The 72,089-nt window shown below is 37.7% G+C and overlaps 28 pseudogenes; all 28 read right to left on the bottom strand.

Moving 5' to 3' along the window:
- Positions 1 to 35,013: 35,013 nt before the first annotated feature.
- LOC136350024 (5S ribosomal RNA) lies at positions 35,014 to 35,133 on the bottom strand (annotated as a pseudogene).
- A 775-nt stretch (positions 35,134 to 35,908) lies between these two features.
- Positions 35,909 to 36,028, bottom strand: LOC136350004 (5S ribosomal RNA; annotated as a pseudogene).
- Positions 36,029 to 36,087: 59 nt separating this feature from the next.
- LOC136350020 (5S ribosomal RNA) lies at positions 36,088 to 36,207 on the bottom strand (annotated as a pseudogene).
- A 953-nt stretch (positions 36,208 to 37,160) lies between these two features.
- Positions 37,161 to 37,280, bottom strand: LOC136350016 (5S ribosomal RNA; annotated as a pseudogene).
- A 596-nt stretch (positions 37,281 to 37,876) lies between these two features.
- LOC136350009 (5S ribosomal RNA) lies at positions 37,877 to 37,996 on the bottom strand (annotated as a pseudogene).
- A 417-nt stretch (positions 37,997 to 38,413) lies between these two features.
- On the bottom strand, positions 38,414 to 38,533 carry LOC136350010 (5S ribosomal RNA; annotated as a pseudogene).
- A 59-nt stretch (positions 38,534 to 38,592) lies between these two features.
- LOC136350030 (5S ribosomal RNA) lies at positions 38,593 to 38,712 on the bottom strand (annotated as a pseudogene).
- A 59-nt stretch (positions 38,713 to 38,771) lies between these two features.
- On the bottom strand, positions 38,772 to 38,891 carry LOC136350021 (5S ribosomal RNA; annotated as a pseudogene).
- Positions 38,892 to 40,023: 1,132 nt separating this feature from the next.
- Positions 40,024 to 40,143, bottom strand: LOC136350031 (5S ribosomal RNA; annotated as a pseudogene).
- Positions 40,144 to 40,202: 59 nt separating this feature from the next.
- LOC136350017 (5S ribosomal RNA) lies at positions 40,203 to 40,322 on the bottom strand (annotated as a pseudogene).
- Positions 40,323 to 40,381: 59 nt separating this feature from the next.
- LOC136350018 (5S ribosomal RNA) lies at positions 40,382 to 40,501 on the bottom strand (annotated as a pseudogene).
- A 238-nt stretch (positions 40,502 to 40,739) lies between these two features.
- On the bottom strand, positions 40,740 to 40,859 carry LOC136350011 (5S ribosomal RNA; annotated as a pseudogene).
- Positions 40,860 to 41,096: 237 nt separating this feature from the next.
- On the bottom strand, positions 41,097 to 41,216 carry LOC136350028 (5S ribosomal RNA; annotated as a pseudogene).
- Positions 41,217 to 41,453: 237 nt separating this feature from the next.
- On the bottom strand, positions 41,454 to 41,573 carry LOC136350008 (5S ribosomal RNA; annotated as a pseudogene).
- Positions 41,574 to 41,631: 58 nt separating this feature from the next.
- Positions 41,632 to 41,751, bottom strand: LOC136350026 (5S ribosomal RNA; annotated as a pseudogene).
- Positions 41,752 to 41,810: 59 nt separating this feature from the next.
- On the bottom strand, positions 41,811 to 41,930 carry LOC136350023 (5S ribosomal RNA; annotated as a pseudogene).
- Positions 41,931 to 41,989: 59 nt separating this feature from the next.
- Positions 41,990 to 42,109, bottom strand: LOC136350007 (5S ribosomal RNA; annotated as a pseudogene).
- Positions 42,110 to 42,167: 58 nt separating this feature from the next.
- LOC136350006 (5S ribosomal RNA) lies at positions 42,168 to 42,287 on the bottom strand (annotated as a pseudogene).
- Positions 42,288 to 42,345: 58 nt separating this feature from the next.
- On the bottom strand, positions 42,346 to 42,465 carry LOC136350014 (5S ribosomal RNA; annotated as a pseudogene).
- A 59-nt stretch (positions 42,466 to 42,524) lies between these two features.
- Positions 42,525 to 42,644, bottom strand: LOC136350013 (5S ribosomal RNA; annotated as a pseudogene).
- A 416-nt stretch (positions 42,645 to 43,060) lies between these two features.
- LOC136350019 (5S ribosomal RNA) lies at positions 43,061 to 43,180 on the bottom strand (annotated as a pseudogene).
- Positions 43,181 to 43,239: 59 nt separating this feature from the next.
- Positions 43,240 to 43,359, bottom strand: LOC136350022 (5S ribosomal RNA; annotated as a pseudogene).
- A 238-nt stretch (positions 43,360 to 43,597) lies between these two features.
- Positions 43,598 to 43,717, bottom strand: LOC136350012 (5S ribosomal RNA; annotated as a pseudogene).
- Positions 43,718 to 43,777: 60 nt separating this feature from the next.
- Positions 43,778 to 43,897, bottom strand: LOC136350029 (5S ribosomal RNA; annotated as a pseudogene).
- A 236-nt stretch (positions 43,898 to 44,133) lies between these two features.
- Positions 44,134 to 44,253, bottom strand: LOC136350027 (5S ribosomal RNA; annotated as a pseudogene).
- Positions 44,254 to 44,489: 236 nt separating this feature from the next.
- LOC136350005 (5S ribosomal RNA) lies at positions 44,490 to 44,609 on the bottom strand (annotated as a pseudogene).
- A 58-nt stretch (positions 44,610 to 44,667) lies between these two features.
- LOC136350003 (5S ribosomal RNA) lies at positions 44,668 to 44,787 on the bottom strand (annotated as a pseudogene).
- A 239-nt stretch (positions 44,788 to 45,026) lies between these two features.
- Positions 45,027 to 45,146, bottom strand: LOC136350025 (5S ribosomal RNA; annotated as a pseudogene).
- Between the last annotated feature and the right edge of the window lie 26,943 nt (positions 45,147 to 72,089).

The raw sequence follows: 72,089 nt of genomic DNA, 5'->3' as shown, positions 1-72,089 counted from the left end.
AATACAGTTCACCGACGTAAAGCAGCTTTAGAAAAATAAAAATTAACCGTAGGCAAGTGGGATTCATTATTGAATGCTTTGATTTTGACCAAACTAGACGATAATACTAATCGTGAATGGAAGTGAACTGTTGTAGAGGAACCTTTCCCCCCTTAAAAACCCCGTTTGCCATCCAACGCAATAAAAGAGTTACCGCCCAAGGTTTTCCCTAATTTCTCGTAATGCTAGGTTAAGACTTTGTAAATATAGTTAGGTATTATTTTAATAAAATAAGAAACAGAAAACGGTCGGGCAAAATACCCTCGTGGTACACCCATGGGCTTCACAATCTGCACCATGATTTCCGACAAATCCTGGATCTTTCCAGTCGTTATCCCCAGATGAGGGATGAACCAAATGTTGAAATTCCTAGCAATGGACTTTTGTCGGAACCAAAATCATGGTGCAATTGCGCGTACCAACAATATGCATAAGGCCCAATCTAGTCATTAAAGCGCTATGCCTTAATACGGCAATAGAGTGGAAAAAAGCGTAGAGTCGGGATACACCTATGGGTGTCCCTGAAGAGGCAACGATTTTAGAACAGGCAAGATTTGATAAAGCTCTCTTGTTTTTCGCTTCTTGCAAGCTTGCCACCCAGCGAATTAGGAACTGGGAGGACAGTACGACATCGCCGGCCGTGTAGAACCGAAATAGTGAAGTACTTTTAGGTGAGTGTCCGCGAGTTAACACCGATAGTGAAAAAATTGTCTTACCGCATAACTCCAGCCATAAGTCCTCATAAGGGAATGATTTGGTCCTTCATTTCCGCCGCCGCGACATCGAGGAAGGGTCGGGAAAGGAGTTTCATCCCGAGAACCACGCAAGGACTGTTTATAGGATAGTGTAAGGAATCTGGAATTAAGGACGTTTGTAGAAGTAGTTTTAAGGTTCAGGAGCATATCCAACTCTCCTACCCTTGTAACTGGTTAAAAGTTTCCTAAGCTAAACTTTAGAAGTAGTTATCAAGAAACTCTTTTAGAAAAAGTTAGGTGGTACCCCTTGGAAATTCAACCAGTCCATTTAATTTTTGTTTTACAATTAAACTTGTTTATTGATCACTCCTGTGTCTGAAATTGCGTACGGGAATTCGATGGGAAGCAGGCTAGGACTCTTCCAATTATCATTAGAGGGGATTGATTCCCCTAGTACCACACGTGAAGCAGAGGCGGAAAGGGTCCGGGAAGCACCGACGCCGAGCCCTCGACGGTCCGGTAATAGACCAAATCACATTAGAACACAATATCAAAATGAGTTACTTACGAGTGAACAATTGCTTGAGTTTTTCACCGAAAAATTTATTACGCTGGAATCATCTAGTAGTGGTTTAAGGCTTCAGTCACATAAACATAATAATGACACAACCGAAATCAGAGGTCAGAAAAAAAGAATCGAATTTTCTCAATTATAAAAATCAGTCATCGATTTAACTGCAAAGCAGAGATTGTTATTTGTGCAACGGAAATCATTTAATTTATCAGTGTTCTCCGTTTATCCAATTGTCCGTATCTGAAAGGTATGAGGAAGTTCGAAAACATGAGTTATGCAGCTATTGCTGGGGGCATCGTAAACAGGAGTATAACTCAAGCGGTTGTAAAAAATGCAATCATACACACTACACGGCGCTTCATTACGAGAAATATCAAGGGGATGAGAGTGTTCAAAGCCTGAGGAACGACAGCATTAACGAGTCCTCATTACCTGCAGATAAGAAAGTGTTACCAAAGGACATATTTTCCATAACGGCTACTCAAAGTGTACGTAGGAATAGTACTCTGGATCAACGGAGCGTTCAAGACGGACAAGCGGTCAAAACGACGATGACGCAAATGCAAATGTTGATTGTTCGTTAACCTTAGCCTCTACTAGTTTGGAAAGAAATAAGGTATTATTAACCACCGCTACCATTTTGATTATTGAAGAAGGGGACATTGGCATAGGTGTAATGCGCTACTGGATTTTGGAAGCCAATGAAATTTAATAAGCGAAAGTCTCTGCAAAAAGTTAAATTTAGGTTGCAAAAAGATCCAAATTCCCTTATCAGACACCAGTCAAGTCCTGACGAAAATTAACGAACAAACTTGTACTAAAATCATATCGAAATGCAATAACTATGAGGCTAATTTAAGATTTTTAGTTTTGCCAACCCTCACCGAAAATATATCTTTGTTTAAATTTCCTAAATCGTTACTGAAGATTCCAACTCATATCAATTTAGCTGATGAAAAATTTAATGAAAAAATCGATGTTTTGTTAAGGGCAGATACACTGACTTTCAATAAAACCGCAACACCAAGAACACATTGTACACGTTTGAAATTCTGGCATTACGTTAGGTCGGGTAATAGATAAAAACGATCAAAATATCAAAAGAAAATTATTGTGAATAAGTGAAAAAATTTAATAATAATTTAATAATGGGTGGTATCTTCTCTTAAATTAACACATTTCTGTAAGCGACGTGGCATGCTTAAAATTAAATTGTCAATATCTTCCTGTGGTGTTGTATCCCAGGCAATCTGCACCTGCTCGCGGAGTTCATCTATGGTCTCTGGAGGGCGAGCTAAACGTTCAAGTCTCCGACCCATTATAATCCCATACATGCTCTATTGGGGACAAATCTGGAGACCGAGCTGGCCAAGGCAAAATATCCAAATTTTCAGCTTCCAAATACCTCAAAGTATCGTTGGCTACATGTGGTTGCGCATTATCCTGTTGAAATGTGCTTCCAGGATGGTCGTGCATGTATGGTACAAGAACCGGTTCTAAGACACTATTTATGTACCTTTAAGCATTTAATCTATCATAAACGAAAACAAGAGGAGACCGACTACCATACTGGATGGCACCCTAAACCATGACACCTGGTGTTAAGCCAGAATGACGCCTTTCCAAAAAGTGCAAATTTAATCGCTCTCCTCTGCGCCTTCTAACACGTAACCATCCATCAGATCGCCATAAACAAAATCGACTCTCATCACTGAACACAATTCTTCTCCACTCATCCACCCGTTGCACTCTCAGACGACACCACTCCAGTCGGGCCACCCTGTGGTTTCGTGATAATGGAAGCCGACGCATAGGACGATATGAATTTAGTCCAAAACTTCGAATTCTGCGATACATGGTACTAAGGGAGACCCTTTGATTTAGGGAGGCTACCCAGTTAGCACCAAGAGATTGAATTGTTTCAAACGGGGCGCCTGTCGCTGAACGACGAAGTCGCCAGTCTTCGCGTTGGTCCGTCATTCTTGGACGGCCACTACCACGATGACGATTTACTGACCCTTCGTTAGACCAATCTCTCCAAGCTCTTAGCACTGTTGATACGATTCGATCCAATCTACGTGCAATTTCGCGGAAAGGTAAACCTTCCTCATTCATACCAACAATTCTTCCCCTTTCAAAGGGAGTTAACTGCCGATAAGCTGCATTTTGGCGTACACGAGGCATTTTGCACTACCACACATTCAATATGGTACTAACAATAATACCTTTATCGCTATCCGCCTGTAAAAAAATTTGCAAAAAGAACGATCGTCACAGATAAAAAAGTAAAGAAAAACTTCATATCGCATTAAAATACGAACTTGAAATTTTTATCATTTTTTTCTCTTTACAAGTCTAAAATCATACCAAATTTCAAATACATACAATGCGTTCTTCTTAGTGTTGTGGTTTTTTTGAAAATCAGTGTATATTTTATGTCTCGGGCAAAGTAGGATTAGGAAATAAGTTGCCGATATTACAAAAAACTTCCTTAGATTAGGTGATATCAGGAAATTTAGAAATTTTTAAATCGCGTACTCAAAAAACGGTATGCAACTTATCGGCGCGAATATCGAATAAAATCCTACATGAGTCGCTAACCAAATTTTGGCACGTTGAGTAATTTGATAAACCAAAATTTTTATCAAAAGAGGAATCGTACTGTGAAGAATACCTTACGCAATCCATGACCCGCGACAAGGGTAACAACTTTATGGTTAGATACCCCTTTAGCTTGATGCAAACTTAAGACTCGGAGATTCAAAGACCGTAACGTTAAAATGACTAATGTATCTATTCTTTTATTGTATTTGATAATGATAGTCAATATACAACAAGAACTGAGAACTAACCAACCTTCTTTTTGTAAACTATCTAATATATATGTATCCTCAATTACCCGATCACTATTCTAAAAAACCATTTTTAAAAATAATAAATGATGGTCTGATTCTAAAACTATAGAAACAAAAAAACTAATTATAATAATCAATCCACCAGTCAACATTAATACTAAAAATGAAATAATTCAGGTACTCAAAATTAACACCTGAATTATTTGTATACGCCACATATCTATAGAAAAAGTTAGCGAAAAACGAGGAACTAAAGAAACAATATGTGGACTTCATGGCCGAGTGCAAAGCTTTAGGTCACATGACGCGACAGGAATGAATCGAAAATGACGACTCTATGTCCAGCAAGAGCTATTTTCTACCCTACAGGGCGGTGGTAAAAAACTTAATCACCACAAAATGCCGTGTAGTTTTCGATGTGAGTTGCAAAATTAACATGGGGTCTGGTTAAATAATACCTTGATGATAGGTCTGATCGTACAGGACAAACTGTCTATCATATTGTTACGATTACATCTTCGAAAAACAGTTTTAAGTGCAGACATTAAAATGATGTATAGATACATAAAAATTAAGGAAAGCTACCGAGAATTTCAGAAAACTTTACGGTGGCCGAATAGTAAGGATCTTGTCCATGTTTATAAACTCAACATAGTGATATGCGGCACATCGAGTGCGCCCTTCCAAGCCACGAGCCGTTTGGTAGAATTAGCAGAGCAAAACATGAGCACATATTATCGAAGGTCGAAAATAAGATATTCTTTCTGTACGGACAACTTATTAGTTAGCGTGAACTCGGAAGCTGAAGCATGAGATATTTACAAAGAACTTAACGAAATAATGAACTAAGCCAATTTTAAACTAAGAAAATGAGCTTCGAATAGTGGAACGGTATTAAAGAAGATTTTAAAGTCAAATAGTAACGAAAATCTTGACAGCTTAATTTTTTCACATAACGAAAAGGAATTGAAAACTTTGGGAATTTCTTGGGATCTCCAACAAGATATTCTGAAGTATAGCATTAAGGTTAAGCTTTATGCAACTCGCGTAATAGAAGAAACTTTTGTCAACTACAATATTTCTCAGATCTTTGACCCTCATGGATTGATCGGGCCAACTTTGATTAGAGGCAAACTAATTATTCAATTACTATGTAAATTGCAATTCGATTGGGATCAAGAGACTCCCAATGAATTTAAGCAATTCTTGCAAGACTTCGCGGCTCAGTTAGAATGTCTAAATGAATGCAAGGTAGATAGACACGTGATATTAGGTCACGCGATTGGGATAACATTATTTGGCTTCAGCGACAGCTCAGAAATGGCCTACAGGGCTTGTATCTATGTAGGACTGGTAGACGGCTTCGACAATCACAATCTTCCATTTCTAACTTGGAAATTACAAGTAGCTCTAGTTAAAAAGCTGACATTACTTCGACTCGAATTATTAGCTGCTCACCTATTAGGCAAGCTAATGGATACTGTTGGAGAAACTCGAACATAAACATCGCTCTCACGCAATGCCCTAACATCTGGACAATAAATAACAATAGATAGAAAACAAAAACCAAAACTCAACATACCATTAAGTGCCAAACCACGGGTATCGCGCTAATTACCATTCATTTGGTTTACTTCCACCCTGATTTATGAAGTGCAAATTGTACAATAGATTAAGGGCCGCAGTAAATTGGGATGAAATATCTCGCAACAACCGTGTAAGTGGCTTAAGAACCAGACATGTTCTTTACCTTCAAAATCTCGACGTCTTTCAGCAGACAAACTTAAAGTGGCCAAACAAGAAATCCAACAGCTAATTGATTTAGGTATCTGTCGTCCTTCTAACACTCCTTGGGCCAATCCTCTTCATATGGTCCCCAAAAAAAACTCTTCCGATTGGAGACCAGTTGGTGATTATCGCAGACTTAATTCAGTTACTGTAGATGACAAATATCCTGTCCCTAACTTATACGATTTTTCTTATTTCCTCGAAGGAAAAACAATATTTTCTACCATCGATCCCGTTAGGGCTTATCATCAAATTCCAGTCGAGGAAGAATCAATTCCAAAAACGGCTATCATCACACATTTTGGCTTATTCGAGTTCACACGGATGCAATTTGGACTAAAAAACGCAGCACAGTCATTCCAACGCTTCATCAATGAAGTACTTGGACATTTTAATTTCTGTTTTTCTTACATAGACGATATCCTAATTGCATCGAATAACGAAACTCAACACAAGGAACACCTAAAAATTATTTTCGAACGTTTACATCATTATGGATTGACAATAAATTTAGATAAATGTGTTTTTGGTGAACATCAAGTTCATTTTCTCGAGTACCAAATCTCTGAAAAAGGTTCTTCACCTCTTCACGAGAAGGTTTTCACCTTCTCAAACTATCCTCTTCCTACTTCAATTTCTGATCTTAGACGTTTTTTGGGAATGCTTAACTTTTATCGCAAATGCATACCTCAAGCAGCACATCATCAAATCATTCTTCATGATCTTTACAAAAATTGCAAAAAGAATGATAAAACACCTATTAATGGACTCGATGATACTATAGAAGCCTTCAATACTTGTAAATTTGACTTGGCTAACGCTGCTATATTAGTACATCCTAGTTCGTTAGTACCACTTTCATTGACAGTAGATGCATCAGATTTTGCTATGAGAGCAGTTGTTGAGCAATTAGAAAATAACTCATGGAAACCATTAAGTTTTTTTCCAAGAAATTTTCAAACGCTCAACAAAAATACAGCATTTATGATCGGGAATTACTCGCATTATATTCAGCAATTAAATATTTTCGTCATTTTCTTGAAGGTAGATCGTTTACGATTTACACAGATCATAAACCGCTTATTTATGCTTTTCTACAAAAATCTGATAAAGCTTCACCCAAACAAATGAGACATTTGGATTTCATTTCACAATTATCAACTAACATTTTCCACATTAGTGGTAAAACCAATGTTGTTGCAGATTCACTCTCCAGAATTCAGGCCATCTCCTACCCTAATTCTGTTGATTATGACGAAATTTCAAAAGCTCAAACTACCGATCCAGAACTTCTACACATTTTATAAAATTCTCAACATACATCTCTTCATTTAAAACAACTTCAAATTCCTAATTCAAAAGGTCTAATTTATTGCGACGATAGTAATTCCAAAATTCGTCCTTTTATTCCCAAACCTTTCCGTCAAATTATATTCAATAAATTTCATAACCTTTCTCATCCAGGTATTAGAGGTTCGTTAAAACTAATATCTTCCCGTTTTGTTTGGCCTTCAATTAATAAAGATATCCGAGAATGGACACGTTGCTGTATCGGCTGTCAAAAAGCCAAAATCTATAAACATACTTCTACACCTCTCGAACAAATTCAAATCCCAGATACCAGATTCCAAGATATTAATTTAGATATCGTTGGTCCCTTGCCTTCATCAAATGGTTTCACTTACTGTCTTACAGTTATTGATAGATTCTCTTGTTGGGCAGAAGCCTATCCGATGATCAACATGTCAGCTGAATCTGTTGCCACTACCTTTTTCAACAATTAGGTTTGTCGTTTTGGTACGCCTATTAAAATTATTACAGACCAAGGACGCCAATTCGAAAACTCTCTCTTCCACTCTTTATCTCAACTTTTAGGTTGTAAACGTGCTCGTTCTTCTCCTTACCATCCACAAACTAACGGCAAAATTGAAAGATGGCATCGACCTTTAAAAACAGCTATCAAGGCTTACGCCACTGAACGATGGACAGCAATATTACCTGCTATCTTACTTGGATTGCATTCTACTCTACGAGAAGAGGTACAGTCAGTCAAAATGAAACTCGTACATCTACAGTGGCACAAACAAGTCTCCGTACGGTTAGTTATCACACAAACTTATGGAGTTTTAGAGGCAACACAAATAGTTTATCAACAAAATATATAACAATCTACAACAAGGAACATTCCTTAGTCCATTAACAATGATAATTAAGAAGTTAGTCAAAGAAATTCCAATTTTAGACGAACTTTTCTTAATATTGGACATATTCTTGCACAAAAAAGTCTCCGTACGATTTCATATGACTAAACTAATATTAACTAAATTTAATTGAATTATTGGAACAATAAATGTTTAATATTTTGTGGGGTTTCCTTTAGACTTTAACACTGCATGTAATCGTCGATTTATAGAATTAACTAAATTTGATGTTACATTAGGCGGTATTTTGGACCATTCTTTTAATAATGCTTCTTTTAAGTCATTTTTATTAGTAATTGTATATGATCTTATTTTTTGCTCCAAGTGTTCCCACAGATGCTCAATCGGATTTAGATTAGGCGATTGGGGTGGGTGATTTAGAATACTCTTTACGTTATATAACAGCCATTCTTTTGCTAGACGCGAGGTATGTTTTGGATCATTGTCTTGCATAAAAATAAAAGATCTACTAAGGCCCAACTTTTCCGCACTAGCTTTAAGATTTGTTTTTAAAATGTTCACATACGCTTTACTGTCCATTATTTCGTCAACAAAACACAGATTGCCTATTCCTGCTGCCGACATGCAACCCCAAACCATAACGCTGCCGCCTCCATGTTTGACCGTTGCAGATAAATTTTTAATTTCAAACTCAGTATTCGGTTTTCTCCACACTTTTCCTTTGCCATTCAATCCATGAATGTTAAATTTGCTCTCGTCGCTAAAAATTATGTTGTTCCAGAAGTCCTGGTCCTTATTTAAATGCTCTTTAGTATATTTCAACCGTTTTAGCCTGTTCGCTTTCGAAATAAAGGGCTTTTTGCGGATGGATCTGGCTTTCTAACCGTTGCGTCTTAGAACATTTCGAACCGTTTCGTCACTACAATTTAGGTTTAAGTCTTTTTTTAAATTTTTATTGATTTGCGTGGCGGTTACTTTTGGATTTTTCTTAATGTGACGCACAATATATCGTTCCTCTTGCGCTTTCAGAGTCTTTGGGCGTCCAGTTCTTGGTCTTGTTTTTACCATACCATGTTTTCCATAGCGCTCAATTGTATATTGTACCATTGACTTAGATCTCTTTACCATGTTTGCTACTTTAGCCATTGAATGGCCCTCACAATACAATTTAATGATTAACTGCCTCAAATCGGCATCAATTTCACGATTTTTTGAATTCATGATGTACTCTTTGAGATGTTTTTAGTAACTGATACATATTATTGCGAAGCTAACCACATAGGAATTTTTATTTATCGGCGTTCCTTAGCAACAAAAAAGTTTATTGCGTACATCTTTGAATCGTACGGAGACTTTTTTGTGCAAGAATATGTCCAATATTAAGAAAAGTTCGTCTAAAATTGGAATTTCTTTGACTAACTTCTTGATTATCATTGTTAATGGACTAAGGAATGTTCCTTGTTGTAGATTGTTATATATTTTGTTGATAAACTATTTATGTTGCCTCTAAAACTCCATAAGTTTGTGTGATAACTAACCGTACGGAGACTTTTTTGTGCCACTGTATATAAATTTTTGCGAAAACTGCAAAACTATGTTCAAAACCAACGATTTGAAAAAAAATCGATTGTACTTGATAAACAATCTATAAGTAAATACAACAATTCAAGAAATTTTATAAAAAGCAAACATTTAGGATGTTATTTTACAAAATTCTTCAAATATGTTTTCCTTGATAGTCAAAATTAAACTCGTACAGTATTTATTGTGTTCTTCTGACAGGTCCCAGAATAAAAATTAAAGTTTGTGAGTATTTTAATAAACTTGTCGTAGTACGTACGAACACAAATGATAAAATACACCGAGATGTTAATGATGAGAAGATTTTATTGAAATAACTGGTGTTTCTTTTTTTGTACTAAAACTTATATATCTAAATTTGACATATACTATCTATTCAAAAAAACGTTAAAAATATAATTATAAATGGTGGTTTACTAAACCTTTGACAAAACCATCTAAGCAACAAAAATACCTATAAACAACTACCCGTCGACATTATTATAAGGGAACCATTTACTGGTACCGGTATTAGGTAAATGATTTCAAACCTTGACCTAAACAAGGTATACCACAATACTCCCCTCCTAGTAACGGAGGTAAGAAAGTAATATTACCAGTTGATACAATTTAAGAACTATCGAAGCGGTGGGCAAAAGTAGTTAATTTACAAAGAGAAACGTACAGTTTTAATTTGTGGTTGTTTAAGAAAAATATGAGACTGATTGTCTAAATTTTTATTTGGAAGAATTAAGAATGCTGGTTTTAGTCTATCTTTGGAAATATTCACTTCCCTATTTCTAATAAGGACTGTAAAAAATTTGTCTTCGCGCTTTATAACAAGAAAGGGACCTTCAAAAGGAGGTTGAAGAGGTTTTTTTATAGAATCATTTCGAACAAAAACGTGTGTACAGGTGTTTAATTCAGGAGCTATAAAAACTTTCTTGTTAGAATGATGTTTAGAAGGAACTGGTTGAAGGGATTGTAATTTTTGTTTGAGAGGTGTAGAAGTATGTTTATAGATTTTTGCTTTTTGACAGCCAATACAGCAACGTGTCCATTCTCGGATATCTTTATTAATTGAAGGCCAAACGAAACGGGAAGATATTAGCTTTATCGAACCTCTAATACCTGGATGAGAAAGGTTATGAAATTTATTGAATATAATTTGACGAAAAGGTTTGGGAATAAAAGGACGAATTTTGGAATTACTATCGTCGCAATAAATCAGATCTTTTGAATTTGGAATTTGAAGTTGTTTTAAATGAAGAGATCTATGTTGAGGATTTTTTAAAATGTGTAGAAGTTCGGGGTCGGTAGCTTGAGCTTTTGAAATTTCATCATAATCAACAGAATTAGGATAAGAAATGGCCTGAATTCTGGAAAGCGAATCTGCAACAACATTGGTTTTGCCACTAATGTGGATAATGTTAGTTGAGAATTGTGAAATGAAATCCAAATGTCTCATTTGTCTGGGTGAAGCTTTATCAGATTTTTGTAGAAAAGCATAAACAAGCGGTTTATGATCTGTGTAAATCGTAAACGATCTACCTTCAATAAAATGACGAAAATATTTAATTGCTGAATATAATGCGAGTAATTCGCGATCATAAGTGCTGTTTTTTGTTGAGCGTTAGAAAATTTCTTGGAAAAAAACTTAATGGTTTCCATGAGTTATTTTCTAATTGCTCAACGACTGCTCCCATAGCAAAATCTGATGCATCTACTGTCAATGAAATTGATGCTGATGAACTAGGATGTACTAATATAGCAGCGTTAGCCAAATCATATTTACAAGTATTAAAGGCTTCTATAGTTTCATCGGTCCACTTGATAGGTGTTTTATCATTCTTTTTGCAATTTTTGTAAAGATCATGAAGAATGATTTGGTGATGTGCTGCTTGAGGTATGCATTTGCGATAAAAGTTAAGCATTCCTAAAAAACGTCTAAGATCAGAAATTGATGTAGGAAGAGGTTAGTTTGAGATGGTGGAGACCTTCTCGGGAAGAGGTGAAGAACCTTTTTCAGAGATTTGGTATCCGAGAAAACGAACTTGATGTTCACCAAAAACACATTTATCTAAATTTATTGTCAATCCACATTGATTTAAACGTTCGAAAATAATTTTTAAGTGTTCCTTGTGATGAGTTTCGCTATTCGATGCAATTAGGATATCGTCTATGTAAGAAAAACAGAAATGCAAATTTCCAAGTACTTCATTGATGAAGCGTTGGAATGACTGTGCTGTAAAGCCGTAGGGAGATTTGGGGGTCGCATACACCTAATTGTGGTGCCTAAGGGTTCTTTAAGTCCTGAAAGAAATGTCTTCAAGGCTAATTCGTTGTATAAATCCCTTTTAAGATTTTTCCCAGCTTCAGTTAATTCATGCGCACTGACGTAAGAGCAAAGTAGATTTAAAATATGCAAAATCCTGTCATAAAATTGACTCGGCGATTCGGAATTAAGTTGGCGGAGCATAACCAAATCCCTGTTTAAACATGCCTCGTCTCTCTGGTCGGCAAAGTGCCTGCTTAAAATATTTTTTAATTCTGCCCAGTTCGATACCTTCTGGGTTCCCAACACTAATTTTGCATTACCCGTTAGTTTACCAATTATGCAATTTAAAAGATACACATTTTGAAAGTGATTTGGTTGCTGGGCCAAGTAAAATGAGTCAATGACCGAATCACATATCGATAGATATCTTCCTAAATCATTAGGGTTACCGTCAAATTCAGGGATGCACTCCAAGTATTCGGGTTTGAAATCGGCCATGACTGAGCGCACACTTGTGTTAGATTTTATGATACGTGAGACTTTGGAATTGTCGGGATTAGAGTCAGTTGAAGTTTCTACTATGGTCAGGGTTTCTAACTGGTTAAGTAACTGATCTACACTTGACATCGATTGTACTTACAGTATCAGGATGATGCCTCTCAGGAACATATGGTTGCTTTCTTTGCCTAGATTGGATCTGGATCTGGTCCACTGGTCCAAGCTTCTTCTTCTAATTTCTTTCTTCTTCACTGGTTCGGTAGTTCGCGGTTAGTTCATTAACGTCGATTCGTTAATAAGCCCGAAAACTTATCCGTACGACTGCGCCACTTATATTTCTTTACTCGTTGGGAGCAATAAAAAAATGATTTAATTATTTTAAAATTGTTACAAGTTCAAATAAAGGCAAAAATTACGTTACACTATCAGTTACGACTTTCAATCACGACAATTACACAAAGAATGCTAATTAACTTAAATCTACTCCTTTTATATAAACTAAAGTTCATAGTCAGCAGTATTGTATCCTGGCCGTACGCTTCCCGCGGTGGTTCGTGGAATCCGTGTATGGTAATTGGCGCCACACAGCTCTAACATCTGGTGTTATGGTCTGGGGTGCGATATGTGTTGGTCGAAGATCTTTTCTTGTGTTCATTCCAAGCACCCTAAACGCACGTCGCTACATTAACAATGTTCTGAGGCCAGTATTAGTACCCTTCATGAAAACTTTACCAAATGACATTTTCCTACAGGATAATGCAAGACCACATAGTGCAAACATTACTCGACAATACCTGGAAAAAGCACAATTGGAAATACTGCCTTAGCCTGCACGGTCATCGGACCTATCGCCCATCGAACATCTTTGGGGCATGATGAGTCGCCGTCTTCGGAATTTACCGAAACCTACAATCAATGTGAATGACCTACGACATCATCTTGAGGTAGCATGGAATGAAATATCCCAGGAGGATATTGATCATTTGTTGCAAAGCATGCCGCGAAGAGTACGTGCTTGCATTACCGTACGAGGCGAAGTCACTCATTATTAATTTTTTAATTAACAAATGTATCTTTTTACTGAAAGTCTGATCATTTGATACACCATTATGAAGCATTATTTTGCCAAAGTTACAACACTTAATTATTAGTATTACTGGGTGGTGCATTTCATATGAAAGTAAGTGTATTTTCAATATCATTCGATGTATGCCCGCATGTATTTCCATAATTTAATGAGCCAAAAAATACTTGCTTCTAATTACCCCCCACAACATTCTTATATTTACTTACACTAGGATAAATAAATATATTTTCTTAACAAAATGTGTGCTTTACAATCAAATAAACAAAAATCTATGGCAAAATGCGTTAAAAAATATATTTAATGTTTATTTTGCATAAAAATGCAATACTTAATTAAATAAATATATTCCAGCCTTCACAATAATATACAGCAACATCAATGGACTGAACAACAAGAAACACTTAATATACAATTACATAGAACGCAACGACATTGACTGCTGTCTGTTTGTTGACACCAAGACAAAGACTGGACAAACACCACGCTACAGAAACTGGCAATATATATGTAGACACGGCAATATTATAAACAATGCTAGGGGAGGGGCAACCGTACTAGCAAATCCCAAGATCAAACTTGGAAAGGCCAACCCACCAACACTTAACAACAGACTCAACGATAGCATCCACTTCACTATCCCTTTCTTAGACGACAAAATCCACATTTTCCTCGTATATATCCATCCCTTTTCACCAATCGAACAGACAATACTGACCAAGGCATGCCTCTATAAATATTCAATTATCATTGGAGACTTAAACATGAACAATAATAAAACCAGACAGCTTGAAACAATCCTCGGAAACTCTGACTTTGTGAAAGTTGAAATTCCACCAACGTTTTTAATGCCTGACAACCCGGACTCTACACCTGACGTCTTTCTACATACAAAAAACCTTGACATAAATATCAACAACGTGAAATTGACAAACGAGCTTGGGTCGGACCATCTAGGAATGACCTTTGAACTTGACATTGATCAAACTCCACTGACTAACATAGAACTAAATAAAAAACTTAATCTACAGAGAACAGATTTAGACAAAGTAAAACAATTCATACACAATTTTGTACAAACAGGCGATATATCCATTGAGACGATTCAACAACAACTGACGCAGGCTGTCGAAAAATACACACCACTGATAAAAAAAAGCTTCTTTCAGCACGCATTGCCGAGGTTTATTGTTGAAATAAATAATATTCCAAATGCTATTTCAATAGTCGTTCGCTTTGGTTTTTTTTTTACGTTTAGTTTATGAAGACAGCAAGCGATATACCGAGAGTCTAATAATGTAAACAGTCAATTTATGCTTATGTAAAACGATAATCGTTGTTTAGAAAATGGAGTAAGTCAGTTGCCCTCGTGCCTCTCGAGATTTCGGTCGTTGTCTCTTCCTTTACCATTCATCAATTACATATTTTTCTTTTACTATTCAACTGTGTTTCATTAAAATCCACTGGCAAATCCAACAGGTTATGGGCCCAGGTACCAAGACAGTTGAGGACAATAAATTATAAATCGTTAAGTAATTCGCGTAACTGACTGTATAGTAGTGTAGTGTAAAGAGATCAGTGTGTTTAAAGACGAAAGTGCAACGACAACAAAAATGGCAACTTATACAAACACCGAAATTGTGAAATTTGATGGGTCGAATTTTCAGTTATGGAAGTTCAGTGTCTCCATAATACTAAAGTCGAAGAAACTTCTTGAACTAGTGGATGGAAGTGTTTCCCAACCACAAGATACCTCTTCAGCAGACTGGAAGTCTTGGGACGACAAGAATTCTAAGGCGGAAGTGATACTTCTCACTTCCATAGCACCCCACCAACTAGAATGTTTGGTGAATTGCAAAAATGCTGCAGAGATGTGGGCAAAACTCATATCAATACATGAGCAGAGAACCGAAATTTCCAAAGAGCTTTTATGGCAGAGATTCTATGACTATAGAATGAAGGAGAGTGACTCAATTGCAAATCATATCACTAAGATGGAAAGTATGATTAGAAACCTCAACGATGTCAAGGAAATTGTAAGCGAAAGTGCAATGTGCTCAAAAACACTGAGCAGTTTACCGGAAAAATACAATAACTTCAAAACAGCGTGGGACTCAGTAACATTGCAGGAACAGACATTTACCAATTTAATAGCTCGTCTTCTGAAAGAAGAATTGAGAATGTCAAACTCGGAAGATGAAACGAATAAATTAGCACTACAAGTAAAAGTTCTGCAAGACAAATTAGATAAACAAGTTAAGTTCAATAATCAACAAAACGGAACAAAAACAAAACACATAGCTGAACTCAAGAAAAAGACTCTATGCAACTATTGTAAAAAAAGAGGACATTGGGCCAGAGAATGCAGGAAACGAATTTCTGACGAAAAGAAGAAGAATGATCTAGGTAACTCTAGTTTAGCTTATGTATGCGATCTATCATTGCTGTACTCAGCCAGCTCTGACAATGATCAAGAAAAGTGGATATGCGATTCAGGTGCTAGTATGCACATGACAAGCCAATTAACGTGGTTTTCAAAATTAGAGCATCTAGAGAAGCCTTTGTCAGTAAAAATTGCAAATAATAAAATAATATTCGCTACAGGAAAAGGCACCATAAACCTACAAGCTAAAGTAAATAATGAGTGGCATAATAGAACCATGGAAAACGTTCTATATATTCCTGAATTGAAAAGAAACCTTTTTTCAGTTGGTGTTATGACCGATAAAGGTTTCACACATCATGCCAATCAGCATAAATGTGAGTTTCAAGATTCAGATGGCAATTTATCATGTGTCGGTATCAGGAGTAATAACTTATGGTATATGCTCTTAAGAGTGAAACCAGATATCCAATGCAATGTGACAAAGACCGATTCATTAAGACTATGGCACGAAAGATTGGGTCATATACATTTTAATGAACTCTTAAAAATAAAAGGTCTTAATTTTGATTCTGAAGCCGAATATTTTTGTGAGGCCTGTCAGCTAGGAAAACAGTCTCGAAAGTCGCATAAACAAAACATTCATAAAATTAAAAATGACAAGCCTAGACCTGGAGAAAAGATATACAGTGATGTTTGTGGGCCTATGAATGTTCCGTCGCCCAGTGGATCACGTTTCTTTGTACTGTTTAAAGATCATTGTACTGACTATAGAAATGTCTATTTCCTAAAACATAAGTCGGAAGTTTTTACTAGATTTAAGGAATACAAAGCCCTTATAGAGAAGCAAACAGGCAACAAACTAAAAGTTTTTAAAAGCGATAATGGGACTGAATATATAAATGAAATTTTTAAGCAATATTTCAAAGCAGAGGGAATTTTACCTGAAAAATCAGCACCATATACACCTCAGCAAAATGGTACAGCAGAAAGGGAAATACGAACCATAGTAGAATCTGCCCGTTCCATGTTAAGTAATAAAAAGATTGCGACTGAATTGTGGTCTGAAGCAGTAAACACTGCTGTATATATATTAAATAGAGCCACAATAAATCACGCATCAAACATGTCGCCTATTGAAGCGTTTATAGGGATAAAACCTGAAATAAAACATACAAGAGTATTTGGGAGTGTAGCATATATGATGATACCAACACAACTGCGTACCAAATGGGATGACAAAAGTAGAAAACTGTTATTCGTAGGATATGATGGAATTTCAAATAATTTTAGATTATGGGATGCAAATAAAAGAAGAATTTACATTAGCTGTGATGTCAATTTTAATGAAACTAAAGAAACCGACATTTCAGAATTGAATCAAAATTTTACTCCGCTAATATGTGAATTTGGCGATGATATTACAGAAGAAGTTGAACAAGAAAACGGGGATGAGCAACAAGTTGAAGAAAGATAAAGACAAAAAGATTTAGGTGAAAACAGTAGAATCTTAAGGGATAGAAGCACACTAAAACGTCCAGATTACTATGATCCTGCTGTGTATTGCTCAACTCTGAATCCAGAAACCTACCAAGAAGCAATTCAATGTGAAGAGAGGGTAGAATGGAAAATAGCAATGAAACAAGAAGTTGAGGCTTTGAATAAAAATAATACTTGGATTTTAGTGCCAAAACCAATCAATGTTTCAGTTATTGACAATAAGTGGGTATATACTGTGAAACATGACTCTAAAAGTGTTCGTTTCAAAGCGCGATTAGTGGCAAAGGGCTATACTCAACAAAAAGGTATAGATTATGGTGAGACTTTTTCGCCGGTAGTGCGCTAAGATTCAATTCGCCTCTTACTCGCGTTAGCAGCTGAAAAAGACTTAAAATTGATACATTTCGATGTGCAAACAGCATTTTTAAATGGTGACTTGACAGAGACAATTTATATGAGGCAACCATATGGATATGAAGATCAAGAACATCCAGACTATGTATGCGAATTAAAGAAAAGCATTTATGGACTCAAGCAAGCGTCTCGTTGTTGGAATAATAAGTTTGTGAGCTTTCTGGAATCATATAATTTTAAACAATTGGAAAGTGACCAGTGCGTGTTTATCGGACAATTTCGCGAAAACCCCATTTATCTAGGACTTTATGTTGATGATGGACTTGTAATGTCAAAATCACAAGATGCAATAGACGATTTAATAATGAACTTAAAAGGTGATTTTAACATTACAGTAGGGGATATAAGATGTTTTGTAGGACTGGAAATAGTGTGTGACAGTGAAAAGGGAACAATATCTATTAATCAGAAACAATACATTGAGAAAATTTTAAACAAGTTTAACATGAATGAGGCAAAACCGACAAATATTCCAGCCGAGCCAGGTGCAAGCCTACAATCACCATCAGAAAACACCGAGGTGAGAAATGAGCCATATCGTGAGGCAGTTGGTTCTCTCATATTTTTAGCTACCGTAAGTAGACCAGATATTGCTTACAGTGTTAGCCAAGTTAGTCGCTTTGTCAATAATTGGAGTCAACAACATTGGTTCGCAGTTAAGAAAATTTTGCGTTACCTGAAGTACACAGTTGATTATAAAATAGTGTATAAAAGGACTGGAAATATTAACGTGCATGGCTATACAGATGCCGATTATGCGGGTTTTCAAGAGACTCGCAAGTCAACTAGTGGATACATTTTCATGATGGCAAATGGTCCAATCACTTGGACAAGCCAGAGACAAAGCATCGTAGCTCAATCAACAACGGAAGCAGAATATGTTTCTCTAGCTCTAGGAGGAAAGGAAGCAATATGGTTGAAATCATTTCTTAATGAATTAGGAATCCCTCAGAAGGTGGTAACCATAAAAGTGGATAATCAATCTGCTATTAAACTTGCAAAGAATCCTGAGTTTCATAAAAGAACAAAGCATATCGATGTTCGTTTTCATTTTATTCGGGACTTGGTAAACCATGGTGAGATCGAATTAGTATTTGTGGAAAGTAAAAATCAACTAGCAAATATTCTCACCAAACCTTTATCGAAGAGTGTATTTTTGAATAATGTTAAGATGATAAATATTGAATAACATTTGGAATAAGAGGGAATGTTGAAATAAATAATATTCCAAATGCTATTTCAATAGTCGTTCGCTTTGGTTTTTTTTTTACGTTTAGTTTATGAAGACAGCAAGCGATATACCGAGAGTCTAATAATGTAAACAGTCAATTTATGCTTATGTAAAACGATAATCGTTGTTTAGAAAATGGAGTAAGTCAGTCGCCCTCGTGCCTCTCGAGATTTCGGTCGTTGTCTCTTCCTTTACCATTCATCAATTACATATTTTTCTTTTACTATTCAACTGTGTTTCATTAAAATCCACTGGCAAATCCAACATTTATTCTGAGGCTAATCAAACAGAAAAGAGACCTATACAGACAGTATACACTATTACAGGACAATGAACTAAAACGGACGCTAAACAAACTCAACAGAAATATCAAGACTCTAATTTACGAATACAGACAGGACAAATGGCTGAAAGCTTGCCAGGAGATAGAAAACGATAGAGGCAAATCGTACTGGCAGAAAATAAAAAAACTGTCTCGGTACAAATCGAATAATATCACTGCATACATCCACGAAAACGGACATCAACTGTACACAGACCAACAAAAAGCTGACGCATTCGCCAGACACTATCAGGGGACTTTCAGTAACTCAACCAACCCAAACTTTGACCAACAGACATGGGAAGAGATAAACGACTGGTACGACAATTACTTTGAGACAGTCCCAAACAACCTAAACAATCTAATTACTGACGCGGAATACGACGAAGGACTGACCCACCTCAAAAATACAGCACCAGGAAAGGACATGATAAAGAGCCAAATACTAAAAAACCTAACACCAGAATCCCACGATGTAATGTTGAGAGCTCTAAACCACCATATGACCAATAACACAATACCAGACTGTTGGAAAAGAGGCATAATTATACCGATCCCGAAAAACGGACAAGGCAACTCACAAGTACAGAACTACCGACCTATTACGCTGCTTCCAGTTTTAAGTAAACTATTTGAAAACATCATAAAAAACAGACTTGACGAACATTTAGCACGACACATACCGATTTACCAATTTGGATTTAAGAAGAAGCAATCAACAATTCACCCTCTTTTTACCTTGACGAACAATATACAGACCACACAACTAAACAACAACAAATCAGCCTGCCTATTTATGGACATCAATAAGGCTTTTGATAGTGTTTGGCATAAAGGACTTCTATACAAACTACACCGACTTAACACACCGAAATACTTAGTTCACATAGTAAAAAATTTACTTGACGATAGACTACTTGAAGTTCGAATTGATAACACGCTCTCATTCCCGTTCTCCCCACAGCAAGGCCTGCCCCAGGGCTCGCCCCTCTTCCCTTTACTTTACAACATATATTGCCACGACATTTATAACCACAACTTACTGAACAAAAACGACATAGACTTAACGGCGTACATATTACAATATGCTGACGACACGGCGCTGGTAGTACATGACAAAACGACAAAGAAAGCCGTAGACCGATTGCAGATGCTAATGGACGACACTATGACCTGGTTTTATAAGTGGAGGCTAACACCGAATCCCGCTAAGAACCAGCTTTTACTGACAAATCACAGAACTAAGGAAAACTCCCCGACACTTACAGCAGACGGACATACAATACACCCCACTAACGACGTAAAATACCTGGGCGTAACTATAGACCACAAATTGAAATTTAACAAACATGTACAAAACATAAGGACAGAAATTACGAGACGAACAAAACACTTTCGATCACTGACATACAAAAACAAGGGAATCAGCACGAAGACAGCGACAAGAATTTACAAATCGATCTGCAGACCCCTTTTAGACTACGGACATATAGTGAGAACAAACGCTACCGAAAAAACCAAAAGACATATACAGATAACAGAACAAATCGCTCTGAGACTCATCACTAAAATAAGACATCCTGATAATCCTCTGCACAACCCCTCCACACAATTACTATACGAGCGTACGAACATGACAAAAATAACGGACAGATTATCACAAATACAGACAAAATGGAAAAACAACCGACACAACTGGACAATACTTAACCCACTTTGCCTCAGACGACAAACACGACATTCCCACTTTCTCTCCCCTCCTAATACGTTGCACGAAGAACTGAGTGAAGATATACAATAATATATATATTTTTTTTTTTACATCTCCAAATGTATATCGTTTTGACCACTCTTTGTGTAGACTTAGGCACTTGGCTATGTAACAAGGGCAGAAAGACCAGTATGGTCGATAGCCTATTTCGTATGAAATAAAGATTATATATATATATATATATATATATATATATATATAAATATATTCTGGCTTCAAACCCAAACACTCTACGATACATCCACTCTTCGTACTGACCAACAACATTCAATCGACTCATCTAGACGGCGGGAAAACTGCCAGTCTATTCATGGACATCAACAAAGTCTTTGACAGTGTCTGGCACAGGGGACTATTACACAAACTTCACCAGATACAAACTCCTGACTATCTACTACAAATAATCAAAACACTACTAGAAAACAGACAATTACAAGTAAAAATAAACCAGACTTGCTCCTCCCTTTTTTCTCAGGAACAAGGTTTCCCACAGGGCTCTCCACTCTCCTCGCTACTGTATAATGTATATTGCCACGACATATACAACCACAATTTACAAAACAAAGGAGAAATAGACAAAACGGCCTACATACTACAATACGCAGACGACACAGCAATCATTGTACATGACAAAAACACAAAAAAGCGACAGATAGACTACAACTACTGACAGACTCCACAATGAAGTGGTTCTACAAATGGCAACTAACACCGAACGCCAACAAAAACCAACTTCTACTATCAAATCAAAAAATTAAAACCAACTCACCGAAGATCATGGCGGACGGTCAAATAACAAAACCCACAAACGACATTAAATATCTAGGAATTACTATAGACAACAAGACGAAGTTTACAAAACACCTGAACAATACTAGAGCAGAGGTTAAGAGAAAAGCAAAACACTTTAGGTCACTGTCATACAAAAACAAGGGAATTAGCACAAAATCAGCAACCATAATATACAAATCCATTTGCCGACCCCTGCTAGAATACGGACACATCCTAAGAGCCAACGCAAGGACCAAAACCAAACAACACATACAAATAACGGAACAAATCGCAATAAGAACAATTACAAAAATACGACATCCGGTAAACACACTGCACAATCCGCCCAATCAACTTCTATACGAACGAACGAACTTAACTAAAATCACAGACAGAATCCTACAACTACAACCCAAATGGGCAACGAACCCCAATAATAGGGCAATACTAGACGCACTATGCCTGACGAGACAAAAAACCACTTCCCAATTCCTATTCCCGTCCCATTCGCTATATGAAATCTTAAGACAAACCTGACATCAACAAGACTCCCTACTAACAAAACACAAACTGAGAGTTTCTTTTTTTTTTTTCTTCCTGAGGGAAACGTTGGCATGGATACATATAATAGTGTGAAGTTGGGCAGAAAGACCTAACGGTCGATAGCCTATTTCCTAGGAAATAAAGATTGTTATTATTATTATTATTAATTTTACATTTTTCAAAGCAATTTTGGCATTCGGAATTAAAGTCAAAAATTGTATTATTTTTTAAAAGAGCCGTAAGGGGTTTCGTAATTTTAGCGAAATCAGGTACGAATTTCCGATAGTACTCGAACGACCCGAGAAATGATTTAAATTCTTTCTCGTTTCGAGGTTCTGGGAACTTAGTTATTGCTTTCAATTTCTCTGGATCTGGTTTAATTCCTAATTCGGTCAACACATGTCCTAGAAAATTTATTTCTTTTTTCAAAAAATAGCATTTATTTGGCTCTATTTTCAGGTTCGATTTTCGGAGTCTATCAAATATTCGGGATAGTTTTGCACAGTGTTCTTGAAGCAAGTTACTGAAAATTAAAATGTCGTCCATATACCCTGGCCCGCAATAGTCTTGGTACCCTTCTATCAAACGTATATTATTGCCTATTTCTTTTTAACAACTAGTATAATTTTTATTTACACTTTACATATTAATTCATACACTTCTGCTACATTAAATAATATAACTAAGTAAAGATATAATTATCGGCATGTTAAGAAAAAAATATATTTTCGTCCGACGGGTAAAATACAACCTCGCAAAAGTCTTGGTACCTATAACAGAATAAAGTTATATTTATGGTACACACAATGATTAGTACCCTGTTGAGTACCCCTTTAATTTTGTAACTTGTAATAGCCTATTTCGCATTGAATGAACAAGTTTTTTTGTTACATCAGCGGTTATCTTAGACCATACCTCCAAAATAATCCGTTTTAGACATTCTTTATTTTGAACATGGTGCTGACGAATTTTAGACTCTAAAACACGCCATAAATGTTCAATCGGGTTTAAGTCTGGACTCTGAGGAGGTGTTTCCAACAAATGAGGGGTATTATATATGAGCCATTGACGTACGTTGTAGACCTTATGTTTGGGGTCGTTGACTTGCTGGAAGTAAACATCCTCAGCAAGCCCTAACTTTTCTTTAAATTTGTCTTTAAAATGTTGATGAATTTGTTTGTAATTTGTTGATGAAAATGTTGATGGATTCAATGCCGTATTTGACTTTCGCCACACTTTTATGCATCCATCAGATCCAAAAACATTAAATCGACTTTCGTCTGACCAAATCACTTTATCCCAGAAGTCAGGAGAATCATTTTTGTACTCCTGAGCAAATTTCCATCTCTTCAACCTTTTCTGCTTACTAACATATGGCTTCTTGCGAGAGGTAAAACTTTTAAAACCACCTCAATGTAATACTCCGCGAATTGTGTCTTCATGCACTATCTTTCCATATTGTTGCTGCAACTCAGCAGCAATTTTTGGAGCACTTTGTTTGGGATTCTTTTTGACTTCTATGAGTATCCATCTTTCCTCTCGTTGTGCTAATTTCCGTGGGCGGCCCGTTCGAACTTTATTTTGAATTCTTCCTTCAGTATAATGTCGATTAATAACTTTTTGAATTGTGGATTTACTTCTTTTTAAAATATTTCCAATTTCAGTATAGGATTTTCCTTCTTTATGTAAATTTATTGCAATTTTGCGTTCACTAATATTTAATTCTGTTCGTGTCATTTTAAAGTTAACAGAAGTAAACTTAAACTGATAACAAATTTGATTTCAATATATTATGTACATATTTAGACCTACCTTGGCTGTTCTTTCTTTTTTTGCAATATCGTCAAAAATAAAAATAAAAATACTTTAACGCGTATCAAGACTTTTGCGAGGTTGTATTTTGCCCGTCGGACAAAAATGTATTTTTTTCTTAACATGCCGATAATTATATCTTTATTTAGTTATATTATTTAATGTAGCAGAAGTGTATGAATTAATATGTAAAGTGTAAATAAAAATTATACTAGTTGTTAAAAAGAAATAGGCAATAATATACGTTTGATAGAAGGGTACCAAGACTATTGCGGGCCACTGTATATTAGAGTTTCCTCATTAATTAGGCTCCGAAAAACGTAGTTCATTACTCTTTGAAATGTAGATGGTGAGTTCTTTAACCCAAAGGGCATGCGCAAAAACTCAAAATGTCCGATACTAGTGCTAAAGGCTGCTTTCTCTATGTATGTTTTTTCCATCTCTATTTGGTGGAAGCCAGAGGCTGGATCGATAACGGTGAAGTATTGGGCTTTCCCAAGTCAAAAATTTCGTCTATTCGAGGAATAGGAAATCTATCGAGTTTTGTGATTTTATTAAGCTCACGGTAATCTATTACTATCCTCCATTTAGGCTGAGCAGAATTATTTTGTTTTTTAGGGACAATCCACACGAGAGAATTCCACGAAGAAAAGGAAGAACGGATTATATTATCTAATAGATTTGAAAGGGCGTGTAAAGATTTGTACGTAAAATGTGCCCCAAGAGATATCATGTTGAATTTTTCACCAAAATTTCCTATGTTTACGAAAACCTACCTGCCAAAATTTCAATCCCCTAGGCCCCACCGTTTGAGGTTGAGAAGGGGTAAAAGCAAAAATTTTAAATTGGGATATCTGTGGAACCGCTTATCGTACAACGTGGATTCAAATATATTTTTCTAACATACCCTCAGTTCACGTTACCATTTTTTTTCAGATCTTTCAAGTAAGGGCAAAGGACTGAAAATTAAAAAAAAAATTGTTTTTATTACTTTTGTCTACTTATTAGTCTGGTACACCAATCATAATTTTACACCGTGTAGAGGACATTTCGAAGCACCTATTCAATTTTTTTCAGATCTCTAAAAAGGGTACTTGGTACCTAAAACCGAGAAAACCCGCCAACGAACCTTATTTACAATCGATATACGTTTCCAAAATAGTAGCCTTAGTGCTCTGTTGTGTATGGTATAAATAATATTATTGTCTGTTAGGATTATAATAAATAACCATATATGAAATTTGAATCCCTTTCGGCATCTTTAATGTTAGTTTTAAGACCAATATCGTTTTACTGTTGAACGCATCATCCAAAGGATAGATTTGTATGTTTGCTTAATCAGCATTAAGCTAATGATTTTTGTTTTGGTTCTTTTCCTTTTTAGGAATAATACAGTCGTTTCTAAGCTTTAATACCATACACTAGTCTAATAAACTTCTTATTAAAACGTTACGAAAAATTTTTCTTTAACATTATCTACCCCAATAATACTTTGAAATGAAAAAACTTGTATTTGTACAAAAACGATATAGAATTAATAATAATGAATATTTTCAGAATAATATGGGCGCACATATGTTATTTTTAGGTATTTCAAACCTTTGGATATACAAGTATATTAATGTTGATTCTTTTTTTTATTGTTTGTGTAGCTTGACAAATATGGGATACTTGGAGATTTTACGGCCTGTCTCGACAACAGACCGAGAAAGTATTCGGCGGAAAACAGATCTCCTGTTAAAATTACTAAATACAATAAATTTTTTTTTCAATTATGGATTCGTTACCTTCGACTTCAACATCCATTCGGAGTGCAAAGTGCCCAATTTGTTCTCGTTCAGTGAATAAAGTGAAAGTAAAATCAAAAGTTATCAGCAATCCCGAAGATGTGTCATCATATGTAAAAGTATTTTGTGTTCCTGTACAAGAGGGAAACGTCGTTTGCGGAAGATGACGCATTTATTTTTATAAGAAAAGAAAGGCCGTTGTGGAAGTTCAAAACGATGTAGCTAAAGATAGCCCTGATAGTAATCTTTTAAGTGAGGCAGATGTTTCCATTTATGACAGTGATTCAAGTACTTCCGCACCTGAGGATTTCAGCGATGTCACAGCTAAATGTTCTATAACTAATGAGCAGCATGTTCCTGCCGAACCATTAAAACGCGTGGAAATAGATAGAACTGTGATAACCCACAGATATTGTGGATATCTGTGGACGTACAAATAATTTTGTTACAACTCCCAAGAGAGCTCGTTTCCAATGTTATGTGAAAAGGAGAATTTTTGTCCCATCGGGCAACCGATGTCGTCCGAGTCACTTGATTTTTTTTTTTAATATTTATATAAATTTTATATTAAAACTGGTCCAACAGACCAACCATTAATTTATCTCTAATGAATCTTTGACCTACTATTAATACAAAAATTCAGCCACTGGTGCCCTTTTGTTAAGGTTATGAGGCTGGGTAACCGCTACAGTTATTAATTATTGTAACTAACACAACTCTTAAATGAGCTCAAAAGGTTTTGTCCTTTTTAATCGTCGAAGTTTGTCATTATTTTCCAGTAACTGGATTGCTTCTGGGTTAATGTGTTGATGCAGCTTTGCCTCATGTTTTGTGGCAAGACGTCGGATTTCTTCTCAGACACCTAGGACACCTAGATCGCGATGGATGTCCGTGTTGCGGGCATACCACGGGGCATTTACGATATTCCGCAGTACTTTGTTTTGAAACTTTTGTAATACTTCAACGTTCGTATTTTTGGTACACCCCCAGAGTTGGATACCATAATGCCAGATCGGTTTAAGGATCTGATTATAAATCAATACTTTATTGTATATTGACAATTGAAAGTTTCTTCCCAGTAGCCAATACAATTTTCTATATTTAAGGTCAAGCTCCTGCCTTTTTTTTTGACATGCTCCTTCCATCTCAGCTTGACATCCAAGGTCATACCGAGGTATTTAGCACTATTCTCAACGGAGATTAATCTGTTATTAATGGATACTGGTATACTGTGCACTATCCTCTTGTTCGTAAAGTTAACTTGAACGCACTTCGTTTCGTTGATCTTCATTTTCCAATCTTTGGTCCAGTTGTATATAAGATTACTTGCTTCTTGGAGTTTTTCAGTAGCACTAATAGAGGTTTCGTCGACTGTTAGTATTGCTGTATCATCGGCAAACGTGGCAATGGTAGAATAATTCGGTTGCGGAAGATCACTCGTGTAAAGCAGGTATAGCACTAGTCCCAGCACGGAACCCTGTGGAACACCCGCATTTACGTTTTTTATTTCAAAATATTCATCCTCGTGCCTAATTCGAAATGTGCTGTCAGATACATATGGCTCTAACAAATCTACATAACATCTTGGTAACAGTAACTTGTTTAATTTATAGATTAGGCCTTCATCCCACACTCTATCGAACGCCTGAGCAACGTCGACAAAAAGTGTTGTGCAAATTTTCCTTTCTTCCAGAGCATTTTCTATGATGTCAGTGATTCTGTGGACTTGGTCTATTGTAGAGTGTTTTTGTCTAAACCCAAATTGGTGGTCCGGAATAAGGTTTTTATTTTCAATCAGAGGTTTAATCCTTTTTAAGATCAGTTTTTCAAATAATTTAGAGATTATCGGCAATAAAGAGATGGGCCTATAAGATGTGACTTCATTAGGTGGCTTGCCTGGTTTGGGAATCACAATTACTTCTGCCATTTTCCACGAAGTGGGGAAATGTTTCAATCTGATTGCCGCATTGTAAATGTGTGTTAATTTAACAATGCCTTTCCTAGGTAGTTGTTTTAGGATTTCTCCCGTAATTAAATCAAATCTTGGTGCTTTCTTGGTGTTTAAATTTGTTTTAATTTTCGTAAAAATTTCATTTGGAGTAATGTGACTAAACGGCTCATTATCTTGATTAATTATTTTTTCTTGGACTTCAACATCAGACGGCATGTCATTTGGTTGAAATGTGTCCTCTAAATGTAAGACAAATGCCTCAGCTTTTTGTTTGTTGTCGCGTGCCCATAATCCGTCATTTTATTTATGGGAGGAACATGAGTAGTAGGCCTCCGCAATCTTTTGGCAGTTCTCCATAATGAATAATCTGTTTCGCTATCAGCCGTTAGGTCATTTAGATACAAATTAATTGAGACTTCTTTAATTTTTAAAATTTCTCTTTTCAGGGATTGAGCTTTGTTATTAAGAATATTTTTATCTGCGGAATCTCTGGTTAGCTGCCATTTTCTTCTGGCTTTCCGTTTTTCTCGAATAAGCTGTCTTATCTCGGCAGGGTAATTGTTCCCTTTTGTTTTATACATGATTTCTTTAGTGTTATTCCAAGCTGTTTGTTGTGATAGAGTTGTAAAATGCTCAACGTCTATTTCCAGTTGATTAATTGTTTTGAATTGCACTTTTAGATTAATGTTGCGTTCTAATTCACATTTAAAAGTTTCCCAATCTGTGCTTCTATTGACTAAAGTAGTCCTTATCTCCTTTTTAATGATAGTTTCACTCATAGTGACTACTACAGCTGAGTGGTCCGAATTGAGTTCGAAGCTTTCGTGGACATCTAAAAAATTTGTTGATATTTTCCGTGATATGAAAAAGTCTAGTAGATCAGGTATTTTGTTTGTATCTGTAGGCCAATATATGGGTTTTCCTGTTGAGTGAATGTTGCATCCTAACTCCTTTATGACAATCCTTAGTCCTTTGCCTTTTGTGATATCCAGTCTAGAGCCAAATTCCGTATACTTGGCATTAAAATTATCCCCTACAATAAACCTTTCACCCAGGTGTTGTAAGATGTTGTTATAATCTTGAGTTTTTAGATTATATCTGGGAGGAAGATAAATTGCTCCAATCAAAAGATTTTGTTTTGTTAATTTAATACCCACAACCGTTAGTTGGGTTAGATTAGACTGAATGTGTTGCTCTTCATAATGATTAATGCTTTCTCTAATGATCACGGCACTACCACCTTTAGCTTGATTTTGCGGATGTATAGTGTGATATACACTGGCGAGCATAAAATTCGGGTCACTTCGAAATTTTCAAATATAAATGTATTGAAAGAGAAGTGATATTTTTCGCTGGCATACCGGCATTGCTTCATGAAATTTCGGATCATTGGAAAATGTTTACGGTTCTGCATGGTTCTACCATGAAAAAAAAAAGATTGATAAAATACCTTCAATATCTATGCATCCTCTTTATCAGTTCCATTCAATAGTTCTTCACTTTAGGCGAATTGGTTAAAGGTGTTCTCTTTAACTTCAAGTTGCGCTAACAGTAGAAAAGCAAAAAATGCCAATTAATAGTGTGATTGCAGCAAGAATTGTAGCCGTTTTAGAAGATGGCAGAGGGCAATGTGAAACTGCCAGAAATGTCGGAGTTAGCCTTTCCAGTGTTCAACGTATCTCTCAACGTTACGCAGAAACGGGGTTACTCACAATGAGACAAGGATCAGGCCGCAGAAGAGCAACCACAGCTAGGGATGACCGATTTTTGGTATCTGCAGTTTTGCGGAATCGCACCGAGACCGCAGTTTCACTGCGAAGTCATCTTGAAGAAGTAAGAAACGTTAACGTCAGTGAATGGACGGTACGTAGGCGATTACACGCTGCCGGATTATCCTCTCGGAACAGGGCTACAGGACCTCCACTTTCTCGCGTTCATCGAATTGCTGGATTACATTTTGCCCACGAATACTTACTTTGGACTTTGGAAGACTGGAGTGCCGTATTGTTCTCAGATGAATCTCGATTTTGTCTTACTGGTTCTGATAGACGTGTGAGAGTGTGGCGACGGCCAGGCGAGAGGTATGCCCAACCATGTATAGCCGAACGTCTTCCATTTGGTGGAGATTCAGTTATGGTCTGGGGAGGAATATCTTCTAATGCCCGTACGGAGTTAGTTTTCATTCAAAATGGATCCCTAACTACGCACAGGTACTTGCTGGAGGTCGTGCAAGATCATGTCATGCCGTTCATGGGGTTTCTGGGGGATAACTCTATTTTTATGCAAGACAATGCTAGGCCTCACGTTGCAAGAATCGTGACCGCTTACATGGATGAGGTTCAAATACGGAGATTTGACTGGCCTGAGCGAAGTCCCGACCTAAATCCCATAGGACATGTTTGGGACGAGATGGGAAGACGTTTTCGCAGTCGTGTACCCGCTCCAAGAACGGCCAGGGAATTGCGAGAATTTCTTCAGGAAATATGGGAAAACCTACCCCAGGATGTTATTCGCAACCTCATTGAAAGCATGCCCCGACGCTTGCAGGCTGTCATAAACGCTAGAGGGGGAAATACGCGATATTAATGTCATTATGAGTTTTTTTTTCGGTAGCACAAAATTGTGTTCAAAAATGTTACAGTGCTTGGGTAATGGACACCTGTACAATACATCGGTTATTTGGGTACAGGATTGTGTTTTTTTTACCATTTACCCTTAACAAGGTTAAAGAACCTCAGAATCGATAAAGGCTATCCTTTTTTATTTTTTTGGAAGTTAGGAAGGCAAAAATTTCGAAAATACTAAAGTGACCCGAATTTTATGCTCACCAGTGTATTTTATAGCCTCTAATTTTAATGTACGATTGATTTGTTAGACGCGTTTCAGATATAAGACAGACATCAACGTTTTGCATATTTAGATATAATTGTAATTCTTCAATTTTATTTAAAAGGCCATTGGCATTCCATGTTGTAATTCTTAGATTTTCTAAGTACATAATTTTGTTGTTCTGGGAACTGCCCCGTTCACTTTACCCTCCACACTGGTGAGGCGATTAGAGATAATTTTTAATTCAGACATCATATTCTGCAACATTTGCATCATGGGCCGAGAGTCACTTGTGGGTTGTTTGGGCAGTTGTTGGTGCTGTTGTACACCCTGCTGCTGTTGAAGACGAGCATTATTAGAAGTTGCATTGCTGCCAACAGCTTCATAATAGGCATAATTGGCAATAATTTTTTTAGAAGTAAAAGTTTTCAGTTGTGATCCCTTTCTGACGAGTGTTCTACGCTTTTGTAGTTCTTTTGCAACCTCACATCCTCTATAACTTGAGGGATGGCTCATGTTACAGTTAGCACATTTGTGCTTTGCGTCCCTTGGCAAAGTGCAGTCTAAAGTTAAATGACTGCCAGCACAACAGACACAGACTGGGTTGTTATGACAGTATTTTGCTGTGTGATTAAACTTTTGACAAGTCTTACATTGAGGGATCAGGTTATTTACACGGAGTGCTTCTACTTTGACTTTCATATTTAGTACATAGTGTATATCCGGTCCTGGTGCCTTGTTGTTCGGGAATCGGCGGAAACATTTAAGGATTTCGGAGGGGGTGCATAGGGTGGATTGGTAGATGTGCGGGGGGATGGGGTAAGTTCTATCGATAAATTTGTGGACGACCTCGTCAATCGCAACCTGTTCCCTGTCGACGTTCGGGGTTCCTGCGTGGATCGTGCTCAGGAAACTGGCAAACACCTCGGCCTCCTCCGTATCTGAATCGAATTCTTCGCCATTGTGCCGGATGATGGGCAGTTTTTCATAGTTCCTGCGGAAGTTTCGAGCCATCCTCCATAATGAGTTATCTCGTACATTTAAGCCACGCAGAGTCCTCGACCAGCACTCGTTTCTGTGGGTACTTATTTTTTGTTTGATGGTAACCGTAGGCGGTCCACTTCCCGCCTAAAAGTCTGCCACCTTTTTCGGACATTTTTTTTAAATTTAATTAGATTGGTGATCTGGGAGGGCAAGTTATCCGAAGGAGGCCTGTCCGGTACTTTTTTAGCCAACGCCCTTTGTTGGCTCTGGATCATCTCCGTCAGGTTCCTAATTTCTCGGTCCAGAGCTTCAGGGGTCTCCATTTGATTGGAAATCGTACAATTTTTAGAGATATTAATCCTATAAAGATTCCAATCGAAATTCGCATAGGAATATTTTGTACCGCCGGAACGCGTCCTGAGCTCGTTCCAAGAAACGTGTACCGGGAGATGATCCAAGTTGAGGGCGTTGTCGGTGGTGAGATCTGACAGATCATATAGGTCTCTGCTGATTCCCAGATCTATTGTGGTCGGCGACATTCCGTTAGGCGGGAAATGGGTGGGTGTGCTGGGATACAACAGATGCAAATCCGCGGAATCGGAAATGAAATCCGCGAGAACGGTGCCCCGACTATTCAACCGATGGTTGTTCCACAATCGGTGACGTGCATTGAAGTCTCCCAGCACCAACACCCTTCGGTTCGGAGGGAAGAAGGTATTGAGGTCGGCAGTTGTGAAGTTACGGGTGGGAGGAGCGTATACCCCAAACAGGAGCACACCATTTTCCAGCTGGATGCATACGTGCTCGATGTTTGTGAGGGATTGAGGAAGTCGCTTGTAGTTTATGCGGTTGCGTATGGCAATTGCAACACCCCCGCCCCTTGCGTTTTGTCTGTCGCTTCGCTCTATGGAAAAATTTTTTAAATGGATTTGGTCGACGTCCCGCAATCTTGTCTCCAAGATCACGGCAACGTCGACTTTTTTTATGTTTAGGTAGTGGATCAGTTCGCCTAATTTGGCCTTCAATCCGTTGCAATTCTATTCAACGATATTGAAAACCATTAGATTTAGATTCCAAAACTTTGAATGTCGTTAGTGAAAAATTGCCGACTGGTAATGAATTTTTGCTCAGCCGTTTTACAATTTTTTAGCATAGAAATATAATGATCTAAGGCCAATAACATTTCGTCCATGTTTATCAGGGTATTTAGTTCCGCAAATTTATCTTTTAATACGGTAAACTTATCCTGCGTACTTACATTTTGCACCTCTGGCAGCTTCGATGTTTGTTTATTTTTGCAACCGAGCGTGTTGGGGAAGTTTACATCGTAGTCCTCGCATAGGGGACTGGATGGTCTTGGGATGATTGGCCGCTTTCGTGGAGGTTCTGTTCTCTTGGCCTGTGTGCCACCGATCGAGCGTTGTTCCAATGGCAGACGCCCGTTCCAGACTGGATTCACAGGCAACGGAGCGTCCTTGTAGGTAGGCTTGGTGGATTTCGTTTTCGACAGTGCCTTAATCCTAAATTGATAAACGGGGCATGTTTTATCGAAAGACCTATGCGAATCTCCACAGTTTGCACATTTAATGGCGGCCTCTTCGTTATATTCAGTGATTTCGTGCTCTTGGGCGCACTTGGAGCATCGAAATTTTCTGCGGCAGTTTCTCGCTACATGTCCCCACGTTTGGCATCTACGGCACTGGGTAATGTCGCGTTGGTTCCTCCTGTTCTCCCAGTTGATTCGGACGTTGGAAACTGTCTTGACCTGATTCTGGAGCATTTTTAATGTATAGGTACTATCCATTACTACCAGATACAGGGGGCGATACATAGTTTTCATAAGGTAGACTTCTTTGACTGGGAGGCCGTTCTCCTCAATCAGCTCGCCTTTCACTTCCTCTGGAGGGATGTCTCCCTGTAATCCTCTGAGGACAAAGGCGTGCGTTTTCTCCTGGGATGTGGCGTAGGTGTGGAATTCCAAGTTTCCCAGCTGGAAATTCCGTTTCAGGTTTGTCCAGTCTGTGATGTCTTCCACGTAAACTATCACGGAGTTCTTGGCGTATTTAAGAGTAAATTTATTTTTGACTATCAGCTTGATATTGGCGGTCAAATCTTTGTGGCGGGTGAGTTTACCAGGAACTACTAATGGCGGGGGTTTGTCGGTGCCCTTTTTTGTTCGGATGGTGGCAGATGCCTTGTTATGAATTTGCTGACTGGTCGATGGAACCGCGGTATCATCAAATTCTTCCGTGCGTTCATCCTCTGCTGCTGCCTTATCCGCCAGAGGCTTATATCGGGTAGTCGTTTGGACTACCGTGGGATTGCGGATTACATTTTCCCATTTGATGGTTTTCACTGGGGTTTTGAATCCATCCTGATTAGTATTATTTTGGGAAGCCGTGTCACATTGGTCTATCATCTTAAGCGATGCAGGCCTCGTGTTCTCGGGGATCTGCACTCTTGAGCTCTCCATGTCGCTGGAGGGGTCTGGATTCCGAAAGGAGTGGCTAGGGACGTTCGCTATCACTTGGGTTTTCTTGTTCCTATTTTCAAGGACGCTATTCGATTTCCTATTTTTTGAGTGTTACGTACGGATATGATTCACTACCGTACGGAGTTTTAGAGACCTGTTGTCGTCAAGGGCTTTCTTTACCTTGTTCAAGAGGTCTCTACACCTCTGGCCAGTGTTCTGGCTTTCAACAGAGAGCAGAGTTTTCTATGGCGTTTGATTTTAGCCTCGCTCGTCAGTCCAGAGAATACATCCATCGTTGGATCGCTCGTCGCTATTGCTAGGATCGATTCATATGATCCATCCGAGTGGTGTTCCTCAGTGTTCAAAACACTATTTTCGTTATCTGAGGTTTCACTGTCCATGCACTCTATTAGATGGGGGGTAGGGGTCCCCTTGACAGGGTTCCCTAATAGCGCGCTGGAGTAAACGCACTCACGCGGGGTGAACTTTATTCAAAGAGATAAAAAAACGAAACTAGATTGGCGTATCGTATTCTCGAACTTTGGTGCTTCTTTTGGAATATGGGAAAAAACAAAATTACGACTATACCCAACGAATGCTAGGCAAAGCCTCGGACGGGAACCGGTAGATCAACGTGGTATGGCAGTGGCTTGGTTAAATATGTATCATGGACCGATAAAAAACAGAAGTAACTTGAAGAGTTTAAAAAAAGCAACTGCACGTGGTGTTTCCAGGCAGTCAGCCATCCAGGTACCAACATCACGCCCGACGTCGCTTGACTTCGGTGATCGGATGGGAATCGGTAGACCAACGTGGTATGACAGTTGCTTGGTTAAATATGTATCATGGACCGATAAAAAACAGAAGTAACTTGAAGAGTTTAAAAAAAAGCAACTGCACGTGGTGTTTCCAGGCAGTCAGCCATCCAGGTACCAACAGCACGCCCGACGTCGCTTGACTTCGGTGATCGGACGTTAACCGGTAGATCAACGTGGTATGGCAGTTGCTTGGTTAAATATGTATCATGGGCCGATAAAAAACAGAAGTAACTTGAAGAGTTTAAAAAAAATCAACTGCACGTGGTGTTTCCAGGCAGTCAGCCATCCAGGTACCAACATCACGCCCGACATCGCTTGACTTCGGTGATCGGACGTTAACCGGTAGATCAACGTGGTATGGCAGTTGCTTGGTTAAATATGTATCATGGGCCGATAAAAAACAGAAGTAACTTGAAGAGTTTAAAAACAATCAACTGCACGTGGTGTTTCCAGGCAGTCAGCCATCCAGGTACCAACATCACGCCCGACATCGCTTGACTTCGGTGATCGGACGGGAACCGGTAGACCAACGTGGTATGGAAGTTGCTTGGTAATATGTGTATCATGGGCTGATAAAAAACAGAAGTAACTTGAAGAGTTTAAAAGAAAGCAACTGCACGTGGTGTTTCCAGGCAGACAGCCATCCAGGTACCAACATCACGCCCGACGTCGCTTGACTTCGGTGATCGGATGGGAATCGGTAGACCAACGTGGTATGACAGTTGCTTGGTTAAATATGTATCATGGACCGATAAAAAAACAGAAGTAACTTGAAGAGTTTAAAAAAAGCAACTGCACGAGGTGTTTCCAGGCAGTCAGCCATCCAGGTACCAACATCACGCCCGACGTCGCTTGACTTCGGTGATCGGACGGGAACCGGTAGATCAACGTGGTATGGCAGTTGCTTGGTTAAATATGTATCATGGACCGATAAAAAACAGAAGTAACTTGAAGAGTTTAAATAAAAGCAACTGCACGAGGTGTTTCCAGGCAGTCAGCCATCCAGGTACCAACATCACGCCCGACGTCGCTTGACTTCGGTGATTGGACGGGAACCGGTAGATCAACGTGGTATGGCAGTTGCTTGGTTAAATATGTATCATAGACCGATAAAAAAACAGAAGTAACTTGAAGAGTTTAAAAAAAGCAACTGCACGAGGTGTTTCCAGGCAGTCAGCCATCCAGGTACCAACATCACGCCCGACGTCGCTTGACTTCGGTGATCGGACGTTAACCGGTAGATCAACGTGGTATGGCAGTTGCTTGGTTAAATATGTATCATGGGCCGATAAAAAACAGAAGTAACTTGAAGAGTTTAAAAAAAATCAACTGCACGTGGTGTTTCCAGGCAGTCAGCCATCCAGGTACCAACATCACGCCCGACATCGCTTGACTTCGGTGATCGGACGTTAACCGGTAGATCAACGTGGTATGGCAGTTGCTTGGTTAAATATGTATCATGGGCCGATAAAAAACAGAAGTAACTTGAAGAGTTTAAAAAAAATCAACTGCACGTGGTGTTTCCAGGCAGTCAGCCATCCAGGTACCAACATCACGCCCGACGTCGCTTGACTTCGGTGATCGGATGGGAATCGGTAGACCAACGTGGTATGACAGTTGCTTGGTTAAATATGTATCATGGACCGATAAAAAACAGATGTAACTTGAAGAATTTAAAAAAAGCAACTGCACGTGGTGTTTCCAGGCAGTCAGCCATCCAGGTACCAACATCACGCCCGGCGTCGCTTGACTTCGGTGATCGGACGTTAACCGGTAGATCAACGTGGTATGGCAGTTGCTTGGTTAAATATGTATCATGGGCCGATAAAAAACAGAAGTAACTTGAAGAGTTTAAAAAAAATCAACTGCACGTGGTGTTTCCAGGCAGTCAGCCATCCAGGTACCAACATCACGCCCGACATCGCTTGACTTCTGTGATCGGACGGGAACCGGTAGACCAACGTGGCATGGAAGTTGCTTGGTAATATGTGTATCATGGGCTGATAAAAAACAGAAGTAACTTGAAGAGTTTAAAAGAAAGCAACTGCACGTGGTGTTTCCAGGCAGACAGCCATCCAGGTACCAACATCACGCCCGACGTCGCTTGACTTCGGTGATCGGACGGGAACCGGTAGATCAACGTGGTATGGCAGTTGCTTGGTTAACTATGTATCATGGACCGATGAAAAAACAGAAGTAACTTGAAGAGTTTAAAAAAAGCAACTGCACGTGGTGTTTCCAGGCAGTCAGCCATCCAGGTACCAACATCACGCCCGGCGTCGCTTGACTTCGGTGATCGGACGTTAACCGGTAGATCAACGTGGTATGGCAGTTGCTTGGTTAAATATGTATCATGGGCCGATAAAAAACAGAAGTAACTTGAAGAGTTTAAAAAAAATCAACTGCACGTGGTGTTTCCAGGCAGTCAGCCATCCAGGTACCAACATCACGCCCGACATCGCTTGACTTCTGTGATCGGACGGGAACCGGTAGACCAACGTGGCATGGAAGTTGCTTGGTAATATGTGTATCATGGGCTGATAAAAAACAGAAGTAACTTGAAGAGTTTAAAAAAAATCAACTGCACGTGGTGTTTCCAGGCAGTCAGCCATCCAGGTACCAACATCACGCCCGACGTCGCTTGACTTCGGTGATCGGATGGGAATCGGTAGACCAACGTGGTATGACAGTTGCTTGGTTAAATATGTATCATGGACCGATAAAAAACAGATGTAACTTGAAGAATTAAAAAAAAAGCAACTGCACGTGGTGTTTCCAGGCAGTCAGCCATCCAGGTACCAACATCACGCCCGGCGTCGCTTGACTTCGGTGATCGGACGGGAACCGGTAGATCAACGTGGTATGGCAGTTGCTTGGTTAAATATGTATCATGGACCGATAAAAAACAGAAGTAACTTGAAGAGTTTAAAAAAAAGCAACTGCACGTGGTGTTTCCAGGCAGACAGCCATCCAAGTACCAACATCACGCCCGACGTCGCTTGACTTCGGTGATCGGACGTTAACCGGTAGATCAACGTGGTATGGCAGTTGCTTGGTTAAATATGTATCATGGGCCGATAAAAAACAGAAGTAACTTGAAGAGTTTAAAAAAAATCAACTGCACGTGGTGTTTCCAGGCAGTCAGCCATCCAGGTACCAACATCACGCCCGACATCGCTTGACTTCGGTGATCGGACGGGAACCGGTAGACCAACGTGGTATGGAAGTTGCTTGGTAATATGTGTATCATGGGCTGATAAAAAACAGAAGTAACTTGAAGAGTTTAAAAGAAAGCAACTGCACGTGGTGTTTCCAGGCAGACAGCCATCCAGGTACCAACATCACGCCCGACGTCGCTTGACTTCGGTGATCGGATGGGAACCGGTAGATCAACGTGGTATGGCAGTTGCTTGGTTAAATATGTATCATGGACCGATAAAAAACAGAAGTAACTTGAAGAGTTTAAAAAAAAGCAACTGCACGTGGTGTTTCCAGGCAGTCAGCCATCCAGGTACCAACATCACGCCCGACGTCGCTTGACTTCGGTGATCGGACGGGAACCGGTAGATCAACGTGGTATGGCAGTTGCTTGGTTAACTATGTATCATGGACCGATGAAAAAACAGAAGTAACTTGAAGAGTTTAAAAAAAGCAACTGCACATGGTGTTTCCAGGCAGTTAGCCATCCAGGTACCAACATCACGCCCGACGTCGCTTGACTTCGGTGATCGGACGGGAACCGGTAGATCAACGGGGTATGGCAGTTGCTTGGTTAAATATGTATCATGGACCGATTAACAACAGAAGTAACCTGAAGAGTTTACAAAAATCAACTGCACGTGGTGTTTCCAGGCAGTCAGCCATCCAGGTACCAACATCACGCCCGACGTCGCTTGACTTCGGTGATTGGACGGGAACCGGTAGATCAACGTGGTATGGCAGTTGCTTGGTTAAATATGTATCATGGACCGATAAAAAACAGAAGTAACTTGAAGAGTTTAACAAAAAGCAACTGCACGTGGTGTTTCCAGGCAGACAGCCATCCAGGTACCAACATCACACCCGGCGTCGCTTGACTTCGGTGATCGGACGTTAACCGGTAGATCAACGTGGTATGGCAGTTGCTTGGTTAAATATGTATCATGGGCCGATAAAAAACAGAAGTAACTTGAAGAGTTTAAAAAAAATCAACTGCACGTGGTGTTTCCAGGCAGTCAGCCATCCAGGTACCAACATCACGCCCGACATCGCTTGACTTCGGTGATCGGACGGGAACCGGTAGACCAACGTGGCATGGAAGTTGCTTGGTAATATGTGTATCATGGGCTGATAAAAAACAGAAGTAACTTGAAGAGTTTAAAAGAAAGCAACTGCACGTGGTGTTTCCAGGCAGACAGCCATCCAGGTACCAACATCACGCCCGACGTCGCTTGACTTCGGTGATCGGATGGGAATCGGTAGACCAACGTGGTATGACAGTTGCTTGGTTAAATATGTATCATGGACCGATAAAAAACAGATGTAACTTGAAGAATTAAAAAAAAAGCAACTGCACGTGGTGTTTCCAGGCAGTCAGCCATCCAGGTACCAACATCACGCCCGGCGTCGCTTGACTTCGGTGATCGGAGGGGAATCGGTAGGCCAACGTGGTATGGCAGTTGCTTGGTAATAAGTGTATAATGGGCAGATAAAAAACAGAAGTAACTTGAAGAGATTAAAAAAAATCAACTGCACGTGGTGTTTCCAGGCAGTTAGCCATCCAGGTACCAACATCACGCCCGACGTCGCGTGAATTCGGTGATCGGACGGAAACCGGTAGATCAACGTGGTATGGCAGTTGGTTGGTTAAATATGTATCATGGACCGATAAAAAACAGAAGTAACTTGAAGAGTTTAAATAAAAGCAACTGCACGAGGTGTTTCCAGGCAGTCAGCCATCCAGGTACCAACATCACGCCCGACGTCGCTTGACTTCGGTGATCGGACGGGAACCGGTAGATCAACGTGGTATGGCAGTTGCTTGGTTAACTATGTATCATGGACCGATGAAAAAACAGAAGTAACTTGAAGAGTTTAAAAAAAGCAACTGCACATGGTGTTTCCAGGCAGTTAGCCATCCAGGTACCAACATCACGCCCGACGTCGCTTGACTTCGGTGATCGGACGGGAACCGGTAGATCAACGTGGTATGGCAGTTGCTTGGTTAACTATGTATCATGGACCGATGAAAAAACAGAAGTAACTTGAAGAGTTTAAAAAAAGCAACTGCACATGGTGTTTCCAGGCAGTTAGCCATCCAGGTACCAACATCACGCCCGACGTCGCTTGATTTCGGTGATCGGACGGGAACCGGTAGATCAACGGGGTATGGCAGTTGCTTGGTTAAATATGTATCATGGACCGATTAAAAACAGAAGTAACCTGAAGAGTTTAAAAAAAATCAACTGCACGTGGTGTTTCCAGGCAGTCAGCCATCCAGGTACCAACATCACGCCCGACATCGCTTGACTTCGGTGATCGGAAGGGAATCGGTAGACCAACGTGGTATGGCAGTTGCTTGGTTAAATATGTATCATGGACCGATAAAAAACAGAAGTAACTTGAAGAATTTAAGTAAAAGCAACTGCACGAGGTGTTTCCAGGCAGTCAGCCATCCAGGTACCAACATCACGCCCGACGTCGCTTGACTTCGGTGATCGAACGGGAACCGGTAGATCAACGTGGTATGGCAGTTGCTTGGTTAAATATGTATCATGGACCGATTAAAAACAGAAGTAACCTGAAGAGTTTAAAAAAAATCAACTGCACGTGGTGTTTCCAGGCAGTCAGCCATCCAGGTACCAACATCACGCCCGACGTCGTTTGACTTCGGTGATCGGATGGGAATCGGTAGACCAACGTGGTATGGCAGTTGCTTGGTAATAAGTGTATCATGGGCTGATAAAAACAGAAGTAACTTGAAGAGTTTAAAAAAAAGCAACTGCACGTGGTGTTTCCAGGCAGTCAGCCATCCAGGTACCAACATCACGCCCGACGTCGTTTGACTTCGGTGATCGGATGGGAATCGGTAGACCAACGTGGTATGGCAGTTGCTTGGTAATAAGTGTATCATGGGCTGATAAAAACAGAAGTAACTTGAAGAGTTTAAAAAAAAGCAACTGCACGTGGTGATTCCAGGCAGACAGCCATCCAGGTACCAACATCACGCCCGACGTCGCTTGACTTCGGTGATCGGACGGGAACCGGTAGATCAACGTGGTATGGCAGTTGCTTGGTTAAATATGTATCATGGACCGATTAAAAACAGAAGGAACTTGAAGAGTTAAAAAAAAAGCAACTGCACGTGGTGTTTCCAGGCAGTCAGCCATCCAGGTACCAACATCACGCCCGACGTCGCTTGACTTCGGTGATCGGACGGGAACCGGTAGACCAACGTGGTATGGCAGTTGCTTGGTTAAATATGTATCATGGACCGATAAAAAACAAAATGAACTTGAAGAGTTAAAAAAAAGCAACTGCACGTGGTGTTTCCAGGCAGTCAGCCATCCAGGTACCAACATCACGCCCGACGTCGCTTGACTTCGGTGATCGGACGGGAACCGGTAGATCAACGTGGTATGGCAGTTGCTTGGTTAAATATGTATCATGGACCGATTAAAAACAGAAGGAACTTGAAGAGTTAAAAAAAAAGTAACTGCACGTGGTGTTTCCAGGCAGACAGCCATCCAGGTACCAACATCACGCCCGACGTCGCTTGACTTCGGTGATCGGACGGGAACCGGTAGATCAACGTGGTATGGCAGTTGCTTGGTTAAATATGTATCATGGACCGATTAAAAACAGAAGGAACTTGAAGAGTTAAAAAAAAAGCAACTGCACGTGGTGTTTCCAGGCAGTCAGCCATCCAGGTACCAACATCACGCCCGACGTCGCTTGACTTCGGTGATCGGACGGGAACCGGTAGACCAACGTGGTATGGCAGTTGCTTGGTTAAATATGTATCATGGACCGATAAAAAACAAAATGAACTTGAAGAGTTAAAAAAAAGCAACTGCACGTGGTGTTTCCAGGCAGTCAGCCATCCAGGTACCAACATCACGCCCGACGTCGCTTGACTTCGGTGATCGGACGGGAACCGGTAGACCAACGTGGTATGGCAGTTGCTTGGTTAAATATGTATCATGTACCGATAAATAACAAAATGAACTTGAAAAGTTAAAAAAAAGCAACTGCACGTGGTGTTTCCAGGCAGTCAGCCATCCAGGTACCAACATCACGCCCGACGTCGCTTGACTTCGGTGATCGGACGGGAACCGGTAGATCAACGTGGTATGGCAGTTGCTTGGTTAAATATGTATCATAGACCGATAAAAAAACAGAAGTAACTTGAAGAGTTTAAAAAAAGCAACTGCACGAGGTGTTTCCAGGCAGTCAGCCATCCAGGTACCAACATCACGCCCGACGTCGCTTGACTTCGGTGATCGGACGGGAACCGGTAGATCAACGGGGTATGGCAGTTGCTTGGTTAAATATGTATCATGGACCGATTAAAAACAGAAGTAACCTGAAGAGTTTACAAAAATCAACTGCACGTGGTGTTTCCAGGCAGTCAGCCATCCAGGTACCAACATCACGCCCGACATCGCTTGACTTCGGTGATCGGAAGGGAATCGGTAGACCAACGTGGTATGGCAGTTGCTTGGTTAAATATGTATCATGGACCGATAAAAAACAGAAGTAACTTGAAGAGTTTAAGTAAAAGCAACTGCACGAGGTGTTTCCAGGCAGTCAGCCATCCAGGTACCAACATCACGCCCGACATCGCTTGACTTCGGTGATCGGAAGGGAATCGGTAGACCAACGTGGTATGGCAGTTGCTTGGTTAAATATGTATCATGGACCGATAAAAAACAGAAGTAACTTGAAGAGTTTAAGTAAAAGCAACTGCACGAGGTGTTTCCAGGCAGTCAGCCATCCAGGTACCAACATCACGCCCGACGTCGCTTGACTTCGGTGATTGGACGGGAACCGGTAGATCAACGTGGTATGGCAGTTGCTTGGTTAAATATGTATCATGGACCGATAAAAAACAGAAGTAACTTGAAGAGTTTAACAAAAAGCAACTGCACGTGGTGTTTCCAGGCAGACAGCCATCCAGGTACCAACATCACGCCCGACGTCGCTTGACTTCGGTGATCGGACGGGAACCGATAGATCAACGTGGTATGGCAGTTGCTTGGTTAAATATGTATCATGGACCGATAAAAAACAGAAGTAACTTGAAGAGTTTAAATAAAAGCAACTGCACGAGGTGTTTCCAGGCAGTCAACCATCCAGGTACCAACATCACGCCCGACGTCGCTTGACTTCGGTGATAGGACGGGAACCGATAGATCAACGTGGTATGGCAGTTGCTTGGTTAAATATGTATCATGGACCGATAAAAAACAGAAGTAACTTGAAGAGTTTAAATAAAAGCAACTGCACGAGGTGTTTCCAGGCAGTCAACCATCCAGGTACCAACATCACGCCCGACGTCGCTTGACTTCGGTGATCGGACGGGAACCGGTAGATCAACGTGGTATTGCAGTTGCTTGGTTAACTATGTATCATGGACCGATGAAAAAACAGAAGTAACTTGAAGAGTTCAAAAAAAAGCAACTGCACGTGGTATTTCCAGGCAGTCAGCCATCCAGGTTCCAACATCACGCCCGACGTCGCTTGACTTCGGTGATCGGACGGGAACCGGTAGACCAACGTGGTATGGCAGTTGCTTGGTTAAATATGTATCATGGACCGATAAAAAACAAAATTAACTTGAAGAGTTAAAAAAAAGCAACTGCACGTGGTGATTCCAGGCAGTCAGCCATCCAGGTACCAACATCACGCCCGACGTCGTTTGACTTCGGTGATCGGATGGGAATCGGTAGACCAACGTGGTATGGCAGTTGCTTGGTAATAAGTGTATCATGGGCTGATAAAAACAGAAGTAACTTGAAGAGTTTAAAAAAAAGCAACTGCACGTGGTGTTTCCAGGCAGTCAGCCATCCAGGTACCAACATCACGCCCGACGTCGTTTGACTTCGGTGATCGGATGGGAATCGGTAGACCAACGTGGTATGGCAGTTGCTTGGTAATAAGTGTATCATGGGCTGATAAAAACAGAAGTAACTTGAAGAGTTTAAAAAAAAGCAACTGCACGTGGTGATTCCAGGCAGACAGCCATCCAGGTACCAACATCACGCCCAACGTCGCTTGAGTTCGGTGATCGGACGGGAACCGGTAGATCAACGTGGTATGGCAGTTGCTTGGTTAAATATGTATCATGGACCGATTAAAAACAGAAGGAACTTGAAGAGTTAAAAAAAAGCAACTGCACGTGGTGTTTCCAGGCAGTCAGCCATCCAGGTACCAACATCACGCCCGACGTCGCTTGACTTCGGTGATCGGACGGGAACCGGTAGACCAACGTGGTATGGCAGTTGCTTGGTTAAATATGTATCATGGACCGATAAAAAACAAAATGAACTTGAAGAGTTAAAAAAAAGCAACTGCACGTGGTGTTTCCAGGCAGTCAGCCATCCAGGTACCAACATCACGCCCGACGTCGCTTGACTTCGGTGATCGGACGGGAACCGGTAGATCAACGTGGTATGGCAGTTGCTTGGTTAAATATGTGTCATGGACCGATAAAAAAACAGAAGTAACTTGAAGAGTTTAAAAAAAAGCAACTACACGTGGTGTTTCTAGGCAGTTAGCCATCCAGGTACGAACATCACGCCCGACGTCGCGTGAATTCGGTGATCGAACGGGAACCGGTAGACCAACGTGGTATGGCAGTTGCTTGGTTAAATATGTATCATGGACCGATTAAAAACAGAAGGAACTTGAAGAGTTAAAAAAAAAGCAACTGCACGTGGTGTTTCCAGGCAGTCAGCCATCCAGGTACCAACATCACGCCCGACGTCGCTTGACTTCGGTGATCGGACGGGAATCGGTAGACCAACGTGGTATGGCAGTTGCTGGTTATATATGTATCATGGACCGATAAAAAACAGAAGTTACTTGCATAGTTAAAAAAAAATCTTAGAAAAATCTTTGTGAGTTTTCGAGATAATGAGTAATTTATGTTCTCAAACACACATGTTTTGTGATTTTTCAAGTTTTGAAGCTCAGTAACATCGGCACATGAGCTCCAAATACCTTCAAAAATGGGTCACAGAATCATCTCGACGAGCTCTTTACTATGAATAATAAGGATTCATTGTAAATTTGTGTGTTTTCGAGATAATGAGTAATTTATGTTCTCAATCACACATATTTTGTGGTTTTTCAAGTTTTGAAGCTCAGTAACATCGGCACATGAGCTCCATATACCTTCAAAAATGGGTCACAGAATCATCTCGACGAGCACTTTAACATGAATAATAAGGATTCATTGTAACTTTGTGAGTTTTCGAGATAATGAGTAATTGATGTTCTCAAACACACATATTTTGTGGTTTTTCAAGTTTTGAAGCTCAGTAACATCGGCACATGAGCTCCAAATACCCTCAAAAATGGGTCACAGAATCACCGCGATAAGCTCTTCAACATGAATAATAAGGATTCATTGTAAATTTGTGTGTTTTCGAGATAATGAGTAATTTATGTTCTCAAACACACATATTTTGTGGTTTTTCAAGTTTTGAAGCTCAGTAACATCGGCACATGAGCTCCAAATACCCTCAAAAATGGGTCACAGAATCACCGCGATAAGCTCTTCAACATGAATAATAAGGATTCATTGTATCTTTGTGCGTTTTCGAGATAATGAGTAATTTATGTTCTCAAACGCACATGTTTTGTGGTTTTTCAAGTTTTGAAGCTCAGTAACATCGGCACATGAGCTCCAAATACCTTCAAAAATGGGTCACAGAATCACCTCGACGAGCACTTTAACATGAATAATAAGGATTCATTGTAACTTTGTGAGTTTTCGAGATAATGAGTAATTTATGTTCTCAAACACACATGTTTTGTGACTTTTCAAGTTTTGAACCTCAGCAAGATCGGCACATGAACTCCAAATACCTTCAAAAATGGGTCACAGGATCACCTCGACGAGCTCTTTAATATGAATAATAAGGATTCATTGTAACTTTGTGAGTTTTCGAGATAATGAGTAATTTATGTTCTCAAACACACATGTTTTGTGACTTTTCAAGTATTGAACCTCAGTAACATCGGCACATGAGCTCCATATACTTTCAAAAATGGGTCACAGAATTACCTCGATGAGCACTTTAACATGAATAATAAGGATTCATTGTAACTTTGTGAGTTTTCGAGATAATGAGTAATTTATGTTCTCAAACACACATGTTTTGTGGTGTTTCAAGTTTTGAAGCTCAGTAACATCGGCACATAAGCTCCAAAAACCTTCAAAAATGGGTCACAGAATTACCTCGACGAGCTCTTTACTATGAATAATAAGGATTCATTGTAACTTTGTGAGTTTTCGAGATAATGAGTAATTTATGTTCTCAAACACACATGTTTTGTGGTGTTTCAAGTTTTGAAGCTCAGTAACATCGGCACATGAGCTCCAAAAACCTTCAAAAATGGGTCACAGAATTACCTCGACGAGCTCTTTACTATGAATAATAAGGATTCATTGAAACTTTGTGAGTTTTCGAGATAATGAGTAATTTATGTTCTCAAACACACATATTTTGTGGTTTTTCAAGTTTTGAAGCTCAGTAACATCGGCACATGAGCTCCAAATACCTTCAAAAATGGGTCACAGAATCATCTCGACGAGCTCTTTACTATGAATAATAAGGATTCATTGTAACTTTGTGAGTTTTCGAGATAATGAGTAATTTATGTTCTCAAACACACATGTTTTGTGACTTTTCAAGTATTGAACCTCAGTAACATCGGCACATGAGCTCCAAATACCTTCAAAAATGGTTCACAGAATCACCTTGACGAGCTCTTTTATTTGAATAATAAGGATTCATTGTAAATTTGTGTGTTTTCGAGATAATGAGTAATTTATGTTCTCAAACACACATATTTTGTGGTTTTTCAAGTTTTGAAGCTCAGTAACATCGGCACATGAGCTCCATATACTTTCAAAAATGGGTCACAGAATTACCTCGATGAGCACTTTAACATGAATAATAAGGATTCATTGTAACTTTGTGAGTTTTCGAGATAATGAGTAATATATGTTCTCAAACACACATGTTTTGTGGTTTTTCAAGTTTTGAAGCTCAGTAACATTGGCACATGAGCTCCATATACTTTCAAAAATGGGTCACAGAATCACCTCGACGAGCTCTTTAATATGAATTATAAGGATTCATTGTAACTTTGTGAGTTTTCGAGATAATGAGTAATTTATGTTCTCAAACACACATGTTTTGTGACTTTTCAAGATTTGAAGCTCAGTAACATCGGCACATGAGCTCCATACACTTTCAAAAATGGGTCACAGAATCACCGCGATAAGCTCTTCAACATGAATAATAAGGATTCATTGTAACTTTGTGTGTTTTCGAGATAATGAGTAATTTATGTTCTCAAACACACATGTTTTGTGGTTTTTCAAGTTTTGAAGCTCATTAACTTCGGCAAATGAGCTTCAAATACCTTCAAAAATGGGTCACAGAATCACCTCGACGAGCTCTTTACTATGAATAATAAGGATTCATTGTAACTTTGTGAGTTTTCGAGATAATGAGTAATTTATGTTCTCAAACACACATGTTTTGTGACTTTTCAAGTATTGAACCTCAGGAACATCGGCACATGAGCTCCATATACTTTCAAAAATGGGTCACAGAATTACCTCGATGAGCACTTTAACATGAATAATAAGGATTCATTGTAACTTTGTGAGTTTTCGAGATAATGAGTAATTTATGTTCTCAAACACACATGTTTTGTGGTGTTTCAAGTTTTGAAGCTCAGTAACATCGGCACATAAGCTCCAAAAACCTTCAAAAATGGGTCACAGAATTACCTCGACGAGCTCTTTACTATGAATAATAAGGATTCATTGTAACTTTGTGAGTTTTCGAGATAATGAGTAATTTATGTTCTCAAACACACATGTTTTGTGGTGTTTCAAGTTTTGAAGCTCAGTAACATCGGCACATGAGCTCCAAAAACCTTCAAAAATGGGTCACAGAATTACCTCGACGAGCTCTTTACTATGAATAATAAGGATTCATTGTAACTTTGTGAGTTTTCGAGATAATGAGTAATTTATGTTCTCAAACACACATATTTTGTGGTTTTTCAAGTTTTGAAGCTCAGTAACATCGGCACATGAGCTCCAAATACCTTCAAAAATGGGTCACAGAATCATCTCGACGAGCTCTTTACTATGAATAATAAGGATTCATTGTAACTTTGTGAGTTTTCGAGATAATGAGTAATTTATGTTCTCAAACACACATGTTTTGTGACTTTTCAAGTATTGAACCTCAGTAACATCGGCACATGAGCTCCAAATACCTTCAAAAATGGTTCACAGAATCACCTTGACGAGCTCTTTTATTTGAATAATAAGGATTCATTGTAAATTTGTGTGTTTTCGAGATAATGAGTAATTTATGTTCTCAAACACACATATTTTGTGGTTTTTCAAGTTTTGAAGCTCAGTAACATCGGCACATGAGCTCCATATACTTTCAAAAATGGGTCACAGAATTACCTCGATGAGCACTTTAACATGAATAATAAGGATTCATTGTAACTTTGTGAGTTTTCGAGATAATGAGTAATATATGTTCTCAAACACACATGTTTTGTGGTTTTTCAAGTTTTGAAGCTCAGTAACATTGGCACATGAGCTCCATATACTTTCAAAAATGGGTCACAGAATCACCTCGACGAGCTCTTTAATATGAATTATAAGGATTCATTGTAACTTTGTGAGTTTTCGAGATAATGAGTAATTTATGTTCTCAAACACACATGTTTTGTGACTTTTCAAGATTTGAAGCTCAGTAACATCGGCACATGAGCTCCATACACTTTCAAAAATGGGTCACAGAATCACCGCGATAAGCTCTTCAACATGAATAATAAGGATTCATTGTAACTTTGTGTGTTTTCGAGATAATGAGTAATTTATGTTCTCAAACACACATGTTTTGTGGTTTTTCAAGTTTTGAAGCTCATTAACTTCGGCAAATGAGCTTCAAATACCTTCAAAAATGGGTCACAGAATCACCTCGACGAGCTCTTTTATTTGAATAATAAGGATTCATTGTAAATTTGTGTGTTTTCGAGATAATGAGTAATTTATGTTCTCAAACACACATATTTTGTGGTTTTTCAAGTTTTGAAGCTCAGTAACATTGGCACATGAGCTCCATATACTTTCAAAAATGGGTCACAGAATCACCTCGACGAGCTCTTTAATATGAATTATAAGGATTCATTGTAACTTTGTGAGTTTTCGAGATAATGAGTAATTTATGTTCTCAAACACACATATTTTGTGGTTTTTCAAGTTTTGAAGCTCAGTAACATGGGCACATGTGCTCCAAATACCTTCAAAAATGGGTCACAGAATCACCGCGATAAGCTCTTCAACATGAATAACAAGGATTCATTGTAACTTTGTGAGTTTTCGAGATAATGAGTAATATATGTTCTCAAACACACATGTTTTGTGGTTTTTCAAGTTTTGAAGCTCAGTAACATTGGCACATGAGCTCAATATACTTTCAAAAATGGGTCACAGAATCACCTCGACGAGCTCTTTAATATGAATTATAAGGATTCGTTGTAACTTTGTGAGTTTTCGAGATAATGAGTAATTTATGTTCTCAAACACACATATTTTGTGGTTTTTCAAGTTTCGAAGCTCAGTAACATCGGCACATGAGCTCCAAATACCTTCAAAAATGCGTCACAGAATCACCTCGATGAGTTCCTCAATAAGAATAAATGGATTCATTGTAACTTTGTGAGTTTTCAAGATAATGAGTAATTTATGTTCTCAAACGCACATGTTTTGTGGTTTTTCAAGTTTTGAAGCTCAGTAACATCGGCACATGAGCTCCAAATACCTTCAAAAATGGGTCACAGAATCACCTCGACGAGCACTTTAACATGAATAATAAGGATTCATTGTAACTTTGTGAGTTTTCGAGATAATGAGTAATTTATGTTCTCAAACACACATGTTTTGTAACTTTTCAAGTTTTGAACCTCAGCAAGATCGGCACATGAATTCCAAATACTTTCAAAAATGGGTCACAGAATTACCTCGACGAGCACTTTAACATAAATAATAAGGATTCATTGTAACTTTGTGAGTTTTCGAGATAATGAGTAATTTATGTTCTCAAACACACATGTTTTGTGGTGTTTCAAGTTTTGAAGCTCAGTAACATCGGCACATGAGCTCCAAATACCTTCAAAAATGGGTCACAGAATCATCTCGACGAGCTCTTTACTATGAATAATAAGGATTCATTGTAACTTTGTGAGTTTTCGAGATAATGAGTAATATATGTTCTCAAACACACATGTTTTGTGACTTTTCAAGTATTGAACCTCAGTAACATCGGCACATGAGCTCCAAATACCTTCAAAAATGGGTCACAGAATCACCTCGACGAGCTCTTTTATTTGAATAATAAGGATTCATTGTAACTTTGTGAGTTTTCGAGATAATGAGTAATATATGTTCTCAAACACACATGTTTTGTGGTTTTTCAAGATTTGAAGCTCAGTAACATCGGCACATGAGCTCCATACACTTTCAAAAATGGGTCACAGAATCACCGCGATAAGCTCTTCAACATGAATAATAAGGATTCATTGTAACTTTGTGTGTTTTCGAGATAATGAGTAATTTATGTTCTCAAACACACATGTTTTGTGGTTTTTCAAGTTTTGAAGCTCATTAACTTCGGCAAATGAGCTTCAAATACCTTCAAAAATGGGTCACAGAATCACCTCGACGAGCTCTTTACTATGAATAATAAGGATTCATTGTAACTTTGTGAGTTTTCGAGATAATGAGTAATTTATGTTCTCAAACACACATGTTTTGTGACTTTTCAAGTATTGAACCTCAGGAACATCGGCACATGAGCTCCATATACTTTCAAAAATGGGTCACAGAATTACCTCGATGAGCACTTTAACGTGAATAATAAGGATTCATTGTAACTTTGTGAGTTTCCGAGATAATGAGTAATTTATGTTCTCAAACACACATATTTTGTGGTTTTTCAAGTTTTGAAGCTCAGTAACATCGGCACTTGAGCTCCATATACTCTCAAAAATGGGTCACAGAATTACCTCGACGAGCACTTTAACATGAATAATAAGGATTCATTGTAAATTTGTGTGTTTTCGAGATAATGAGTAATTTATGTTCTCAAACACACATATTTTGTGGTTTTTCAAGTTTTGAAGCTCAGTAACATCGGCACATGAGCTCCAAATACCTTCAAAAACGGGTCACAGAATCACCGCGATAAGCTCTTCAACATGAATAATAAGGATTCATTGTAACTTTGTGAGTTTTCGAGATAATGAGTAATATATGTTCTCAAACACACATGTTTTGTGGTTTTTCAAGTTTTGAAGCTCAGTAACATTGGCACATGAGCTCCATATACTTTCAAAAATGGGTCACAGAATCACCTCGACGAGCTCTTTAATATGAATTATAAGGATTCATTGTAACTTTGTGAGTTTTCGAGATAATGAGTAATTTATGTTCTCAAACACACATATTTTGTGGTTTTTCAAGTTTTGAAGCTCAGTAACATCGGCACATGAGCTCCAAATACCTTCAAAAATGGGTCACAGAATCACCGCGATAAGCTCTTCAACATGAATAATAAGGATTCATTGTAACTTTGTGAGTTTTCGAGATAATGAGTAATATATGTTCTCAAACACACATGTTTTGTGGTTTTTCAAGTTTTGAAGCTCAGTAACATTGGCACATGAGCTCCATATACTTTCAAAAATGGGTCACAGAATCACCTCGACGAGCTCTTTAACATGAATAATAAGAATTCATTGTAACTTTGTGTGTTTTCGAGATAATGAGTAATTTATGTTCTCAAACACACATATTTTGTGGTTTTGCAAGTTTTGAAGCTCAGTAACATCGGCACATGAGCTCCATATACCTTCAAAAATGGGTCACAGAATCATCTCGACGAGCACTTTAACATGAATAATAAGAATTCATTGTAACTTTGTGTGTTTTCGAGATAATGAGTAATTTATGTTCTCAAACACACATGTTTTGTGGTTTTTCAAGTTTTGAAGCTCAGTAACTTCGGCAAATGAGCTTCAAATACCTTCAAAAATGGGTCACAGAATCACCTCGACGAGCTCTTTACTATAAATAATAAGGATTCATTGTAACTTTGTGAGTTTTCGAGATAATGAGTAATTTATGTTCTCAAACACACATGTTTTGTGGTTTTTCAAGTTTTGAAGCTCAGTAACTTCGGCAAATGAGCTTCAAATACCTTCAAAAATGGGTCACAGAATCACCTCGACGAGCACTTTAACATGAATTATAAGGATTCATTGTAACTTTGTGAGTTTTCGAGATAATGAGTAATTGATGTTCTCAAACACACATATTTTGTGGTTTTTCAAGTTTTGAAGCTCAGTAACATCGGCACATGAGCTCCATATACTTTCAAAAATGGGTCACAGAATTGCCTCGACGAGCTCTTTACTGTGAATAATAAGGATTCATTGTAACTTTGTCGATTTTCGAGATAATGAGTAATTTATGTTCTCAAACACACATATTTTGTGGTTTTTCAAGTTTTGAAGCTCAGTAACATCGGCACATGAGCTCCAAATACCTTCAAAAATGGGTCACAGAATCATCTCGACGAGCTCTTTACTATGAATAATAAGGATTCATTGTAAATTTGTGTGTTTTCGAGATAATGAGTAATTTATGTTCTCAAACACACATATTTTGTGGTTTTTCAAGTTTTGAAGCTCAGTAACATCGGCACATGAGCTCCAAATACCTTCAAAAATGGGTCACAGAATCACCGCGATAAGCTCTTCAACATGAATAATAAGGATTCATTGTAACTTTGTGAGTTTTCGAGATAATGAGTAATATATGTTCTCAAACACACATGTTTTGTGGTTTTTCAAGTTTTGAAGCTCAGTAACATCGGCACATGAGCTCCAAATACCTTCAAAAATGGGTCACAGAATCACCTCGACGAGCTCTTTTATTTGAATAATAAGGATTCATTGTAAATTTGTGTGTTTTCGAGATAATGAGTAATTTATGTTCTCAAACACACATATTTTGTGGTTTTTCAAGTTTTGAAGCTCAGTAACATTGGCACATGAGCTCCATATACTTTCAAAAATGGGTCACAGAATCACCTCGACGAGCTCTTTAATATGAATTATAAGGATTCATTGTAACTTTGTGAGTTTTCGAGATAATGAGTAATTTATGTTCTCAAACACACATATTTTGTGGTTTTTCAAGTTTTGAAGCTCAGTAACATCGGCACATGTGCTCCAAATACCTTCAAAAATGGGTCACAGAATCACCGCGATAAGCTCTTCAACATGAATAATAAGGATTCATTGTAACTTTGTGAGTTTTCGAGATAATGAGTAATATATGTTCTCAAACACACATGTTTTGTGGTTTTTCAAGTTTTGAAGCTCAGTAACATTGGCACATGAGCTCAATATACTTTCAAAAATGGGTCACAGAATTACCTCGACGAGCTCTTTACTATGAATAATAAGGATTCATTGTAACTTTGTGAGTTTTCGAGATAATGAGTAATTTATGTTCTCAAACACACATATTTTGTGGTTTTTCAAGTTTTGAAGCTCAGTAACATCGGCACATGAGCTCCAAATACCTTCAAAAATGGGTCACAGAATCATCTCGACGAGCTCTTTACTATGAATAATAAGGATTCATTGTAACTTTGTGAGTTTTCGAGATAATGAGTAATTTATGTTCTCAAACACACATGTTTTGTGACTTTTCAAGTATTGAACCTCAGTAACATCGGCACATGAGCTCCAAATACCTTCAAAAATGGTTCACAGAATCACCTTGACGAGCTCTTTTATTTGAATAATAAGGATTCATTGTAAATTTGTGTGTTTTCGAGATAATGAGTAATTTATGTTCTCAAACACACATATTTTGTGGTTTTTCAAGTTTTGAAGCTCAGTAACATCGGCACATGAGCTCCATATACTTTCAAAAATGGGTCACAGAATTACCTCGATGAGCACTTTAACATGAATAATAAGGATTCATTGTAACTTTGTGAGTTTTCGAGATAATGAGTAATATATGTTCTCAAACACACATGTTTTGTGGTTTTTCAAGTTTTGAAGCTCAGTAACATTGGCACATGAGCTCCATATACTTTCAAAAATGGGTCACAGAATCACCTCGACGAGCTCTTTAATATGAATTATAAGGATTCATTGTAACTTTGTGAGTTTTCGAGATAATGAGTAATTTATGTTCTCAAACACACATGTTTTGTGACTTTTCAAGATTTGAAGCTCAGTAACATCGGCACATGAGCTCCATACACTTTCAAAAATGGGTCACAGAATCACCGCGATAAGCTCTTCAACATGAATAATAAGGATTCATTGTAACTTTGTGTGTTTTCGAGATAATGAGTAATTTATGTTCTCAAACACACATGTTTTGTGGTTTTTCAAGTTTTGAAGCTCATTAACTTCGGCAAATGAGCTTCAAATACCTTCAAAAATGGGTCACAGAATCACCTCGACGAGCTCTTTTATTTGAATAATAAGGATTCATTGTAAATTTGTGTGTTTTCGAGATAATGAGTAATTTATGTTCTCAAACACACATATTTTGTGGTTTTTCAAGTTTTGAAGCTCAGTAACATTGGCACATGAGCTCCATATACTTTCAAAAATGGGTCACAGAATCACCTCGACGAGCTCTTTAATATGAATTATAAGGATTCATTGTAACTTTGTGAGTTTTCGAGATAATGAGTAATTTATGTTCTCAAACACACATATTTTGTGGTTTTTCAAGTTTTGAAGCTCAGTAACATGGGCACATGTGCTCCAAATACCTTCAAAAATGGGTCACAGAATCACCGCGATAAGCTCTTCAACATGAATAACAAGGATTCATTGTAACTTTGTGAGTTTTCGAGATAATGAGTAATATATGTTCTCAAACACACATGTTTTGTGGTTTTTCAAGTTTTGAAGCTCAGTAACATTGGCACATGAGCTCAATATACTTTCAAAAATGGGTCACAGAATCACCTCGACGAGCTCTTTAATATGAATTATAAGGATTCGTTGTAACTTTGTGAGTTTTCGAGATAATGAGTAATTTATGTTCTCAAACACACATATTTTGTGGTTTTTCAAGTTTCGAAGCTCAGTAACATCGGCACATGAGCTCCAAATACCTTCAAAAATGCGTCACAGAATCACCTCGATGAGTTCCTCAATAAGAATAAATGGATTCATTGTAACTTTGTGAGTTTTCAAGATAATGAGTAATTTATGTTCTCAAACGCACATGTTTTGTGGTTTTTCAAGTTTTGAAGCTCAGTAACATCGGCACATGAGCTCCAAATACCTTCAAAAATGGGTCACAGAATCACCTCGACGAGCACTTTAACATGAATAATAAGGATTCATTGTAACTTTGTGAGTTTTCGAGATAATGAGTAATTTATGTTCTCAAACACACATGTTTTGTAACTTTTCAAGTTTTGAACCTCAGCAAGATCGGCACATGAATTCCAAATACTTTCAAAAATGGGTCACAGAATTACCTCGACGAGCACTTTAACATAAATAATAAGGATTCATTGTAACTTTGTGAGTTTTCGAGATAATGAGTAATTTATGTTCTCAAACACACATGTTTTGTGGTGTTTCAAGTTTTGAAGCTCAGTAACATCGGCACATGAGCTCCAAATACCTTCAAAAATGGGTCACAGAATCATCTCGACGAGCTCTTTACTATGAATAATAAGGATTCATTGTAACTTTGTGAGTTTTCGAGATAATGAGTAATATATGTTCTCAAACACACATGTTTTGTGACTTTTCAAGTATTGAACCTCAGTAACATCGGCACATGAGCTCCAAATACCTTCAAAAATGGGTCACAGAATCACCTCGACGAGCTCTTTTATTTGAATAATAAGGATTCATTGTAACTTTGTGAGTTTTCGAGATAATGAGTAATATATGTTCTCAAACACACATGTTTTGTGGTTTTTCAAGATTTGAAGCTCAGTAACATCGGCACATGAGCTCCATACACTTTCAAAAATGGGTCACAGAATCACCGCGATAAGCTCTTCAACATGAATAATAAGGATTCATTGTAACTTTGTGTGTTTTCGAGATAATGAGTAATTTATGTTCTCAAACACACATGTTTTGTGGTTTTTCAAGTTTTGAAGCTCATTAACTTCGGCAAATGAGCTTCAAATACCTTCAAAAATGGGTCACAGAATCACCTCGACGAGCTCTTTACTATGAATAATAAGGATTCATTGTAACTTTGTGAGTTTTCGAGATAATGAGTAATTTATGTTCTCAAACACACATGTTTTGTGACTTTTCAAGTATTGAACCTCAGGAACATCGGCACATGAGCTCCATATACTTTCAAAAATGGGTCACAGAATTACCTCGATGAGCACTTTAACGTGAATAATAAGGATTCATTGTAACTTTGTGAGTTTCCGAGATAATGAGTAATTTATGTTCTCAAACACACATATTTTGTGGTTTTTCAAGTTTTGAAGCTCAGTAACATCGGCACTTGAGCTCCATATACTCTCAAAAATGGGTCACAGAATTACCTCGACGAGCACTTTAACATGAATAATAAGGATTCATTGTAAATTTGTGTGTTTTCGAGATAATGAGTAATTTATGTTCTCAAACACACATATTTTGTGGTTTTTCAAGTTTTGAAGCTCAGTAACATCGGCACATGAGCTCCAAATACCTTCAAAAACGGGTCACAGAATCACCGCGATAAGCTCTTCAACATGAATAATAAGGATTCATTGTAACTTTGTGAGTTTTCGAGATAATGAGTAATATATGTTCTCAAACACACATGTTTTGTGGTTTTTCAAGTTTTGAAGCTCAGTAACATTGGCACATGAGCTCCATATACTTTCAAAAATGGGTCACAGAATCACCTCGACGAGCTCTTTAATATGAATTATAAGGATTCATTGTAACTTTGTGAGTTTTCGAGATAATGAGTAATTTATGTTCTCAAACACACATATTTTGTGGTTTTTCAAGTTTTGAAGCTCAGTAACATCGGCACATGAGCTCCAAATACCTTCAAAAATGGGTCACAGAATCACCGCGATAAGCTCTTCAACATGAATAATAAGGATTCATTGTAACTTTGTGAGTTTTCGAGATAATGAGTAATATATGTTCTCAAACACACATGTTTTGTGGTTTTTCAAGTTTTGAAGCTCAGTAACATTGGCACATGAGCTCCATATACTTTCAAAAATGGGTCACAGAATCACCTCGACGAGCTCTTTAACATGAATAATAAGAATTCATTGTAACTTTGTGTGTTTTCGAGATAATGAGTAATTTATGTTCTCAAACACACATATTTTGTGGTTTTGCAAGTTTTGAAGCTCAGTAACATCGGCACATGAGCTCCATATACCTTCAAAAATGGGTCACAGAATCATCTCGACGAGCACTTTAACATGAATAATAAGAATTCATTGTAACTTTGTGTGTTTTCGAGATAATGAGTAATTTATGTTCTCAAACACACATGTTTTGTGGTTTTTCAAGTTTTGAAGCTCAGTAACTTCGGCAAATGAGCTTCAAATACCTTCAAAAATGGGTCACAGAATCACCTCGACGAGCTCTTTACTATAAATAATAAGGATTCATTGTAACTTTGTGAGTTTTCGAGATAATGAGTAATTTATGTTCTCAAACACACATGTTTTGTGGTTTTTCAAGTTTTGAAGCTCAGTAACTTCGGCAAATGAGCTTCAAATACCTTCAAAAATGGGTCACAGAATCACCTCGACGAGCACTTTAACATGAATTATAAGGATTCATTGTAACTTTGTGAGTTTTCGAGATAATGAGTAATTGATGTTCTCAAACACACATATTTTGTGGTTTTTCAAGTTTTGAAGCTCAGTAACATCGGCACATGAGCTCCATATACTTTCAAAAATGGGTCACAGAATTGCCTCGACGAGCTCTTTACTGTGAATAATAAGGATTCATTGTAACTTTGTCGATTTTCGAGATAATGAGTAATTTATGTTCTCAAACACACATATTTTGTGGTTTTTCAAGTTTTGAAGCTCAGTAACATCGGCACATGAGCTCCAAATACCTTCAAAAATGGGTCACAGAATCATCTCGACGAGCTCTTTACTATGAATAATAAGGATTCATTGTAAATTTGTGTGTTTTCGAGATAATGAGTAATTTATGTTCTCAAACACACATATTTTGTGGTTTTTCAAGTTTTGAAGCTCAGTAACATCGGCACATGAGCTCCAAATACCTTCAAAAATGGGTCACAGAATCACCGCGATAAGCTCTTCAACATGAATAATAAGGATTCATTGTAACTTTGTGAGTTTTCGAGATAATGAGTAATATATGTTCTCAAACACACATGTTTTGTGGTTTTTCAAGTTTTGAAGCTCAGTAACATCGGCACATGAGCTCCAAATACCTTCAAAAATGGGTCACAGAATCACCTCGACGAGCTCTTTTATTTGAATAATAAGGATTCATTGTAAATTTGTGTGTTTTCGAGATAATGAGTAATTTATGTTCTCAAACACACATATTTTGTGGTTTTTCAAGTTTTGAAGCTCAGTAACATTGGCACATGAGCTCCATATACTTTCAAAAATGGGTCACAGAATCACCTCGACGAGCTCTTTAATATGAATTATAAGGATTCATTGTAACTTTGTGAGTTTTCGAGATAATGAGTAATTTATGTTCTCAAACACACATATTTTGTGGTTTTTCAAGTTTTGAAGCTCAGTAACATCGGCACATGTGCTCCAAATACCTTCAAAAATGGGTCACAGAATCACCGCGATAAGCTCTTCAACATGAATAATAAGGATTCATTGTAACTTTGTGAGTTTTCGAGATAATGAGTAATATATGTTCTCAAACACACATGTTTTGTGGTTTTTCAAGTTTTGAAGCTCAGTAACATTGGCACATGAGCTCAATATACTTTCAAAAATGGGTCACAGAATCACCTCGACGAGCTCTTTAATATGAATTATAAGGATTCGTTGTAACTTTGTGAGTTTTCGAGATAATGAGTAATTTATGTTCTCAAACACACATATTTTGTGGTTTTTCAAGTTTTGAAGCTCAGTAACATCGGCACATGAGCTCCAAATACCTTCAAAAATGCGTCACAGAATCACCTCGATGAGTTCCTCAATAAGAATAAATGGATTCATTGTAACTTTGTGAGTTTTCGAGATAATGAGTAATTTATGTTCTCAAACGCACATGTTTTGTGGTTTTTCAAGTTTTGAAGCTCAGTAACATCGGCACATGAGCTCCAAATACCTTCAAAAATGGGTCACAGAATCACCTCGACGAGCACTTTAACATGAATAATAAGGATTCATTTTAACTTTGTGAGTTTTCGAGATAATGAGTAATTTATGTTCTCAAACACACATGTTTTGTGGTGTTTCAAGTTTTGAAGCTCAGTAACATCGGCACATGAGCTCCAAATACCTTCAAAAATGGGTCACAGAATCATCTCGACGAGCTCTTTACTATGAATAATAAGGATTCATTGTAACTTTGTGAGTTTTCGAGATAATGAGTAATTTATGTTCTCAAACACACATGTTTTGTGACTTTTCAAGTATTGAACCTCAGTAACATCGGCACATGAGCTCCAAATACCTTCAAAAATGGGTCACAGAATCACCTCGACGAGCTCTTTAATATGAATTATAAGGATTCGTTGTAACTTTGTGAGTTTTCGAGATAATGAGTAATTTATGTTCTCAAACACACATATTTTGTGGTTTTTCAAGTTTTGAAGCTCAGTAACATCGGCACATGAGCTCCAAATACCTTCAAAAATGCGTCACAGAATCACCTCGATGAGTTCCTCAATAAGAATAAATGGATTCATTGTAACTTTGTGAGTTTTCGAGATAATGAGTAATTTATGTTCTCAAACGCACATGTTTTGTGGTTTTTCAAGTTTTGAAGCTCAGTAACATCGGCACATGAGCTCCAAATACCTTCAAAAATGGGTCACAGAATCACCTCGACGAGCACTTTAACATGAATAATAAGGATTCATTGTAACTTTGTGAGTTTTCGAGATAATGAGTAATTTATGTTCTCAAACACACATGTTTTGTGACTTTTCAAGTTTTGAACCTCAGCAAGATCGGCACATGAATTCCAAATACTTTCAAAAATGGGTCACAGAATTACCTCGACGAGCACTTTAACATAAATAATAAGGATTCATTGTAACTTTGTGAGTTTTCGAGATAATGAGTAATTTATGTTCTCAAACACACATGTTTTGTGGTGTTTCAAGTTTTGAAGCTCAGTAACATCGGCACATGAGCTCCAAATACCTTCAAAAATGGGTCACAGAATCATCTCGACGAGCTCTTTACTATGAATAATAAGGATTCATTGTAACTTTGTGAGTTTTCGAGATAATGAGTAATTTATGTTCTCAAACACACATGTTTTGTGACTTTTCAAGTATTGAACCTCAGTAACATCGGCACATGAGCTCCAAATACCTTCAAAAATGGGTCACAGAATCACCTCGACGAGCTCTTTTATTTGAATAATAAGGATTCATTGTAAATTTGTGTGTTTTCGAGATAATGAGTAATTTATGTTCTCAAACACACATATTTTGTGGTTTTTCAAGTTTTGAAGCTCAGTAACATCGGCACATGAGCTCCATATACTTTCAAAAATGGGTCACAGAATTACCTCGATGAGCACTTTAACATGAATAATAAGGATTCATTGTAACTTTGTGAGTTTTCGAGATAATGAGTAATATATGTTCTCAAACACACATGTTTTGTGGTTTTTCAAGTTTTGAAGCTCAGTAACATTGGCACATGAGCTCCATATACTTTCAAAAATGGGTCACAGAATCACCTCGACGAGCTCTTTAATATGAATTATAAGGATTCATTGTAACTTAGTGAGTTTTCGAGATAATGAGTAATTTATGTTCTCAAACACACATATTTTGTGGTTTTTCAAGTTTTGAACCTCAGCAAGATCGGCACATGAATTCCACATACTTTCAAAAATGGGTCACAGAATTACCTCGACGAGCACTTTAACATAAATAATAAGGATTCATTGTAACTTTGTGAGTTTTCGAGATAATGAGTAATTTATGTTCTCAAACACACATGTTTTGTGGTGTTTCAAGTTTTGAAGCTCAGTAACATCGGCACATGAGCTCCAAATACCTTCAAAAATGGGTCACAGAATCACCTCGACGAGCTCTTTTATTTGAATAATAAGGATTCATTGTAAATTTGTGTGTTTTCGAGATAATGAGTAATTTATGTTCTCAAACACACATATTTTGTGGTTTTTCAAGTTTTGAAGCTCAGTAACATCGGCACATGAGCTCCAAATACCTTCAAAAATGCGTCACAGAATCACCTCGATGAGTTCCTCAATAAGAATAAATGGATTCATTGTAACTTTGTGAGTTTTCAAGATAATGAGTAATTTATGTTCTCAAACGCACATGTTTTGTGGTTTTTCAAGTTTTGAAGCTCAGTAACATCGGCACATGAGCTCCAAATACCTTCAAAAATGGGTCACAGAATCACCTCGACGAGCACTTTAACATGAATAATAAGGATTCATTGTAACTTTGTGAGTTTTCGAGATAATGAGTAATTTATGTTCTCAAACACACATGTTTTGTAACTTTTCAAGTTTTGAACCTCAGCAAGATCGGCACATGAATTCCAAATACTTTCAAAAATGGGTCACAGAATTACCTCGACGAGCACTTTAACATAAATAATAAGGATTCATTGTAACTTTGTGAGTTTTCGAGATAATGAGTAATTTATGTTCTCAAACACACATGTTTTGTGGTGTTTCAAGTTTTGAAGCTCAGTAACATCGGCACATGAGCTCCAAATACCTTCAAAAATGGGTCACAGAATCATCTCGACGAGCTCTTTACTATGAATAATAAGGATTCATTGTAACTTTGTGAGTTTTCGAGATAATGAGTAATATATGTTCTCAAACACACATGTTTTGTGACTTTTCAAGTATTGAACCTCAGTAACATCGGCACATGAGCTCCAAATACCTTCAAAAATGGGTCACAGAATCACCTCGACGAGCTCTTTTATTTGAATAATAAGGATTCATTGTAACTTTGTGAGTTTTCGAGATAATGAGTAATATATGTTCTCAAACACACATGTTTTGTGGTTTTTCAAGATTTGAAGCTCAGTAACATCGGCACATGAGCTCCATACACTTTCAAAAATGGGTCACAGAATCACCGCGATAAGCTCTTCAACATGAATAATAAGGATTCATTGTAACTTTGTGTGTTTTCGAGATAATGAGTAATTTATGTTCTCAAACACACATGTTTTGTGGTTTTTCAAGTTTTGAAGCTCATTAACTTCGGCAAATGAGCTTCAAATACCTTCAAAAATGGGTCACAGAATCACCTCGACAAGCTCTTTACTATGAATAATAAGGATTCATTGTAACTTTGTGAGTTTTCGAGATAATGAGTAATTTATGTTCTCAAACACACATGTTTTGTGACTTTTCAAGTATTGAACCTCAGGAACATCGGCACATGAGCTCCATATACTTTCAAAAATGGGTCACAGAATTACCTCGATGAGCACTTTAACGTGAATAATAAGGATTCATTGTAACTTTGTGAGTTTCCGAGATAATGAGTAATTTATGTTCTCAAACACACATATTTTGTGGTTTTTCAAGTTTTGAAGCTCAGTAACATCGGCACTTGAGCTCCATATACTCTCAAAAATGGGTCACAGAATTACCTCGACGAGCACTTTAACATGAATAATAAGGATTCATTGTAAATTTGTGTGTTTTCGAGATAATGAGTAATTTATGTTCTCAAACACACATATTTTGTGGTTTTTCAAGTTTTGAAGCTCAGTAACATCGGCACATGAGCTCCAAATACCTTCAAGAACGGGTCACAGAATCACCGCGATAAGCTCTTCAACATGAATAATAAGGATTCATTGTAACTTTGTGAGTTTTCGAGATAATGAGTAATATATGTTCTCAAACACACATGTTTTGTGGTTTTTCAAGTTTTGAAGCTCAGTAACATTGGCACATGAGCTCCATATACTTTCAAAAATGGGTCACAGAATCACCTCGACGAGCTCTTTAATATGAATTATAAGGATTCATTGTAACTTTGTGAGTTTTCGAGATAATGAGTAATTTATGTTCTCAAACACACATATTTTGTGGTTTTTCAAGTTTTGAAGCTCAGTAACATCGGCACATGAGCTCCAAATACCTTCAAAAATGGGTCACAGAATCACCGCGATAAGCTCTTCAACATGAATAATAAGGATTCATTGTAACTTTGTGAGTTTTCGAGATAATGAGTAATATATGTTCTCAAACACACATGTTTTGTGGTTTTTCAAGTTTTGAAGCTCAGTAACATTGGCACATGAGCTCCATATACTTTCAAAAATGGGTCACAGAATCACCTCGACGAGCTCTTTAACATGAATAATAAGAATTCATTGTAACTTTGTGTGTTTTCGAGATAATGAGTAATTTATGTTCTCAAACACACATATTTTGTGGTTTTGCAAGTTTTGAAGCTCAGTAACATCGGCACATGAGCTCCATATACCTTCAAAAATGGGTCACAGAATCATCTCGACGAGCACTTTAACATGAATAATAAGAATTCATTGTAACTTTGTGTGTTTTCGAGATAATGAGTAATTTATGTTCTCAAACACACATGTTTTGTGGTTTTTCAAGTTTTGAAGCTCAGTAACTTCGGCAAATGAGCTTCAAATACCTTCAAAAATGGGTCACAGAATCACCTCGACGAGCTCTTTACTATAAATAATAAGGATTCATTGTAACTTTGTGAGTTTTCGAGATAATGAGTAATTTATGTTCTCAAACACACATGTTTTGTGGTTTTTCAAGTTTTGAAGCTCAGTAACTTCGGCAAATGAGCTTCAAATACCTTCAAAAATGGGTCACAGAATCACCTCGACGAGCACTTTAACATGAATTATAAGGATTCATTGTAACTTTGTGAGTTTTCGAGATAATGAGTAATTGATGTTCTCAAACACACATATTTTGTGGTTTTTCAAGTTTTGAAGCTCAGTAACATCGGCACATGAGCTCCATATACTTTCAAAAATGGGTCACAGAATTGCCTCGACGAGCTCTTTACTGTGAATAATAAGGATTCATTGTAAATTTGTGTGTTTTCGAGATAATGAGTAATTTATGTTCTCAAACACACATATTTTGTGGTTTTTCAAGTTTTGAAGCTCAGTAACATCGGCACATGAGCTCCAAATACCTTCAAAAATGGGTCACAGAATCATCTCGACGAGCTCTTTACTATGAATAATAAGGATTCATTGTAAATTTGTGTGTTTTCGAGATAATGAGTAATTTATGTTCTCAAACACACATATTTTGTGGTTTTTCAAGTTTTGAAGCTCAGTAACATCGGCACATGAGCTCCAAATACCTTCAAAAATGGGTCACAGAATCACCGCGATAAGCTCTTCAACATGAATAATAAGGATTCATTGTAACTTTGTGAGTTTTCGAGATAATGAGTAATATATGTTCTCAAACACACATGTTTTGTGGTTTTTCAAGTTTTGAAGCTCAGTAACATCGGCACATGAGCTCCAAATACCTTCAAAAATGGGTCACAGAATCACCTCGACGAGCTCTTTTATTTGAATAATAAGGATTCATTGTAACTTTGTGAGTTTTCGAGATAATGAGTAATATATGTTCTCAAACACACATGTTTTGTGGTTTTTCAAGTTTTGAAGCTCAGTAACATTGGCACATGAGCTCAATATACTTTCAAAAATGGGTCACAGAATCACCTCGACGAGCTCTTTAATATGAATTATAAGGATTCGTTGTAACTTTGTGAGTTTTCGAGATAATGAGTAATTTATGTTCTCAAACACACATATTTTGTGGTTTTTCAAGTTTTGAAGCTCAGTAACATCGGCACATGAGCTCCAAATACCTTCAAAAATGCGTCACAGAATCACCTCGATGAGTTCCTCAATAAGAATAAATGGATTCATTGTAACTTTGTGAGTTTTCGAGATAATGAGTAATTTATGTTCTCAAACGCACATGTTTTGTGGTTTTTCAAGTTTTGAAGCTCAGTAACATCGGCACATGAGCTCCAAATACCTTCAAAAATGGGTCACAGAATCACCTCGACGAGCACTTTAACATGAATAATAAGGATTCATTTTAACTTTGTGAGTTTTCGAGATAATGAGTAATTTATGTTCTCAAACACACATGTTTTGTGGTGTTTCAAGTTTTGAAGCTCAGTAACATCGGCACATGAGCTCCAAATACCTTCAAAAATGGGTCACAGAATCATCTCGACGAGCTCTTTACTATGAATAATAAGGATTCATTGTAACTTTGTGAGTTTTCGAGATAATGAGTAATTTATGTTCTCAAACACACATGTTTTGTGACTTTTCAAGTATTGAACCTCAGTAACATCGGCACATGAGCTCCAAATACCTTCAAAAATGGGTCACAGAATCACCTCGACGAGCTCTTTAATATGAATTATAAGGATTCGTTGTAACTTTGTGAGTTTTCGAGATAATGAGTAATTTATGTTCTCAAACACACATATTTTGTGGTTTTTCAAGTTTTGAAGCTCAGTAACATCGGCACATGAGCTCCAAATACCTTCAAAAATGCGTCACAGAATCACCTCGATGAGTTCCTCAATAAGAATAAATGGATTCATTGTAACTTTGTGAGTTTTCGAGATAATGAGTAATTTATGTTCTCAAACGCACATGTTTTGTGGTTTTTCAAGTTTTGAAGCTCAGTAACATCGGCACATGAGCTCCAAATACCTTCAAAAATGGGTCACAGAATCACCTCGACGAGCACTTTAACATGAATAATAAGGATTCATTGTAACTTTGTGAGTTTTCGAGATAATGAGTAATTTATGTTCTCAAACACACATGTTTTGTGACTTTTCAAGTTTTGAACCTCAGCAAGATCGGCACATGAATTCCAAATACTTTCAAAAATGGGTCACAGAATTACCTCGACGAGCACTTTAACATAAATAATAAGGATTCATTGTAACTTTGTGAGTTTTCGAGATAATGAGTAATTTATGTTCTCAAACACACATGTTTTGTGGTGTTTCAAGTTTTGAAGCTCAGTAACATCGGCACATGAGCTCCAAATACCTTCAAAAATGGGTCACAGAATCATCTCGACGAGCTCTTTACTATGAATAATAAGGATTCATTGTAACTTTGTGAGTTTTCGAGATAATGAGTAATTTATGTTCTCAAACACACATGTTTTGTGACTTTTCAAGTATTGAACCTCAGTAACATCGGCACATGAGCTCCAAATACCTTCAAAAATGGGTCACAGAATCACCTCGACGAGCTCTTTTATTTGAATAATAAGGATTCATTGTAAATTTGTGTGTTTTCGAGATAATTAGTAATTTATGTTCTCAAACACACATATTTTGTGGTTTTTCAAGTTTTGAAGCTCAGTAACATCGGCACATGAGCTCCATATACTTTCAAAAATGGGTCACAGAATTACCTCGATGAGCACTTTAACATGAATAATAAGGATTCATTGTAACTTTGTGAGTTTTCGAGATAATGAGTAATATATGTTCTCAAACACACATGTTTTGTGGTTTTTCAAGTTTTGAAGCTCAGTAACATTGGCACATGAGCTCCATATACTTTCAAAAATGGGTCACAGAATCACCTCGACGAGCTCTTTAATATGAATTATAAGGATTCATTGTAACTTAGTGAGTTTTCGAGATAATGAGTAATTTATGTTCTCAAACACACATATTTTGTGGTTTTTCAAGTTTTGAAGCTCAGCAAGATCGGCACATGAATTCCACATACTTTCAAAAATGGGTCACAGAATTACCTCGACGAGCACTTTAACATAAATAATAAGGATTCATTGTAACTTTGTGAGTTTTCGAGATAATGAGTAATTTATGTTCTCAAACACACATGTTTTGTGGTGTTTCAAGTTTTGAAGCTCAGTAACATCGGCACATGAGCTCCAAATACCTTCAAAAATGGGTCACAGAATCACCTCGACGAGCTCTTTTATTTGAATAATAAGGATTCATTGTAAATTTGTGTGTTTTCGAGATAATGAGTAATTTATGTTCTCAAACACACATATTTTGTGGTTTTTCAAGTTTTGAAGCTCAGTAACATCGGCACATGAGCTCCAAATACCTTCAAAAACGGGTCACAGAATCACCGCGATAAGCTCTTCAACATGAATAATAAGGATTCATTGTAACTTTGTGAGTTTTCGAGATAATGAGTAATATATGTTCTCAAACACACATGTTTTGTGGTTTTTCAAGTTTTGAAGCTCAGTAACATTGGCACATGAGCTCCATATACTTTCAAAAATGGGTCACAGAATCACCTCGACGAGCTCTTTAATATGAATTATAAGGATTCATTGTAACTTTGTGAGTTTTCGAGATAATGAGTAATTTATGTTCTCAAACACACATATTTTGTGGTTTTTCAAGTTTTGAAGCTCAGTAACATCGGCACATGAGCTCCAAATACCTTCAAAAATGGGTCACAGAATCACCGCGATAAGCTCTTCAACATGAATAATAAGGATTCATTGTAACTTTGTGAGTTTTCGAGATAATGAGTAATATATGTTCTCAAACACACATGTTTTGTGGTTTTTCAAGTTTTGAAGCTCAGTAACATTGGCACATGAGCTCCATATACTTTCAAAAATGAGTCACAGAATCACCTCGACGAGCTCTTTAATATGAATTATAAGGATTCATTGTAACTTAGTGAGTTTTCGAGATAATGAGTAATTTATGTTCTCAAACACACATATTTTGTGGTTTTTCAAGTTTTGAACCTCAGCAAGATCGGCACATGAATTCCACATACTTTCAAAAATGGGTCACAGAATTACCTCGACGAGCACTTTAACATAAATAATAAGGATTCATTGTAACTTTGTGAGTTTTCGAGATAATGAGTAATTTATGTTCTCAAACACACATGTTTTGTGGTGTTTCAAGTTTTGAAGCTCAGTAACATCGGCACATGAGCTCCAAATACCTTCAAAAATGGGTCACAGAATCACCTCGACGAGCTCTTTTATTTGAATAATAAGGATTCATTGTAAATTTGTGTGTTTTCGAGATAATGAGTAATTTATGTTCTCAAACACACATGTTTTGTGGTTTTTCAAGTTTTGAAGCTCAGTAACATCGGCACATGAGCTCCAAATACCTTCAAAAATGGGTCACAGAATCACCTCGACGAGCTCTTTTATTTGAATAATAAGGATTCATTGTAAATTTGTGTGTTTTCGAGATAATGAGTAATTTATGTTCTCAAACACACATTTTTGTGATTTTTCAAGTTTTGAAGCTCAGTAACATCGGCACATGAGCTCCATATACCTTCAAAAATGGGTCACAGAATCACCTCGACGAGCACTTTAACATGAATAATAAGGATTCATTGTAACTTTGTGATTTTTCAAGATAATGAGTAATTTATGTTCTCAAACACACATTTTTGTGATTTTTCAAGTTTTGAAGCTCAGTAACATCGGCACATGAGCTCCATATACCTTCAAAAATGGGTCACAGAATCACCTCGACGAGCACTTTAACATGAATAATAAGGATTCATTGTAACTTTGTGATTTTTCAAGATAATGAGTAATTTATGTTCTCAAACACACATGTTTTGTGATTTTTCAAGATTTGAACCTCAGTAACTTCGGCACATGAACTCCAAATACCTTCAAAAATGGGTCACAGAATCACCTCGACGAGCTCTTTACTATGAATAATAAGGATTCATTGTAACTTTGTGAGTTTTCGAGATAATGAGTAATTTATGTTCTCAAACACACATGTTTTGTGACTTTTCAAGTATTGAACCTCAGTAACATCGGCACATGAGCTCCATATACTTTCAAAAATGGGTCACAGAATTACCTCGACGAGCACTTTAACATGAATAATAAGGATTCATTGTAACTTTGTGAGTTTTCGAGATAATGAGTAATTTATGTTCTCAAACACACATGTTTTGTGGTTTTTCAAGTTTTGAAGCTCAGTAACATCGGCACATGTGCTCCAAATACCTTCAAAAATGGGTCACAGAATCACCGCGATAAGCTCTTCAACATGAATAATAAGGATTCATTGTAACTTTGTCGATTTTCGAGATAATGAGTAATTTATGTTCTCAAACACACATGTTTCGTGATTTTTCAAGATTTGAACCTCAGTAACTTCGGCACATGAACTCCAAATACCTTCAAAAATGGGTCACAGAATCACCTCGACGAGCTCTTTACTATGAATAATAAGGATTCATTGTAACTTTGTGAGTTTTCGAGATAATGAGTAATTTATGTTCTCAAACACACATGTTTTGTGACTTTTCAAGTATTGAACCTCAGTAACATCGGCACATGAGCTCCATATACTTTCAAAAATGGGTCACAGAATTACCTCGATGAGCACTTTAACATGAATAATAAGGATTCATTGTAACTTTGTGAGTTTTCGAGATAATGAGTAATTTATGTTCTCAAACGCACATGTTTTGTGGTTTTTCAAGATTTGAACCTCAGTAACTTCGGCACATGAGCTCCATATACTTTCAAAAATGGGTCACAGAATCACCTCGACGAGCTCTTTAAAATGAATTATAAGGATTCATTGTAACTTTGTGAGTTTTCGAGATAATGAGTAATTTATGTTCTCAAACACACATATTTTGTGGTTTTTCAAGTTTTGAAGCTCAGTAACATCGGCACATGTGCTCCAAATACCTTCAAAAATGGGTCACAGAATCACCGCGATAAGCTCTTCAACATGAATAATAAGGATTCATTGTAACTTTGTGAGTTTTCGAGATAATGAGTAATATATGTTCTCAAACACACATGTTTTGTGGTTTTTCAAGTTTTGAAGCTCAGTAACATTGGCACATGAGCTCCATATACTTTCAAAAATGGGTCACAGAATCACCTCGACGAGCTCTTTTATTTGAATAATAAGGATTCATTGTAAATTTGTGTGTTTTCGAGATAATGAGTAATTTATGTTCTCAAACACACATATTTTGTGGTTTTTCAAGTTTTGAAGCTCAGTAACATTGGCACATGAGCTCCATATACTTTCAAAAATGGGTCACGGAATCACCTCGACGAGCTCTTTAATATGAATAATAAGGATTCATTGTAACTTTGTGAGTTTTCGAGATAATGAGTAATTTATGTTCTCAAACGCACATGTTTTGTGGTTTTTCAAGATTTGAACCTCAGTAACTTCGGCACATGAACTCCATATACTTTCAAAAATGGGTCACAGAATTACCTCGACGAGCACTTTAACATGAATAATAAGGATTCATTGTAACTTTGTGAGTTTTCGAGATAATGAGTAATTTATGTTCTCAAACACACATGTTTTGTGACTTTTCAAGATTTCAACTTCAGTGAATTCGGCAAATGAGCTCCCAATACCTTCAAAAATGGATCACAGAATCACCTCGATGAGCTCTTCAATAAGAATAATAAGGATTCATTGTAACTGTGTGAGTTTTCGAGATAATGAGTAATTTATGTTCTCAAACACATATGTTTTGTGACTTTTCAAGTTTTGAACCTCAGTAACATCGGCACATGAGCTCCATATACTTTCAAAAATGGGTCACAGAATTACCTCGATGAGCACTTTAACATGAATAATAAGGATTCATTGTAACTTTGTGAGTTTTCGAGATAATGAGTAATTTATGTTCTCAAACGCACATGTTTTGTGGTTTTTCAAGATTTGAACCTCAGTAACTTCGGCACATGAGCTCCATATACTTTCAAAAATGGGTCACAGAATCACCTCGACGAGCTCTTTAAAATGAATTATAAGGATTCATTGTAACTTTGTGAGTTTTCGAGATAATGAGTAATTTATGTTCTCAAACACACATATTTTGTGGTTTTTCAAGTTTTGAAGCTCAGTAACATCGGCACATGTGCTCCAAATACCTTCAAAAATGGGTCACAGAATCACCGCGATAAGCTCTTCAACATGAATAATAAGGATTCATTGTAACTTTGTGAGTTTTCGAGATAATGAGTAATATATGTTCTCAAACACACATGTTTTGTGGTTTTTCAAGTTTTGAAGCTCAGTAACATTGGCACATGAGCTCCATATACTTTCAAAAATGGGTCACAGAATCACCTCGACGAGCTCTTTTATTTGAATAATAAGGATTCATTGTAAATTTGTGTGTTTTCGAGATAATGAGTAATTTATGTTCTCAAACACACATATTTTGTGGTTTTTCAAGTTTTGAAGCTCAGTAACATTGGCACATGAGCTCCATATACTTTCAAAAATGGGTCACAGAATTACCTCGACGAGCACTTTAACATGAATAATAAGGATTCATTGTAACTTTGTGAGTTTTCGAGATAATGAGTAATTTATGTTCTCAAACACACATGTTTTGTGACTTTTCAAGATTTCAACTTCAGTGAA

The sequence above is a fragment of the Euwallacea fornicatus genome, unplaced genomic scaffold (assembly GCF_040115645.1).
Source record: "Euwallacea fornicatus isolate EFF26 unplaced genomic scaffold, ASM4011564v1 scaffold_85, whole genome shotgun sequence".
In the NCBI taxonomy this organism is placed as follows: domain Eukaryota; kingdom Metazoa; phylum Arthropoda; class Insecta; order Coleoptera; family Curculionidae; genus Euwallacea; species Euwallacea fornicatus.
This window is presented reverse-complemented; position numbering and strand designations above follow the sequence as displayed.